Here is a 71,886-nt window from a genome sequence, read left to right as displayed (position 1 = left end):
GCGTTGGCCTCTTATTATTATCTACCGCCTCTGCGTAATTGTTTGCTTACGACATTTTAATCACAGGTAATCTTTCTTTTCTTTTCTAAATTTAATATTATTAAACGTATGGTTAATGTAAAATGATTAGATATCAATACTTATATATAATTATTAGTTTTAAATTTGTTTATAATCATTGCAGATTTTTGTTACGTTATAACAAGAAAAAAACGAATGACTTGTATTGATAATTTTTGGTCGTTTGACATATATCTTGTAATTCAATATATTTCTTACGATTATATGTCTGATATGTCTATGATACGTGATTGCTGCAACATAGAATGCTTTTACTACAGCTATAAAATGATTTGTGCTAACTAGACCTCTGAGATCATATTGAATCTAAATGTCGACAGTTATATTTATGAATTGAATGACTTGTACTGTTAATAAGATGGTCATATAGTAAGATTTCATAGTTATTAAAAAAACAATTATAGAAATGAATAACTTCTATTGCGTAGATTAATACTGAAGAGTCTGAATACAATAAGTGTGTTTATAAGTATAATATGGCATATTCAAATAAAAGTAATAAATTAAAATATAGTAAAAATTACATGCATAAAAGTATATCGCAAAAGAAAAAACAAATATTATTTTTAAGATTAAAAGAGAAATACAAAACATTTAATAAACAATGCGATTTTGAATCTGAAGACAATTTTGCAGATGAAGATAATAATTTTGTAAATGAAAATAATAATTTTGCAAATAAAGATAATAATTTTGCAAATAAAAACAATAATTTTGCAGATGAAGACAATAATTTTTATTGTATTAAAATAACACATCCAAATATAGAGGAAGAATCAAAATTGAATGTTGACTCACAATCAGATCTAGAATTAGCTGTCAACTGTAATGACAGTTCAATCACTAATCATCAACATTTATTTACTTCAGCTTTACGTAATGTTTTTCTCATACATAATATAAAACATGTGCAAGGTGATGCTATTTTACGTATTTTAAGATCACATCATTGCCCTGCTTAAAATAGTAGATAGAAGATGAATAAATCTTATTACTATAACATAGAATCTTTATGTTAATTTATAGTGATCTAGATTATAAAATGAAATAACTCATCCTGCATATATAAAGGTTTCGGTAAGACGGTTTTAAGCAATTGCTCGGTGCTGTTTCATTAAATTTTTTAAACAAAATGCCATTCTCTTTCTCTCGCTTTTTCGCAAAAAGAAGTTAAACATGTGACACTTTATATATACTACTGTTAATTATTGAATCTCGTAAGTGTTCGGCATTCGGCAAAAATATCCTTGTTCGACGTTTATATGTATAACTTTTTTCTTAATCTCTTGAAAAGTGAACAAATGTAAGGTATGAGATTTAGATATTATTTCCAAAATTGAATCTATTATCACGTTCTCGATACTTAGATACTTTACATTATATTTATATCCTAAAATATAAGGTCTAGTATTATAGGAAACAATTTTAAATATTTCAATTATGTCACCAAGAACATTTTCAAAAAATCTGTCATCGGTTTTTTTTTCTCGCTTATAACTAGTAGCAGTGTATAAGACATTCTTATAAATCGCTTTATTAAACGCTTTTACGTCCTCTAATCTAATATCACCAATAGCATTATTTAAAACTTTTATAATATTTTGATCTGTATTATTATCGTTCGCTAAAAGAGTCACACCTGAATTGGTTTCCAAACCAGTTCCTTCTAAGAAAGAATGATTACGCAAGATAGTTTTGCAAAAGCGTAAAGAATTATTGTCAGCCGTATTTAATAACTCGGTTTCTAACATCGTTTTTTGCACTAAACGTTTAGAAAGCTGTGTTAAAGCTCCTTTCGGACCTGTCAATTTCTGCTTTAATACAAAAATTCCATTTTCATAAGGGAAAGCTGAAGTCAATGGAAGTGGACCACTTTTATATACGTGATTAACAACATGAAGTAATGCATGAGTATTAAAATTCATACTACTTTTTCCATACAATTCTTCACATTGTGCAGTAAAATAAATTAAATCTACTTTACATTTTCTTGAATCTTCCATTGTTACAGTTTCAGATAAAAGTTTATGTGTACAACGAACTAAAAGTCCAAAAGAGCTTAAATAATTTGTGTTTAATATTCCCAAGAGACATGGAATACTCAGATATAATATCCAAGACCTCCATTCACTAGCTTTCCATTATCCACTATTAAAGGGTCTCGGTGATCTATGAATTTCACTTGGCATTTTAATATTTAACAATCGTTTTTCAATATTTTTTTTTCAGTTTTGGATAGATTATATCCCTCTGTACCGGTAGTTGCCCAAAATTTCGTCCACAAGTACAAACAACACCAAGCAAGAGACCATGCATGTAATCGTACGGAAATCCCCAAACACAATCAAAATTTTCTAAATTCGTAATTTCTGCAAAATTTTTAACACCTTTAGACGGTCTATTCATTTTTTCAGCGTATTTCATGTCTTTAATATATAATTCATGATCTCTTAAAGGCGGATCGTTATCCATAAAAGGATATCGCATGGCACCTTTAACATATTCCCCATAATGATAGCACCAACTACAGCCAAAATAACCGTTAAATTGGAAGCGATTCTGTATTATAGGTCGAGCAACAGAGTGTACTGATGAACAAAGTGGTTGCAATATAAAATTATATTTTTTGCCATTTTCTAGATTTATCACTATACCACTTTTCATCAAATCACGAATCTGCTCAATAAACTCATTCATATATAGATTCATAAATTGTGAGTTAGGTTCATTTTTTGTGATACATATTCCTGCGAGCAGTATATATCTAAAGCGTATTTTTCTCGGCAATTCATTAATTATTAATTGAATAGGCCACATTGAACTCTTACTACTCTTAGAAATAGGCGCACCATCTACATTAAAATTAAAAGTTAATAATTTTGTGTTTTCGTGTTTATTATTATAAAGTGTCTTGTATATTTCCCCGTCGTAAACGTCAACAATAGTATTCAAATTTTTGTTGCTTAGTCTGGTCTCAATATTTTTAATGTTTTGAAGCAATATTTTACACATATTTGAATTTTGTAAAAGAATCTGTAATTGAAACTTTATATTTGTACTTACAAAATAATTAGAAGAATTAGTACTTATTTTATACTTTTGCTGACATTTGTTACAATCGCGGTAACTAGTAAATAAATCTTTTTTATAAAATTTTCCTAATACATTATAACACTCGGTACAATAAAATACATATTGATTTAATTCTTCTGGAGGATCTAAACGCTTGCTTATCATATATTTGGAATTCATGAATGTTGAAAAATTTGGACCTGCCCAAGTAATTGCCATATTAAATAAAGCTAATCTTGCTTCATCAGAACAATTAAACCGAACACAATAAGTGTGTATCATTTGTACAACTTCATCAACTGTTGTTTTTGAGCTTTCAAACATTATAATATTACGTTTCATGTTCGCATCATTGGTAATCGTTACATCATCCGTATCAGATATTTCGCAAGTAGAATTATCAGTCTCGATTTCTTCGTTTTCGCTTTTGCTCTGATCGAAATCTTCTACAGAATCAATTTTGGCGTCTTCATTATGTTCATAACAATTCGATCTATCACCAGTTTCTTGAGATACAAGGATTTGTTCGCCTATTTCATGAGTAGTATATGAACTAGTTCTGTTTATATGAGATGTTTCTATATTTGTTTTAAAAGTTGAAAATGGGTATTTTAATATATTTTTACTTCGATCATCTGTAAAAAAATATTAATTATTTATTAAAAGAGTAAAAATTTAAATGTATATAAGAATATAAAAAAAACACTTTAAAAACTTTTATTATATAAATCCAATTGCAACGTTATTTTAAATTTAAGCAAGACTTAAATATGTGTCTATCTTTATCTTTTTTGTACATAATGTTGATGCAATCAGGCATAATAAGCATAAAAACTCGTAAACTTTAATTTTATAATAATAATTCAATTTTAGAATAATGATTATAATAATAATATAATAATATAATATTAAATTTCTGCACAAACACAGCAAGAACGTTGCAGCATGTCGCTATAAAAACGTAGTAACATCGTAGACGTATTTGACAAGTACATATGTATCAAAAAAATTACTTTCATTTATGAAAACTTTCCCAGATTACAAATTATTTTGTTATAACTGATTATTTACTATAATAATTATAAAATTGTTTATTTAAAGGAACTTTCTACTTTTTTGGTTGGAAAATTTTGTCAATTTTTAGGGATTCTTTTTTTTAATGAAAATATTAATTTGAAATTTTTTTATTATATTTTACAAACTTTAAATTATATATATTAAAAAAATATTTTATTTTTCTTTCAGTCTTTTTATAAGGATATTTGTAACTTGCGACGACACCTCCAAAAAAACTGACGAACACGATTGCAATCGATTGGATTATCTAAAACAAAAAACCAATTAAATTTTTATTTTTTTTTTAATTTCTCGTATAAACTTGGGAAAAAAGATATCGGATACAAATTCTTTAAATGATGGACTTTGAAAGTAGGATCCTGAAAATTGAATTTTCAAAATCCTACTTTTAAAGTCCACTATTTAAAGAACTTTTATCCGATATCTTTTTTAACTTTTTATACGAGAGATATCTATACATAAAAATTAAAAATTTATTTGGTTTTTTGTTTCAAATAATCTAATCAATCGCAATCGTGTTCGCCAATTTTTTTGGAAGCAAGCTACAAATATCCTTATAAAAAAAACTTGAAAAAAATTTTTTAAACAATTTTTATGTATAATTGAAAACTCGTAAAATATAATTTTAAAAGTTTCAAATTAATATATTTATTTTATTATAAAAAAAATTCCTGAAAATTGGCAAAATTTTTCAGTTGAGAAAGTAGAATGTTCCCTTAAAGACATTAAATATATTACATTTTTATTTATTATGAATTTTGTTTTTCAATCAATTTAAATGTATAACATGTAATATAAAATATAATTAAATTTTTTTTTAAATACAAAAAATTTAAACGCAAACATATTAATGTAACATTTAAATGTCATGTTTAATTCAATATTTTCCAATATAAATAAAATAGATCGAGACAAATTTGAACTATATTTTAAAACAATTATTATATGTAGTTATTAGTTTTTTATTTCAAACCGTAATTGTTTCAAAATTTATATTAACACGATTCATCTTGATATCTACAATAATCTTTGTAAGCAGAAATTATTTAATACATTACTTATGTATGTATGTATGTATGTATATAATAGATATCTCAGAGAGTTACATTTTTCTATATTTCTATAAATTTTGTATGTATATGTCCACAAAATTATGTACAATTTTAAATTACTCACTTTTATCTTTACTGTAATTCTGCCATCGTTTCCAAGTTTGATTAGTTACCAAAGGAATTCGATTGTTTTTATCCAAAAAAATTATATCTTTTCCTTTTTAAATATGAAATATTATTTTCATTTTTGTTTATTTTTGTACCAATTACCTATAAAAATTAAAAAGAGCCATTATTTATAAACATTATTCGATATTGTTTATAGAAAAAGATTATATTAAAAGATTATGTTTATATTTATTGTGAATAAGAAAAATAAAAATAAACAATGACATTAGAAAAGAATGATAACACACACACACACACACACACAGATTGAAAAGCAATATTAATTCACACTTTAAGACGTAATAATAATTGTTGCCTGAAACTTATTTTAAGTGAGACATTCAGATTTGATTTTAGATTTAGATGTGAGTTTTTCATAGTTAAATCGATCATGTGACATTATTTTGATACATGCGTGACATTACATTGATAATAATTGTTATTCAATTGCAAAAGTCACATCTAACTCTAAATAACTTAAATCTGAGTATCTCGCTTCCAATGAGTTTCAAGCAACAACTATTAAAACAGTTTAAAAAGTTAAAAGTTTTATGGTTACTAGTAAAAAAGACTTACATTTCCACGATCGAGGTCAGATTCAATATCAATTTCAGTTGCTAAAATACAGAGATTAAGGGTTGCAAACTCCACTCTTCTGGATTTAATTTTTTCATCTACTGCTTCTTTAGTTTCTTTTGTACAAAAACAAACATTATTATTACGACATAATTTTTTTGCTTTTTAGTAAGATATTAACCTACTTTTATGAAAAAACCCATACAACTTCTAAAGAATATATATATATACGAGATATATGTATATATAAACTAATATATATGTATATATAAATTAATTACACTATTTTTTATTATAATATATTACCTTCTAAAATTATTTTTTGTTGCATTTTTCCTAGTATGCCATAATAGAAGTGTCCGTCGTCCCACTTCACTTGATATTTTTTATCAAATTGTACGTTTTGAACGTCAAAATTCACTATATCGTCCGTGTTAATAATAGCTTTCACACCATCATCGAATTTAACATAGGTAAACATTTTTTCCACATGTGCACGTGCTGTCGCCGGCCGGTCACACTTCGCCATATTCAATATTTTTAACGGGCGCACGTTTCACTTTCACTTGCGTCGTCATACACTTTCGCCATATTACAATCTGTGCCGTAACTAGCCTGCAGTACGCCTGCGGTGTAAATTTATTTTATGCATCTTTTGCTAAATATTTATAATAAAAATTAAAACTTTAAAACCAAAAAGAAACGTTTATTGGTTACAAATAAATACATTTATTATTTATTTTTAGTTTTTTAATTAAAAAAATTGTTTTATTTTTTTATAAAATATATTTTATTTTATTTATTATTATTTATTATTATATTTATTATTATATTTATTATTATTATATTTTCTCATATATTTATAATTAAATTTAAAAAATAAAAAATAAAACTTTTTTATTTTTTAAAATTTATATATACTTAAAGTATTTAGTTAAATATTTTTTTTTCAAAAATTTTTTCGAATATTTAATTAAAAAATATTTTTTTATTTAATTATTTTGCGTGCGCCCACCTAAAGCTTGCGTCCAGTGCGAGGCGGGCACTGATAACACCACCCTAATTACGAAACTGATATATACCGCATATATACATATGTTATATGCTCCCGCGCAAAATGTGCATATATACTTATATCTCTCTATATATATAAGCAGAGAGAAACTGACGATCGCACCAACGCGACTGTCGATTCTCTTTATGTTCCACTTAACGCAACGCATCATCTGTTTTTATTTAATCTATGGGAAACAACAAGGATGAAATAATTTCGCGACCGTTGCAATCATTAGGTAGAACGTAGCCTAAAGGCTCATTCAGACAGGACGTGTCAAGCGTCAAGCAGCGAGCAGCAACCAATAAGCGAGGCAATATTTTTTACGCCATTGCTAATATTACCTCGCTTATTGGTTGTTGAATGGTTGCTGCTCGCTGCTTGACGCTTGACGCGTCCTGTCTGAATGAGCCTTTAATGTTCAGTAAAAAACAAAGAGAATATATGACGACACAACCGAAAGTGAAACCAAAGAGAAACTTGAGAGCGGCCACCGCGATTTAGCGGACGCGTGTACTGATGCGCCCCCTGACAAAGTGGACATGAACTACGTCGTAACGCTCAGTAAAAAATATAGAATATGGTTCGAATCCGTGATATGGTTCATATCCGAACTACTCGGATAAGAACCGAGTTGAGAACCCAACAAATGAGTCAGACAAGGACCAACAATCCATTGCTCTGGCTTTGTTTCACCAACGATGCGCGAATCTCGTGGACTCATGCGGCGGCAGGCACGAGGTTTCACCTTTCATGTGTAGCGTTTCCGTAATTCGGAAAACAGAATTTCATGACGTTAATAAATAAATTAATTAACCTGACCTAATATGTACATATTTATTGAATTTGTTTTTAATAAAATTTTTAATTATTATATTATGCAGTCCAATTTATTCTTTAAATATTTTAAGATTAGTAATTTAACTTACATATATGTATAAGAACTATTTTACATTTACAATAAACAGATTTGTTAATTTTTTAAATATATATATATATATATATATTAAATTTGTTTGAAGTACAAGGATTTAAAAAACTATAGATTTTAAAGCAACGTATTCAGTTTTTGATAAGCTATAGATATGAGCGTTGTATTTGTATGTAGGTGAAACAAAAGAAAAGCGCAACAGCGCTATACTTGGTAATCTTGATATCTCGACGATTCAGTCAGCGCGACGATCTGTACGAGTAACGTTCGGTTTTGCGAGATTTATATATTTTGTGATCTGTAAGATTTATATATTTTGCAACACGTATTGTGTTATCTGATACGATTAGTTCTAAATATCGCGTGTGTGTACGCGTGTATTTTTCTATTGTATCAATTTACTTCTCTTTTTCCTTTTACGTGTTGTTACGTGATTTCTTCTTTTATATATTTCTGATTTTTAAATTCTGTATTTTTTATTTCTTTTTGTAATTTCTTTTTACATCGCATAACGATATACAAATATGTCGAGTCAGTGTCCCGTGGCAGATTACAGTAGATGTATGTATAAAGACTGCAAGAATGGAAAATCGCATGGGAAACGGCTTTTTAGATTCCCAATGCAAAAAGACGTAAGATGTAATATATGGATACGCAATACAGGTAAGTGCAATAACTATACATAATGTTTTAATTATATTTCTTATTAATTATATGGCTCACACTATACGCTACGGAGCGAAGGATAGGACGTAGCAGGTCCAAAGAATTTAACAGGAATCGCGTTACGTAAAACAAGATTATATTTCACAATAAAAAACGTATTAATAATTAACAGAGAACTTTTACAATAGTTTGCAAGAAAACCGCGAGCGACGGTCAATCGTACGAACAAGCAATCCGTAACTTTCGATAAACGATCGATACTAATCTTTCTTCTCAACAGCAGAGAACTGATTGTGAGCCGGCGTCCGCGATTGCGGGAGAACTTTTATATCCTCGATTTTCGCAAACGTTCAGGGTATCGATTATGTAACTTTTCTTTAGAGTAAAAACGTGAAAAGTGAAAATTTATCAGTGATTTCGCCAATCACGCAGGCATATCCGAATCATATTTTCACGATTTGAGAAATCCAATTTATCATTTCTTTTTTTGCTCTGCTTTTTAATGCATTTTTTATTTAGCGATACAAGAATGCAAGTGTCATTCTATCTTAATTTTCCATTGGATATCAAACAAAGATAGAATATGATGTGTTAACGAAAGTCAACATATCTCATTCTATCTTTGTTTGATATCCAGTAGAAAATAAAGATAGAATGACGTTTGCGTTAATTTGTTGTGTTAAAATAAAATGTATGAGAAATTTTCATCGAAAGTTTTCATGCGCCTTATGTACCGTGTACGCGGATAAGTTTAACAAATAGTATGCGTGGTGCCGTGAAAAAGGTGGCGGGTTAGAATGCTGCATATTGCGCGTTCAAATCCTACTTTTTCCAATTTTTTTTTTTACATAAAATTTAACAAAATGTCTATTTCACATTAAATCAACGCATATGGAATAAAAAATTATTTTATTATTAAATTTACGCACGCATACTATTTGTCATATCCGCGTGCTTGGTACATAAGCCGCACGAAAACTTGATGAAAATTTCTCATACATTTAACTTTAACACAACAAATTTAGTTTAATATTTCTGTTACAGGAAATACTAATTTGCATAAACTGTCTGCCAACACTTTAAGAAAAATGGGCTTGTGTGAAGACCATTTCCCTGCCACGTCATTTACCAATGAGACAAAAACACGATTAATACGAGATACTGTATCAGTTGCATATAACAGCGCTGGCTCATCCGAAAACGAATACAGTATTGAAGTAGAAGGAATGCAAATCCAAATGCAATGTCCTAACGATGGAAACATAGTATTAGAAGAACGAATGCCTTTATATGAACAAAACATTGAAGTGGAAGAAATGCAAAGACGTTCTACAACAGTACCTAACAATGAAAATAACATATTAGAAGAGTGTACTCTAAGGACATACAGACCTGCAATTTTAAATTTTGAAATGTCTGCGGAAGAGGAAGACGTAATGGAATGGGTGCATTTGGAGCCTCCTAAACATCAAAACGTGAAATGCAATGATAATAGCACTCAAAAAAATAATCCAAAAACAAAAATCAAAGCATTGAGAATGGAGAATTTAAATTTACGTCTAAAAATAAGGCGCTTAAAATATCAGTTGCGATGTATGGCACAAACGTGTAAGTGTAAAGAATCAAACCAGAAAAAACAGAAGAAAGAAAAAGTAAAGAATTTAATAAATGAACAAAAAATACATCCGGTAGTAAAAACCATGATACATTTACAACTGCATACGCCACGTACGCGATACACTGAGGAAGAGAAAATGCTTTCCAAGCAATTATATTATTATTCAGCATCAGCATTTTGCCGTTTAAAGAAAGCAGGTTGCAATTTTCCTGGACAGAGAACAGTTAGAAGATGAGTAGAAGAATACAATATAAAACCAGGATTTTGTGATGTTATATTTAAAAAATTAAAAGAAAAAATTGCACAAATCCCTGAAGAAGAAAGAATATGTGCCTTGAAATGGGATGAGATGTCCATAAAAAGTTATGAAGAATATTCTTCGAAATTGGATGAGATAGAAGGTCTCGTTGATTTAGGACCTCTGGGCAGAAAAGCAGAAAGAACCAAGTGCGTCTTTGTCTTTTGCCTTGATAGTTTGAATGCTCGTCATCCATGACGACAACCATTAGCGTATTTTCTCCCAGGCAAATGTATGAAATCACATGAAATAATTCATTTAGTTGAGATGTGCCTAGATAAATTGAATGAAACGGGTGCTGATGTGAAACTCTTAACATGTGATCAAGGTACAAATAATCAAGCCACTTATAATCAACTAGGCGTAGATGAACAAAGACCGTATTTTATGTACAATAATAAAAAATATTATGCTTCATATGATTTTCCGCATTTGGTCAAAAGATTAGCGAGTTTCTTTAGAATGCATGACAAGTTATATTGTAAAGGAGAAATAATTGCATCATATTCTGATTTTGTAAAGAACTGGTGCATCGATAATGCGACAACAGGAGGCTCAAATTTGTTATCCCATATTACACAGGCACACATTCGTCCGAATTGTTTTGAAGCGATGAATGTAAAAAGAGCGTTTCAATTATTCAGCCATAGATTTGCAGCTGCAATAAAATTAGCTGGTGACGAAAAAGAATTAAATTCAAATACATGGAAAGCAACAGCTGATTTTGCAGAGTATATGAACAACGTAATTGATGCCTGCAATTCGTACAGTCTTAAGGTCATATTCGGTGGAAAACGGCCATTATCAAGAAAAAATCCTGATATTGAAAATCTATTATTAAACTTTGTGCAATGGTCTTCAGGATGGTCTAAGTTTCCGGACAAAATAAATAAAGTTCCTTGCTTTAAAGGTTTTGTCATTACAACACAAGCAATTCTTGAACTGTATAAGGAACTTGCAAATAAAAATGAAGAATTTGAACTTGCAACAGGCTTATGTAACCAAGATTCAGTAGAACATTTTTTTTCAAAAATTCGGCAACGCGGAGGATTTAATCCTAATCCAACAGCAAGAATGGTCCGACTGTCATTCAGACATATAACTTCAACAGGTTATATTCAAACAAGTGATAAAGGCAATGTGCAATGTCCTGAAAGTGAGGCTCTCATTAATAAACCAAATCAGCTGGTTAAAACGGTTGAAAATTGTATGAATAAAAATAATATTGCTATTATTGATGATGATAACGATGATGTTGATAATACCGTGGTAACAGAATTTTTTGAAAAACATGCAGACATTCTCGAAGAATGTGATGTAGACACGAATAATGTAAGTATGCTTAGTAATTATGACGAAAATGCGATAACATATTTTGCAGGATATGTGGCACGACGATGTTTCGAAAGGAATAATTGTCAAAACTGTCGTGCAACAATGTTGAAAACGCCAATGGAAGATGCGACGCCAAATGAAAAATACATCGAATATCGTGAATATCCCAATGAAGATGAGGATGCTCCGACAATTACGAAATTAGTTCGACCAACAAGCCTCTTTACAGATGTAATCAAAACACAATTGATGAGCTTTAATCAGACATGGCAACATAATTGGGCATCTACACAGGTCCTTGAGAAGATTGCAAATAAAGGTATATATGCAACGAATAAAACGCACCCTGGATGGTTTGATACGAATGATAAGTGTTACAATCATCACATACAAGCGTTAAAATTTTTATTAACTGTTAAAATATATTCGCGTACACGATATAATAATCGTGCTGCGAAGAAAATCAATGCATTTAATAGAAAAGTAAAAAACTTATCAAATAAATAAAGTTTTGTAATAGAATAAAGAGTAGCCAAAAAAATAACAAAACGTATAAACTTATATATTTTAACTTACACAAAAGTACGAAAGCCTTTCATTATTTTTATATTATTATCTAAAAATTGATCATTGTGCAAATAATTTTTGCAATTATTACTTCATATAGTAAGGAAAAAATATTTTACATTTACTCGCGGCATATAATGCGGAACGGAGTAAAACGATCGCGGCTCTTCGAGCGGTACGATCTGACTTATTTATTTACATTTATACTCGCGGCATTTAATGCGGAACGAGTAGAACGATCGCGGCTCTTCGAGCGATACGATCTGACTTATTTATTTACATTTATACTCGCGGCATTTAATGCGGAACGAGTAGAACGATCGCGGCTCTTCGAGCGGTACGATCTGACTTATTTTACATTTACTCGCGGCATTTAATGCGGAACGAGTAGAACGATCGCGGCTCTTCGAGCGGTACGATCTGACTTATTTTACATTTACTCGCGGCATTTAATGCGGAACGAGGAAAATGATCGCGGCTCTTCGAGCGGTACGATCTGACTTATTTTACATTTACTCGTGGCATTTAATGCGGAACGAGTAAAAAATATGTAAAAATTCGCGGCCTTAGGGCGGATCGAATAAAAAGGGAGACAGTTAACTCGGAATTTTTTAAAATTGAAACATAATTTTTTATTTTTTTTTATATATTAATTTTAGATGCAAGATATTTACATTTTTTATTAGCAAATATGTTTATATTTTAAACAATTCCGAGTTATGTGTCAGTTGGCCTCCACGTGGCGTCTCCTGGAAATGCTCTATATGAGTAGCTAACAATTGACACTTTAAGATTATTGTATGTGAGATGTGTATGTGTATGTAATATTATATATATATATAATATATACATTATTATATGTTCGTTATTTAATTTTATTATTTTATTACACTTTATATTATTATTTTATTTTGATATGTATTGTACAATGTTTTTACAAATATAAAAATGTGATTTTAGAAAGAAAGTAATTTCCCAGCAAATACCAAGTAACAGTTATATAATTGTTAAGGCCAATGTCCACGATGCTGGAAATCGATCCAAGTTCTCGGACCGAGAAGTTTGTAGCCAATAAAATAGCCGCTTTTCCGTAAAAGCTGCAAGTTAATTTGGCTACAAACTTCTCGGTCCGAGAACTCGGACCGATTTCTAGCATCGTGGACATTGGCTTTTACTTGGTGTTTGCTGGGTTGTTTTATGTATTTATATATATATAACAAATTGTTTAATTTAAAAAATCACATTTTTATATATTTGTCAAAATAACATTTTACAATACATATTTAAAATAAAATAATATAAAGTGCAATGAAATAATAAAATAATAAAATAAAATAACTAAAATAATCAGTCTTTTAAATATTATAATATTATAATATAAAATAAAATTAGACTTTTATTAAATTTTAATAAATTTATTCAATTTTAATGATACTTTTATAGTTACTTAATGGCATTATTATTTATATACTTTTATTATATTTTAATATATTATGTTATTTAAAAAAACTTTAAACTCAAACAAATTTTTTTAATTATGATTAGGATAAAATATTTTTTAAAAAATAATTAAAAATTATAATTAAAAATGATTGTTCCGCGGCCTCTTCCTCTTCCTACTCCTCCTCTTCTCATTCCTCTTCCTCCTCTTCTCATTCCTCTTCCTCCTCTGCTTCCCATTCCTCCTCTTTCTCTATTTCCTTTACGTGTTTGGTCTCGCGTCTCATTTCTACGCGCAGACCATTTATATCTATAAAACAGAGAGAAACATGTATTATAGCTTAATAAAGAGAAAGATATAGTTAATTTATATATTTATACACACACACACATATAAAATAACAAACACATTATCATATATTAATATTAAAATATATATGTACATTTTGTTACATCCGCGGTTTGACCCCGCGATATATATCGAAGCGTGCCGCGACTCGACACACACACTCGCGCCGGGAAATAATATATATAATTTAAATTATAATATATATGTATATATATAATTTGTATTGTTAATTAAAGTTTAATTTGAACTTTTTTCTTAATATATCTTATTATTTCCCGGCGCAAATGCCAGTCGCGGCGCGCTTCGATATATCGCGGGGTCAAACCGCGGATGTAACAATGTACATATATATTTTAATATTAATATATAATAATGTGTTTGTTATTTTACATGTGTGTGTGTGTGTGTGTTAAAATTATTGTAATTTAATATAATAGTTAACAATATAATAAATTAAACTAACAAAAAAGGCTCTGATACAAAACGCAAATTCAAGTATAGGAAAGGCAAATAAGAGCCAGGCGCAGAAATAAAACGCAAAGATTTTGTTAAATAAAAACAAAATTCTTTAATCTCTTATTGTTACAAATTCTGAACGTTTCGGTCCTTCTTTGGGATCATCTTCGGCAGATTACATTAAATCAATGACCGAAACGTTCAGAATTTGTAACAATAAGAGATTAAAGAATTTTGTTTTTATTTAACAAAATTTTTGCGTTTTATTTCTGCGCCTGGCTCTTATTTGCCTTTCCTATACTTGAATTTGCGTAATATAATAAAGTTTAATTTTTAAAAAACTCCAGTATATGTTTTTATACAAAGATTATAATTTTTGATATTTCTGTAAAAAGACACAATTTGTAAAGAACATGCATTATACAAATATTTATATATAATTATTATATACATATACAAGATATTTCAAAAGGAATAATCATCATACATAATTTTAAACAAAAAAGCTTATATAAACGTGTTTATATAAACTTTTTTGTTTAAAATAATATGTACAATCATGTTCTAGAATACTGATGACTGATGACCCATTCCTTTTGAAACACTTTGCATATATAATTATTATAACATCTATGATTAATTGCAATATTTTTCTAGTTATAAACGAGTTGTATATTTTATTTATTTATTAATAATTAGAGGGACTATATTGTATGTACGTAAATGTTGTGTTATTCTATTGATGAAATATATATACACGAAAAATCCGAAATTTTATAAACATATACCTCGCATCGTGTTCGGCGCGCCTTACGCCAGCCCGATGCTGCGTATGGGAACCATCTGATGATGTTTCGTGATGATGCTGCTGCTGTTGTTGTTGCTGCTGTTCATGTTGCACTTCATCAGCAATGGATCTAACAAAAAAAAAAAAAAAAATATATATATATATATAAATGTAATATGTATTTGTGTGTGTGTAACTTTAATATACAAATAATATTTTAAATATATATATATATATATATAGTTATACATATGTTATAGAACAATATATACCTTTCTTCATCATCTGCTTCGTCATCACCACTATAATCATTTAACAAATCTTCTAATTTTTTCTTTCTTTTTTTAATTTTTTCCTCTTTTTGTAATAATTCTTCTAATTTTCTCTTTGCCTCTATTTTGTTCTGTAATAGAAAAACCTATTACGTTTGTGCAAATATTTAATGTTTTATATGTATGTATATACATACATCCCAGCAAACACAATTAAAATAAAAGTAATATATTGTATAACATCAATACAATGTTCTACGTATAAGGCATGTTGCATTTGCACGTACATTACAATTAAATTGCCGATTAAGTATATAAAATATATTGATGTTATTCTTCTTAATTGTGTCTACTAGAATATATAATATATAATATACGGGTGTTTCACCAAAAGTGGCCACCCCCTTTTGTCTTTTAAACTAAAAGAGTTTTAGACCATAACAAATATACATTATAAAAAAATTATGCATACCTCTCCCCGTTCGTTAACACAGATAGTTTTTGTAAGCAACCATTATGCTCACAATAGAGTTCACTTTTGAACCATTTAATTTAATATATATTTGTTATGGTCTAATTCTTTTAATTTAAAAGATAAAAGGGGATGGCCACTTTTGATGGGACGCCCTGTATATAGAGATTCTTCACACATACGCACGCATGCCCGCGCGCGCGCGCGCGCGCGCGCACACACACACACACACACACACACACACACACACACACACACACACACACACACGCGCGCGCGCGCGCGCGCGCGCACGTAAATAGAAATATATAGTATTAATTATAATTACTATATACTTACTTAACTTATTCTAATCAATCTTGTGAATGCAAACTTCTGCCGGCTGCGAACTGTTTCACAGTCTCGAATAAACTGCCAAGCGGAGTACCAGATCATACTATACACTTTTATATGATATATATATTTTACAAGTTTTTTTTCTCTGATTTTTGAAGAGCAAGAACATACGAGCAACATGATCTATCATCAAAGAGTTCCGAAATTCTGTCGAAGATGATTCGTGAGCTTGCTTATCTTTCCGAATCGTTTGTGACTTGCCGCGAATATGAAAGGAAGATATCAAAGAATTCCGAAATTTCTTACACACAATGGGGATTTTTTCTCATCCATATAATAATTCGCAATTGAGTATATGTGTTAACATTTAATAAAATAAAAATTAAAATTAAAGAAAAAAATAATTTTTCAACACAAAAATATATTATTAATTTATTATAAAACATATACGCGTGGTAGTATTTCTCGTATAAAAATAACTATCGAACAAATTAAATTAAAATTATAAAAAAAATTAAAAATTAATTAAATGACTTAAAGGAGATGGCACGAACTGCGAAATGCCAAATGGAATGAGCCATAGTTCATTCGAAAGGGGAGGTTGAGTACATAAAAACTCTAAAGGGGTTTGAGTGAATGGGCCTTAGTTTCGGAGAAATTTGCAGGTAAATTTGGGCATGCGGCCCGCTGTACGTTAAGTACTGTACGTAGCGACGGATTTTTCGAAGTTCCATGGCAGCGGACACTAAGGCGCGCGTGTATACTTTTGCATTTGCGACCGATAGAGTTCGAGTCCCGGAGTGCCAACTTTTTTTTTTATAATACGGTATTTTACAATTTAATTTTTGTTATTCTTTATAAAAGAAATACAATATTAACAATCATGCAATATTTATTATATATATAATACACTAATCTTAAAATATTTAAGGAATGACTTGGACGGGAAAATATATAATAATACATTTTATTAGAAACAGACTCAATAAATTGTTAGATCAGGTTTATTTATTTATAACATCATGCAATTCTGTTCTTTCCGAATTACGCGAACGCTACGCGTAAAAGGCGAAACCTCGTGCCTGCCGCCGCACGAGTCCACGAGACGCTCATCGTTGGTGAGACAAAGCCAGAGCGATGGATTGTTGGTCCTTGTCTGACTCTGTTTGGTTCTCAACTTGGTTCTTATCTGAGTAGTTCGGATATGAACCATATCACGGATTCGAACCATATTCTATATTTTTTACCGAGCGTTACGACGTAGTTCATGTCCACTTTGTCAGGGGGCGCATCAGTACACGCGTCCGCTAAATCGCGGTGGCCGCTCTCAGGTTTCTCTCTGGTGAAACTGTGAAACGGGTCCCTAAAAGCTAAAAATATTGAATATGGCGAAGTGTGACCGGCCGGCGACAGCACGTGCACATGTGGAAAAAATGTTTACCTATGTTAAATTCGATGATGGTGTGAAAGCTATTATTAACACGGACGATATAGTGGATTTTGACGTTCAAAACGTACAATTTGATAAAAAATATCAAGTGAAGTGGGACGACGGACACTTCTATTATGGCATACTAGGAAAAATGCAACAAAAAATAATTTTTTAATTTATTTATGTTGCTATATACATGTACAGGGTGTCCGGTAATAGTCGCATCAACCGTCGTGTGCAGATTCCTGGGATCATTTGGAGACAATTTTTCCTCAGCGAAAATGTCGAGGGAGGTCATTATTTTTTGCATGTTTTCAATTTTTGCCATCATGTATCTTTGTAACTAAGCCTTAAATTAAAATTCTATTAAAGTAAACTCTACCTAAAATTAACTGAAGAATGTGAATTTATTATTATTTTATTTCCACAAGGCTTAGTTTGCGAAAAACCCTTTATTTTCAATCGCTTATAACTCGAAAATTATTGGTGTCTCGACATTTTTGCTGAGGAAAAATCGTCTCCAAATGATCCCAGGAATCTGCACACGACGGTTGATGCGACTATTACCGGACACCCTGTATATAGCAATATAAATAAATAATTAATAACACTGTTTTTTAGGTTAATATATATATATATATATATATATATATATGTATGTCAAGAAATGAAAGATTGGTAGTTGTCGGGACAATTTTTGGCGTGAATCGGCAGTTTCGAGGACTTTTGGTGTTTTTCAGGTCGGTCCTGAAAGCTGTATATGTTTATCGGCAGTTTTAAGGACTGTTCTGAAAACTACCAATCTTTCATTTCTTTATATAAAGTCCTTAAAAGTACCAATAAATACAAAATTTTTATACTAAATATATACAACTGTTATTATTTGCAAGGTAAGCTTTATATATCCTGTATATATTTATGAATAATTTAGTTACAATACTAACTACTTGGTAAACCTTATATAAAGTGAATATATAGTCTTTTAGTACATCAAATATGCTAAGTTTTTATAACTGCCGTTGGACATGTTTGCAAACATAAATAAATGATTAAGGGAAAATTACAATTTTAGTTTGTTTTTTCAAAAAAGAATAATTAAGAATATTTTAAAATAGGATCAATATTTAGACATTTTGATATTTCCTTGTTGAAAATTAAGTGACCTGTAAACTGCTATTTTACTGCTATATATAAACTTCTTATGAACTACTAAAATCTCATTAATCTGTCGATCTGGAAAAATTGTAAGTTGATTGGCTACCGCATTATTTTTGTCGTGTGGCAAGCGTTGTCGCGTCATGTGTGCAGAAGCTATCATATGAATAAAAACAGAAGTGAATTATTTTCTTGAAGTTTTGGTAACATGTGAGTCTTGAATTTATAGTTTTCAGGATTTATATATAAGATAAAATGGCAGTTTTCACATTTATATATAATAGTAAAATGGCAGTTTTCAGACCGTTGAATTTTCGTTAATAGAAAACCAAAATTAATGAGTCTTCTTAAATAATTACATTAATAGATATGTGCCCATCATAAAAAACAATGACTTTCGTAATTTTTTAAAATAAAATTTATTTCCTATGAATTCTTCATTCAGACCCGATTTCGTTCTGTAGATTGACAAAATCCGATGAACATTGTGGATTATGTTAATCCGATAGAGCGCCAAATACTGATAATAAAATATAAAGCTAAACGTGGCATGAACTTCATTAAGTATTGAAATTACGTCTAGAAAGCCGAAAGTATTAAAGTTCTTGCTCAAATGGCAGTTTTCAGATTTATATATAATAGTAAAATGGCAGTTTTCAGATTTATATATAAGATAAAATGGCAGTTTTCACATTTATATATAATAGTAAAATGGCAGTTTTCAGACCGTTGAATTTTCGTTAATAGAAGACCAAAATTAATGAGTCTTTTTAAAAAATTACATTAATAGATATGTGCCCATCATAAAAAACAATGACTTTCGTAATTTTTAAAAATAAAATTCATTTCCTATGAATTCTTCATTCAGACCCGATTTCGTTCTGTAGATTGACAAAATCCGATGAACATTGTGGATTATGTTAATTCGATAGTGCGCCAAATACTGATAATAAAATATAAAGCTAAACGTGTAGCATGAACTTCATTAAGTATTGAAATTACGTGTAGAAAGCTGAAAGTATTAAAGTTCTTGCTCAAATGGCAGTTTTCAGATTTATATATAATAGTAAAATGGCAGTTTTCAGATTTATATATAAGATAAAATGACAGTTTTCACATTTATATATAATAGTAAAATGGCAGTTTTCAGACCGTTGAATTTTCGTTAATAGAAGACCAAAATTAATGAGTCTTTTTAAATAATTACATTAATAGATATGTGCCCATCATAAAAAACAATGACTTTCGTAATTTTGTAAAATAAAATTCATTTCCTATGAATTCTTCATTCAGACCCGATTTCGTTCTGTAGATTGACAAAATCCGATGAACATTGTGGATTATGTTAATCCGATAGTGCGCCAAATACTGATAATAAAATATAAAGTTAAACGTGTAGCATGAACTTCATTAAGTATTGAAATTACGTCTAGAAAGCCGAAAGTATTAAAGTTCATGCTCAAATGGCAGTTTTCATATTTATATATAATAGTAAAATGGTAGTTTTCACATTTATATATAATAGTAAAATGGCAGTTTTCAGACCGTTGAATTTTCGTTAATAGAAGACCAAAATTATTGAATCTTTTTAAATAATTACATTAATAGATATTTGCCCATCATAAAAAACAATGACTTTCGTAATTTTGTAAAATAAAATTCATTTCCCATGAATTCTTCATTCAGACCCGATTTCATTCTGCAGATTGACAAAATCCGATGAGCACAGCTAACATTGTGGATTATGTTAATCCGATAGTGCGCCAAATACTGATAATAAAATATAAAGCTAAACGTGTAGCATGAACTTCATTAAGTATTGAAATTACGTCTAGAAAGCCGAAAGTATTAAAGTTCTTGCTCAAATGGCAGTTTTCAGATTTATATATAATAGTAAAATGGCAGTTTTCAGATTTATATATAAGATAAAATGGCAGTTTTCACATTTATATATAATAGTAAAATGGCAGTTTTCAGACCGTTGAATTTTCGTTAATAGAAGACCAAAATTAATGAGTCTTTTTAAATAATTACATTAATAGATATGTGCCCATCATAAAAAACAATGACTTTCGTAATTTTTAAAAATAAAATTCATTTCCTATGAATTCTTCATTCAGACCCGATTTCGTTCTGTAGATTGACAAAATCCGATGAACATTGTGGATTATGTTAATCCGATAGTGCGCCAAATACTGATAATAAAATATAAAGTTAAACGTGTAGCATGAACTTCATTAAGTATTGAAATTACGTCTAGAAAGCCGAAAGTATTAAAGTTCATGCTCAAATGGCAGTTTTCATATTTATATATAATAGTAAAATGGTAGTTTTCACATTTATATATAATAGTAAAATGGCGGTTTTCAGACCGTTGAATTTTCGTTAATAGAAGACCAAAATTATTGAATCTTTTTAAATAATTACATAAATAGATATTTGCCCATCATAAAAAACAATGACTTTCGTAATTTTGTAAAATAAAATTCATTTCCCATGAATTCTTCATTCAGACCCGATTTCGTTCTGCAGATTGACAAAATCCGATGAGCACAGCTAACATTGTGGATTATGTTAATCCGATAGTGCGCCAAATATTGATAATAAAATATAAAGCTAAACGTGTAGCATGAACTTCATTAAGTATTGAAATTACGTCTAGATAGCCGAAAGTATTAAAGTTCTTGCTCAAATGGCAGTTTTCAGATTTATATATAATAGTAAAATGGCAGTTTTCAGATTTATATATAATATAAGTAAAATGGCAGTTTCCAGATCTATATATTACTGCGAAATGGCAGTTTTCAGATAATTTAATTTTAATCTTCCTTGAACCATTTTTTGTTTTTTTAACAGTTTTTATAAGAATTTAATAGTTTTGTTTTCAATGTCATATTTAAAATTATGAGACCTGAAATCTGCTCTAACATATAATATAATTTTGAAGAAGTGATTGGTTTCAGAACCTGCATTTTTATTCAAAATTTTACCCTGCTTCTACTTAATACTGGATTTTAGTACTTTATTACACTTAGGATTAACATAATTTTTCATATAATATTAAAAAATTTTTGGTAAAATAAATTATTTTTGTTTTTTATTAAAAAAATGAATAGTCTGTAAACTGCCTTTTCTATAAAGAATAATTTGGTTAAAAGGTAGAATTGAGGACTTGCGAAAAAATTGTATATAATTTTGATAATTTTCTTTTTTACAACACAAAAATAATGAAAAACTACTAGTAAGTGTAAAATCTATAAAATACAAGCATTAAATAAAATGATATATGTCGCTTTAGTTAAATAAATAGTTGACCTGGTAAGTGCCAATCCGTATAAATTTTAAAATATTGCCAAAATTACTGCCTTTTTTTGACGAGAAAGTATTCCAGACAGAATTTACTACGCTATTATCCACAAATATCATGTTTTTAGAAAACGTCCTGAAAACTGCCTTTGGACGTACATATATATATATATATATATATATATATATATTAATATAATATTTGTAATGACTCTTTGAATGTTACGTTACCATTTTATTATTTTTTTCATAAGAATAACTATATTTTTTTCTTATTACGCTATCATCCTACTATTTCTTTCATAAAGATATAATTGTTGATATAAAATAAAAAAGTGAATAAAAACTAATAAATAATGTAAAGAGATTACTTATAAAGAATATGTATTTATATATATATATATATATATATATATATATATATTGATAGCTTATAGTACCCACATAGCACTGCTATGAGAATTATTGAGATATCAAAAATGTACATTTTTTTATATTTTCATTTTACATTATTTTTTATTATTAGCTTATATTTACCTCCTTGTTTTATATTAAATAAATTATATATTCATGAAAGAAACAAATATTAGTATGATAACGTAGCAAGAAAGTATTTATGAATATATATACACATATATATATATATATATATATATATATACATACATTCTTTAGTAAATTTATTATTATATATTCGTAAATACTTTCTTGCTATGTTATTATACGAATAGTTTTTTTCATAAATATATTATTATTAATATAAAACAAGGAGGTAAATATAAGCTAATAATAAAAAATAATGTAAAATGAAAATATAAAAAAATGTACATTTTTGATATCTCAATAATTCTCATAGCAGTGCTATGTGGGTACTATAAGCTATCAATATATATATATATATATAAATACATATTCTTTATAAGTAATCTCTTTATATCATTTATTAATTTTGATTCACTTTTTTATTTATTTCAACAATTATATCTTTATGAAAGGAATAGTAGGATGATAACGTAATAAGAAAAAAATTAAGTTATTCTTATGAAAAAAATAATAAAATGGTAGCGTAACACACAAAAGAATCATTACTAATATCATTGTATTAATATATACACTTGCTACCATCCTACTATTTCTTTTATAAGTACATAATTATTGATATAAAATAAGGAAGCGAATAAAAACTAATAATAATAAATAATGTAAAGATAATAATTATTCGCTCTTCCTTATTTTATATAATAATTATGTACTTATAAAAGAAATAGTAGGGTGGTAGCAAGTGTAGCAAGAAAGTAGTTATTATTATGAAAGAAATGGTTTAAAATGGTAACGTAACAAAAAAGTAGTTGCAAATATCAATATATAAATATGCATTCAAGAAAGAAATAGATAGATAAAAGGATCTACATTTTGCAATACATACTTACTAAATACATGTGATATGTAATAATACTACATATTATGTGATATATTATATTTTTTTCATAATAATATAATAATCTATTTTCTTCTTACGCAATCATTTTCTTGTTACGCAATCATCCTATTATTTCTCATAAGAATATAATTGTTAATCTTATGAAAAAATAATTGCGTAACATGAAAATAGATATTATATTATGAAAGTATATAATATATTATAAATATCAAAAGACACATACATGTTACGTGTGTACATATCAAGAGATGTGTACACTACATATAACCCCTCATGCTGTCATCAACATAACCCCTCACGCTGTCAATATCGTGGAGCGCTACTAACGCTCAATCTGTTGTAAAACGTGAGAGTTGGACATTACCAATACATGCAATCTATTGCATGTGTTGTGTACGTGTGATATACGTGTATGCATGTGTTGTATACGTGTGAATACGTGTAGCACGATACTACTATGTATGCGTGGTCGACGACGACGTTTCTTACAAGAAATTTTTCATATTTAGACTTTGCATTATCATATCTCTGATTACAAATCACGTAGAGCAGAAACAAAGACACTTTCATTATATAATTCGAACTCAATCTATCGATTGAGACTAGTATAAACTCGATTGCTTCAGCCGTTATTGAGGATTCCAAATTTATAATAGACTCAACTGTCCGATTCGCGTAAAGATACACGGTGCCTCGCTAAAGCGGGAGTCGGCTACGCCCTCAACTAGGCGCGAGACACTACCGTGTTTCTTGATAATATTATATAAAAGAATGTAAATGAATATAATACTATAATAAAATTTATTTTATTATTAAATCCAATTTTACTATAATACAATAAACTTATGCAATATATAAAACAAGTAATATTTTAATATTAATGAAATAATTCTTACTAAATTGTGTTATTCATCGTTTGTATTAACATAAAACAAATATTTCAAAAATTTGCTGGAACATAACATATTTTTATCTGACATAATGTAGGCATAATATATGCAGAACAATCCGCGAGATTTTTTGGGAGATAGAACCCCATTCTTGTGTTTCTTTTACCTTAAATTCACCAAGACAGTGTTTGTTGTTATCTAAATAAAATTATATATATGATCATCTAGATGAAATTTTGGCGTCATCTTATCTTCATATAGATAATAAAAATATGTATTGTATTATCTATATCTGCATCTAAGATGAAAAAAAGTGTTATCTTTACTAAATTATCTAAAATAATGTCAGATAATTTGGTTTCATAGCATATAAAAGTATTTAAGTAGTAGAACTTAAGCGATAAAAACTTATAAATAAAAGTATAAATATATTTTTATATCCCTTTTATAATTTACATTTTTTCTATAACTGTGTTTACATAAGCAGTCTTAAAAATAATATTATTTGGAAGTTATCTATAATAGATGAATCGCCATATAATTTTATTTTTTATCTAGACATGTTTAAAACAAAATCATCTTCAGGGTAGTTAAATTAATCGACCACACTAGCCAATGAATTTGTCTAAGTTATGACTTTATCGACCATATGGTTGTGGTCTTTATAAAGTATAACTTGAAATTATTAATTACAAATTTTTTCTTAAGTGAGAAAAATATTGGTCCGAAAGTCGCTGAATCGGGAATCGAACCCGAGTCTTTCGCTTTCCGAGCGACTGCTCTTACCTCTAAGCTATTCAGACCCTTCGAAACAATACTTCTCTCTTTTTGCTTTTATATAGTTATTTGTAAATAACGCCTTGTATATCCGCCGGCGTATACTAAACAGTTGGAAAATCATCTATACGGGTAGGCTCCATGATTAGGTCCAGGAGCAAATTTAAATATGTTTTTTATTTTTTATTCATAACATTCATTTAGTCATAACTTAGACAAATTCATTGGCTAGTGTGGTCGATTAATTTAACTACCCTGTTGATTAATTTACTAGACCAACTCACGTTGATCAACGGGTTGTATTGGATCACGCGATCGTGTATGATGAGACAGTACGCAGTGGTATTCATCGGCACATTCTCCTTACACTCGAATTCCAATCTCACATCCACGGTTGCGCTCTTGACCGATTCGTTTTGTCGAGAACAATCGATGATCACGAACGGAGTTCTACGTAATCACATTACGTAGAAACATTGAGACGGTGAGACTCGGCTCCAGATACTCGTATCCATAATAGTTCGTGCAGAAACGCGCATACGTATCGTACAGAATCGACCATCTGTTTTTATCGAAATCCAGATTCATATCGTCGTACGGATAACATTCCGAGTTCAGATAGAGTTTCACATTGGTCATCTTGCAATCGTCGAATCGACTTATATCCTCAGACATGATGTTTTTCCGACCTGTCTGCAGAGCGAAGATAACATATCGTGGCTTCTCCAGCTGAGTCGCTGTCTTAATGGCCCATGAATGCTTGGTTGTACGCTGCAATAGCGGATACTCATACAGATCCCACGAGCGAAAACCCATGCTGAGGTAATGTCCGCTTTCCAGAGCGCGCAGCATCGACAGCTTCTTAATCTCGTTCAACAACACATGTGGCATTCGCCATTGTATCTTGAATATGTTGATCACAGGCTCCAGCGTCGAATCTCCAACCAGACAATTGTTGTCGTTGCGCGATCGTATTAAGATTAACTCATGACGAGCGTTAATCACCACTCGTCTGTAATCCTCGCAAAATCCCAATAACATGTAGAGCGGTACGCAAAAATTGAAGTTTCCATTTGCAGTAGTCGGATCAGTCCAGCCGGCGTTTCTCATAATCACGCTTCTATCGGATGATATCGTTACATAGTTTTTGAGCAAACTTGTTATTCCCACGTTTCTGTTGCGATCAATCTCCACGCCATCGAGTTCGTATCGAATCTCATCGAACATGAATGCGACACAATTATTTCTCAGTATCACAGCAGATCCTTCGGCTGGTTTATTTATCTTTAGTTCTCCCTCGATGTATAGGAAACTTTCATACAGCAACGTATACAGATCCTGTTGTTGTATGGGTATTCTTATCTCATCACTGTGTCCGAATGTTGTGTTAGCGAACGGGTTGTACGTGTGAGTCTCGATCTTGACGATGCGATCGTCGAAGATTGGCTCGTCTCCAATGTTGAGGATGTCGGTCATTGTTCAAATGTTTCGCACCGCGAATCCCAAAGATTGTAAAAACGCAACGTTTGATGCGTTCAGTTTCTTTTTCTTAGTGCAACCGGATGATTGGATATTAGTGAATGTCAACGTTGTTGTTGTTGTTGTCGCTGACTCCGTAAAGATTGTGTTATCTCTCGTGTCTTTCAATCCGTTCAACACGAGCATCTCATACGCCACACACGTACGTTATCGCTGTCGTCGTCGTACGTGCAATCTAATGCTGATCTCTTCTCCTCGAAAATCGAGCAATCGTCTGTCCTGGTCGACAACGCGTAACGTTAAATCCGTAATGCTCCGCACGATGATCGGCAGGTAAATGATATGCGCCAGTGTTTCCGATATCTTATATCCTGGTGGTACCCTCGGTGAAAATTCATGTATCGTATGAACGAGTTTGCCGTTGCTGTACGCGCCCGCGGTCACATTACATTCTACGCGGATAATGTTCACGTTGATAATATTAATCGGCATGTCCGACTTGTACCATTTTCGCAGCTGTAGTATACGGTTCGAGAATCCTAGCAGCGATCCAATGTTGTTAGGCTTGCTAAAATTCATTCTGTAGGCGCATTTAATCTCGCTCCTCATCGTATTATAATTAGTGCGGAGCACTATCGGATATTCTCCAGCTTCAAAGTCACCGTCGTCATTCGTCCGAATATGCGTGGTGTCAGCGTGTTTTTTATCATCGTCACGAACAGCGTGTCGCGGACGTTTTCGTGAAATTGCATGTTTCAAAAACTCATGTATCGATTGCAGCTCGTGCGATACCTCGGGAATCGTAATTTCTGCGTCATCTTTGCCAAAGTAAAATTTATTATTCGAGGAATTCACGTTCGATATCGTATGATAAGTCTCAAAATCCGCTAGACCTAGCTCGTATTCATCGTCGCTCAAATCTACGGCGGGAAAGTAGTTTACCGCGAGAACACTACTCTTCCCGGTCAGTGTGAATGTCATAGACATGTTGACTAAACTGTTAAACGAATACTGAGTTAAATAGTGCAATGTCAGTCTTTAAATTCACGTGCATCGACCGCTCGGAGAAACTGTAAGCACAATTGTCCACAAATGCTTTGATTGTAAGTTTGAACAGGTGTGTATTGTCTTTGTCACATTTAAATATCGCACCAATTCATTCGGCGGTCGAAGGTTGCCGAAACTGTCAAAATATATAGCGCGATCCTACCTCTTTGCATACGCTACCCAAAGAGTACCCGATCCTTTAGCGTTATCTAAATTTACGATGCCGCTCTCGTTTCGATATATACCACCGATCGGTAATGAATCACGCATGAAAACACCTCTAAAATACGGAATGTGCATACGTTTTGCCAGTTGTAGCAATTGTATGTTGGTAGTAACGCCCTGTGGCATTTTTAGCGTCTCTTTGACGTTTTTTTTTCCTCTTTTTCTCGTTGAAACTCCTCGTCCGTGTTTGTATAGAGCGAGATACAATCCGTGACCTTCCATGGCGCGATTATGACGTAGCATCTCTTGCAACTGACGTTGTGCAGCTTTTCCGTCGTTCACCATCTTTGTTACACCAGCCGCTCCACCGACCAGAGATCCGAGCGCGCCCAACATTGGTAGAATCGGTAATACACCCCCACGTTTCGCTACCGGAAGTATTCGTTTCTTCGCCATCTTTTTCTTCGTCTTCGTCTTTGTCGTCTTCAGGCCCATACCGAACTTCGTCTTGGCTTTCATCGCTGCTTAGACAGCTGTCTCACCGAGAGTCGAATCTCTCGCAACGATGCGAGTTTGCGCTTCCTTAGCGAGTATCCTATCTGTGTCTCTCGATGAGATCGTTGCTTCGAGAGTACGCTATATCGTGTTCCCAGCACGCCGCGTCCAATGGGTTGATACCTCGATCGCCTCTGGCTAATCGCTTTTGTAGTCGCGTGCCCGGACCGCAAAACTGATAGCCGGGGATATAGAATTCGATCGGAAGTGCGTTTATCGCGAGATTTAATAGGCCTCTACCTATTTTCGTTGACATTCGCTGCAATCTTTTATTATCGGCGCTGGACCGTCAATGTGCGTTCGCTGCCACGGTCGATTGTAATGTTCGAAACAGCGGCGATAGGTTTGAACCTCCAAATCCGCCTTTATATGTTCCGGAAGCTTGTCCCACACGCAGTGGACGTAATTGCTGCACATTCGCAATAAAACTGTTTTCGACACAAATTGTAGCTGTTCAGCGCTCAAATTACAAATATCATAAGGACTTGATAGCAAGACAAACATTTTTTTGTTACTGAGCAATTCGCAGTTCGGCGCAGCTATAAATAGGCAGACGTTCGATCCAGTCAGGAGTGTGAACATGAATTTCGTGCGACAACCTTTCGCGATACGCGTGACGAATTACGACGCCAGATTACGATCGATGGGGGACGCGGAGATGCGTAGACACGGTACGATACTGCCGACTACTATACGCGCGATCGTTTGCGGCCCCTCGAATTGCGGTAAAACTAACGTGTCGATTAGTTTGATAGAAAGCCCGCACGGCGTCCGCTTTGAAAACGTGTACGTGTACTCAAAGTCGCTGCAACAGCCAAAATATCGGTATCTGGAGAATTTGTTGACGTCGATCGATGAAATCGGCTATTTTACATTCTCCAATAACAGTGACGTCATTCCACCGAGCGAAGCATGTCCAAACTCGATTTTCGTTTTCGATGACGTGGCGTGCGACAAACAAAATACGATAAGAGAGTACTTTTCAATGGGACGCCACTCGAACGTCGACTGCTTCTATCTCTGTCAGACATACGCAAGAATACCGAAACATCTTATACGCGACAACGCAAACCTGCTAATCTTGTTTAAACAGGAAGGTACCAACTTGAAACATGTGTACAACGATCACGTGAATACCGACATGTCATATGAGGATTTCAGTGAATTATGTCGTACTTGTTGGCAGCAAAAGTATGGATTTCTAGTGATAGATAAGGATAGCTCGCTTACGAACGGCCGATACAGAAACGGATTTAACGTGTTCGCGATACCGCAAAACAATTAGTCGTTGCCGATGTTCTGTTGAGAGAGGTGAAACACGAGCGTTCGACACTCTGTCAACATGGCTGAGAGCGATAATATTCGCGAGCGTGAAAAAATAGCGAAGGAGATTGCGAAAACGAGTGAATCAATCCGCAAGAAACATCGCGCTTTGAAGACCGGTAAGATCGATGACGATATCGCGGTCAAGACCAATTTTAGACCTATTATTGAGCCGCTACAAAAGATTGTCGACAACTCGATCGCGGTGAAAAACGAGCCGGAAAGTACCGCAAAGATTAAAATCTTACCCATCAAGCGGTACAAGGAGGAGGAGGAGGAGGAGGAAGAGGAGAAGGATGATGCGACACCGAAAAAGAGGAAACGGTCAAACCCGAATCGCTCATCGACACCGCGTACATCGGATGCTTTACTGGATGAACCGATGATAACCTCTACACCGTTCGCGACAACGAGAATCGTACAACCTATGATACCCGAATCACTCGCAAACGAAAATGTTTTCGAAACCTCGGGCAGCACGCTCGAAACATCGTTTGTTCGAAACACATTACAAACGCTGGAAGGTCAAGAAATATTGCGAAAGCACTTGGGACCGCTGGGACAAGTACATGAGCACTCTCCTCGGTGGCGACAAAGAAAGGAAAATCGATCACGTGTACGGTGTCTATTTCGACAAGAATGAAATGCGTCTCGGTAACAAACGATTCGACATTGATAAATATGACTCTATAATTATAGACAAAGTGAGGTACATTGGTACACCAGGATTATACGAGTTGATCTTCAAGAGAATTCCCGATGATGACATTTACACGGAAGATGATATGCATAAATACAAGAGCATATTATTGGCGACGAACGCGCATAAACGCAATTATGACACACAAGGCCAATTACGAAGCAACAGGGGATACAAGTACAAACATATAATCGCACCATTGATATCGATTGAAAAGAAAAAATCTGGAAAGGGAGTATTTATGCCTCACGCGATGGCGCTAACCGACAATAAGATCGATTACATACACTGGAATGACCCCAACGAGCTAGTGGATCGGGTACGATTGCTGGACGCTTCGCGCCGAGCTGGTCACAACGCTCACGACAATGAGATCCTGTCGATCATCGAGGAACTTCGCGAAGCAGGCATTATTATAAATTGAATGGTGTCTCGACAAATCTAATCAGTCGATCAGCGTCACTCGTATCGGGAAAAAAAATGCCTATCAACAAATTTGGATTATTCGAACCAAGAAATGATGCAACCGGCACAAGCGGTTCTTGGGATAGATTGGTGAAAAATTATGTGCACGAAAACACTCTGTGTCGCGTCGTTACGGACTATGACGCAAGGTCGCGGAAGATTCGTCGTGTAGCGCAAACTGAGGCTGACACCGATGCCGTCAACAAACTGTATGTGGAATCCTGCGTTAAAAGATTGATGAATCAACAGAAAGAATCAGATGAGAAGCTGACTTCGTTCGAGAAGGATGTGCGTGCAATACAGATTGTGATAAACGAACTTCAACGCGCGGCTAACGCTAACTCAGAAACGACTATCAACCTGAATGAGCAGCAGTGAACGGGTTAGGAGCGGCTATCGAACGGTTATCGAACATCTACGAAGGGTTATCGAACGGTTACGAACAATTATCGAACAGCTACGAAGGATTATCGAACTACTATCTAACTACAATGAGTGGTAGTGGTAGTGAACGGCCTAGCAACAGCGAACGAGGCTACCAACAACTCAAGCAGGGCTGCGAACGAGGCTATGAACAAGTCATTAACGGCTACATGCAAGGCTACAAACAACTCAAGCAGGGCTGCGAACGGGTCAGTAACGGCTGCGAACGGGTCAGGAAAGGCTACGAACAGGTTAGAAACGACTGTGAACAAGGCAGCGAACGAATCAATAACGATTTTCGAATGGGTCAAGAACGGAAGTAAACAACGCAAGAACGGCTCAAGAACGACTACGAACGGCTCAAGAACGATTCAAGAACGGCTCAAGAACGGTTCAAGAACGGCTGCGAACGGGTCAGGAACGGCTGCGAATGGCTCAGGAACGGCTACGAACGGCTCAGGAACGGCTACGAACGGGTCAGGAACAGCTCAAGAACGGCTATTGAAGAACGACAAATGAAAATGAATCATAAAACGAGCGATAAACGGCGATCGAGAAAAACCGACGAAGCGAAGAAACAACATAGTTTGGAGAAACGGCAGTTGGTGAACGAACTGCACGCGCCGGCAAGGAAAAATTTTCCCCGAAGACACGTCATAGTGCGGGGATACGATGACCTGTGGCAAGCTGACATCGTCGAGATGCGTCCGTACTCTCGTTTCAACAGAGGTTACCACTACATACTCACCGTCATCGATGTGTTGAGCAAGCATGCGTGGGCCATTCCACTCAAGAGTAAAGGTGGAAGCGAGACGGCTGACACTATCGCCGAGATAATTCGAGATAGCAAGAGATGCCCGAGAAACATGCAAACCGATATGGGGAAAGAATTTTAGAACGCCGACGTGCAACGGCTTATACGGAAACATAACATCAATCACTATTCTACATATTCGGTACTGAAGGCATCGGTCGTCGAGCGATTTAATCGCACGCTGAAGAACGACATGTGGAAGATGTTTACGCTGAACGGAACTTACAAGTGGATCGACGCGTTGTCGGAACTCGTATCGGATTACAACGCGCGCAAGCATCGAACGATCGGCATGCGACTCGTCGACGTCACCCCCGCGATCGCTGATAAACTTTTAAAAACGGTATATAGTAACATAAAGATTGCCGCTCCGGCGAAATTCAGAGTAGGTGACCCGGTACGCGTTAGCAAGTACAAGAAACTTTTTGAGAAGGATTACACACCAAATTGGACAACCGAAGTGTTTAAAATTGTTAAAGTGCAGCGTACTAATCCCGTAACCTATCTACTCGAGGACTATCGCGAAACATCTGTCGCTGGAGCGTTTTACGAGCACGAGTTGCATAGCGCGAATTATCCGGACGTATATCTCGTGGAGAAAGTACTGCGCAGGAGGGGTGACGAGGTTTACGTGAAATGGCTGGGATTTGACAATTCGCACAATTCTTGGATACATAAGGACAATGTGATTTAATTCATACAAACTGTTTATTAATTCCTCAATATTAAAAATATACAATGTGTACAACATATAAAAAATATATGAAATATATGAAGTATTTGAAATATAAAAATATATAAGATCTTTATTAATACATCCTTTCCGTTCCAATATATGAAATACATATACATATGTTACATAACATTATATCGCACATACATTATATTACATTATATTTTATAAGGGTATCTGATAATGTCCCCATGGTAATGTGTCGGTCGAATCAGGTATGATATACCGCTTATCGTCGTACGGACTTAGAGCAATTTTTGTCTCACGGATGGTATACACTTCATGCAATTTCGATCTAATACATGACTGCTGACGTGTCATTTCAATCTCGTCATTCAGGCACCGCGTATAATCGTCGAATGTTATACTACGCGCTACGACGTTACTTTTGACACCTTTGCTTTTTTAATGTCCTTTTTGCCGTCCACCCTCACCGCGTACATTTTTGCTCTAAGCCCGACGAATTCGGTCATTATCGCGTCATTATTTTCATCCTTCATTAGACCCGGTACTTTTTTATTCACAAGCGGTATACCGTACGCATTGTCCGCAGTGTAATCGCTCGTATCGAATCTAGCGATATCGCATTTCATATTTTCATACACGTCTTCACATTTAATATGATATATTAAACTATCTGTGTCGGTGTACATTACCCGGCATCTGTCACGATAGAACGGTGACATGTACTCGTGATGAAATTCATACAAACACGTTTTAGAGATGTCGAGTATGCACATGCCGACATAGATTGGTTTATAAAATTTTACCTCGAGTTTGCGTAATTCTACAGCAATTAAATTTTCCGAAAAGACGCTTCTACTATGAAAATTTGGTTTCGCTATCATTGCCTCTGCTCCGTATCGTCCATCCCAATGTGTGATGAGTTTTACATCGACACGATTACGCACATTTTCCATCGTTTTGCCAAATACCGCATTATTCATCAATTTATATAAATTTTTTTCAAAATTATTTTTTGCTTGAGTTCTAAATTGTGTGTTGAGTTCAATGTAACCGCGAAGCCATGTGGATTGAATGAATTGTAATACGCGATGTATTTTTGTAACTTGAAGGCCGTGATGCGTACATTGCTGCAGGTTACGGTAGTGTATCACGTAACGCTTTTTATCGTATAATGTCGCGAACAGCTTATCTTCCCGCTTGCCGGGCGGCTTGTCGCGTGTCGGGCAAAACGGTAGGTCAGTGTGCATGTCGTGAAGATGTTGCGGATATTCTAAATCTACTTCGAGGATATAGCCTATAGGTGAATCGAGCGTGATAGATGATATGTCAAAATTAGATATGTCGTCGACCCATCGAAAATAAGGCAACGGTTGACACATTGCCCATCCATACAAATTATTTACATCTAAATACATTAAAAATGATGATTCGACGGATGGTTTCGACGGATCATACGATTGCATGTACTTGTTATTAACATGGGCGTATCTATTGGAACATTGACTTAAACCACCGCGTATACCCCCGTTCGATAAACATGACCATGTCGATATCGGTAAGCAATTCGAATGTTATATTCGAATGTTATATGTGTGTTTTAACATGGCATCCCATGTATATCCGGGAAGAGTATAATAATACGCAGGGTCGAGTCCATAACTCGCGATGCAAGTGTTGCGAAAGTTTTCAAAAATATCTGCTAATAACATGACATCAATTTTTAAATATAGATCACTATATTCGCCTAGCGTTCGAAGGGAGAATCGGTTCCAGACGTTCTCGGCGTGCGCGTAATCGCTCTCGGATATTGTGCCACCGGTTAAAGAACTGTAAAATGATTCGCGCGGCGGTAAACATGTATCTTGCAACTTGTGAACACAGTCTATATATTCGTATGGAAAGACACCCTTTCGTGTTAATAGATTAAAATTTTCTGTCGGTAAATTTTTAAATTCAGAATGTAAAATTTTGAGTTTTTCTTTATTCAAAAACGATGCTAATTTATCAAGACTTGTTGCCAGAAATTTATATGAATCGATAAAACGTAATTTTATCCAAGCTTTCCAATCTTTGTCATCGTTGGTACTATTGACCGTTTTTGTAAATGAAATATATTTTTCTTTCGTTATCGGAAGTAATTCAATGCTCCCTTCGAACGCTGTAGCTATATCCTCGATAATGAAATGTGCGTCATAACCAGATAAATTGTGAAAAACTATTGGAATACAAAAAGATTCTTTATAATTTAGATTGCAATTTGAGTGCGCGGGACCTCTGTATCGTCCAGTCAGATGGCAATGATCGCGTACGCGTGTATCGTCTTGTACAAATGGTTTTTCACATATATGACAATACGTTGCGCTGTGAAATTTTTTCCACTCGTCCGATGTTAAATTTACCATGGGAACATTTGTCGTTAAAATAGTCTTTATACGTAACGCTAAATTTTTAAGTTCTTCGGCGAACCATGAAACGCAATCGACGCTACGGCGAGAATTATACGCGGATAACGAGTTGTCGTACGAACAATGTATATAATAAGCGATGCTGAATACCTTGTGATGTTGATAATTTGTCGCTTCTTCGGTCTTTGCCAAAACACATTCCAAGTCGGCGTACACTACAAACGGAAGCCGCTCCTTTCTGTTGTAGTTGTTGAAGCTGAGCCACTTATCCTTATCGCTTGGTAATCTGATGGCGCAGTCGTTCATCTCTCCGCAGTCTACCATGTGTGATTGCAACTTGTCCTCCGATCCGAAATAGTGTAAGCATCTATGAAAGAAAAAATTAAAATTTTATTTATGATTATTTTAATATATAATTTTATTGCAATAAATATACGTACCGATCGCAGATATATTTTTGACCATTGTGTTTGCTCAGTTGCGTGCTGACAAGCCGGGATAGATTTTTGATATACGTGAAATGCCCAACGTTGTCGTCCTCCTCCACATACAGCAAATTCACATGTTTTTCTCTTTTCCGATCGGCGAGTCGTATCGGAACAATTGATAGTTCCTTCTTCCTCTCGATGCAGTAGACGTTGATTGAGATATCGTTTATATGTTCAAACTTTTTTATTTGGTTCAGCGTCATCGGAAACTCAATGTTTTGTAAATTTAGCACTGTCGTATAGTGCGGATATGAAGATTCCCGTTCCATATGTCTTTCAGCGGGGTACAGAGCGGCCACCACTGACCACGCGAAACATGCATTGTCCGTTGATCGCACGTTCACCACCGCTCTCTTTGTCACAATTTCTCGCGGCAAGTTTAGATAACACCCTGCGCGCATTGAATTATACTTGTTTATATTTATAGTCAAGTTAATTATTTGTGACAACGCCCAACCACTATCGCGTTCTTGAAACTCTTCTAGCGATGCTAGCGTGGGCTCGATAACGCGGCGCTCGTACCACTCGTGTAAATCGGACGTGCGTTCATAGTTTTTTGTATTGACACTTTTGTTGGCGCGTTTATCACCGGGCACAAACTCGCCATTAAACACGGTGTTCACTTTTACATTAATGTGTTTTTGCATCACTTTCTGCACGTGTTCGATCACAATGTCTTTGGCATCTTCGAGAAATTGGCGAGGTTCGATGTAATTATTGTTTATTACCGCACCGGTTAAGATGCGGCTCTCGAACGCCGTATCAATCTCTCGCCAAACGAGTCTTTCTGCGTTATTGTCGCCACTGTATTCACCACCATTGGATACAAACTGTTTCTGCAATCGAATTTTTGCACCCTCGAGTCGCGCGATTCTAGCCACCAAAGATTGTCTATTTCCAATCGAGAGTCGCGGACGCTTGTTACGGCTGTTTTCTTCGAGCAATTTGATAAATTCCTCGCAGCGCAGCGCCCATGCAAAATATTCGCCCAAGGTGGTGACTTGGCGGGACCGCTCCAACAGGTCGCGTTCGTTCTGCTCGATGTTTTCCATTATTTCTTTTATTCACTATTATGCCACTGACACTTCTGACACAAGAAAGTAACCACTAAACTTTTTTCACTGCTGCATCTATACGCTTTCAAATCGTACTATGGTTTGACGCGCTCTCATCCTCCTTATATATTTCACCTAATTCTGTCTCCTTTTATAACATTTGGCGTATCTCAAAAGATAGTTTCCCGAGATATCGGTTTTATGGATAGAGGAGTAAGGACACAAGCTGCCGAACGTTGGCGCCGATACGTTGCATTCTTCCTTAAAAAATATTAAGAAAAATGTTTCGCTCTCGTTTTTATGGGAGATTTTCCGCGAGGGTACAAAGCTGCCGAACGTCAACGCTTTTGCACCTAATCACGTTTCAACATGTTCGTCGCAGCGTCAGCCCTAAAATCTTCATTTCTTTCCTAATGATAAAATGTCCATAAAATGAAAAACATAGTTTTATGGATTCTAGAACGCTCCGTTGACAAGTTCGAGCAGCCGGACATCGGCGCTTCCGTAATAAAATTATACTAACGTGAGTACAAAATTGTCGATCATCGGCGCTTGTTCTATACCTTTTTGGGAAAATGTCTAGGATCCCTCATAAAAAAAAAAAAGTGTAAAGATATCCATTTACAAATATTACACTCAAAAAACTCCCTCTCCTTTGTCGAAACATCCCCTCCACCCCGCGTGACGTCATACCCCTCGCCTCGGAGAACCCCCCCACCCCGCATGACGTCAGCCCCCGCGCCAAGAGATACCCCCGCGCCCCGCACCCCCCTCGGAGCCCTATGGGTTAGAACTCTCCTAGTATATCTACTGGCGCATAATCCTTTTTCCTTAAATCGTCTAAATCGACTCAGATATATGTTTTATATACATATATAATATACAAAAGACATATTATTTCTCTAACTCTAATGTAACAATATTATATGATAAATAATATAATAATAATTACATATAATACACAATATATATATGAAATATATGTGTGTGTGTGTGTGTATATATATGTATATATACATATATATACATACAATATATATATATATGTATATATTCGATGATTGCAAAAGTTCGTGCCCGATTTGCATAGATGGCGGTAATAACGCCATTTGGCATCAATAACGCAATTTGGCGGCAATATTACCGCCATCTATGCAAATCGGGCACGATTTGTGCGAAAAAGAAATTTTAAAAATGGAAAACGAAAAGTTACATTTGCGTCATGTTATGCTATACGAGTTTCGGAAAGGAATAAGTGTTGGAACCGCAACAAAAAACATTCGGGACGTTTATTTGAATCGTGCACCTGCTCTCCGAACACTAAAAAAATGGTTTAAGAGATTTCGAAATGGTGATTTTAATCTAAACGATCGACCCCGCTCTGGACAGCCTTCCGGCATTCATGACAACATTGTGCGTGCCTTAGTGAAAAATAATCCAAGGATTACGACTGAAGAAATTGCTGAGAGGCTGAATATTGACAATTCGTCTGCATTTCGCCATTTAAAGAAACTCGGATTCACTTCCAAACTCGATACATGGGTGCCGCATTCTTTGACGGAAAAAAATAAGCTGGATCGCGTCTCTGCGGCAATTTCTCTACTTCAATGCTATGAAAATGAGCCTTTTTTGGATCGAATTGTTACAGGAGATGAAAAATGGGTCCTGTACAATAACGTACAGCGAAAAAGGAGTTGGAAACAAGCAGGTTAAAGAGTAGAACCCGCGGCAAAAGCTGGCGTGCATCCAATGAAGATTTTACTGTCTGTTTGGTGGGATTGCAGGGGAATCATTTTCTTCGAGCTTCTTCCACAGGGCGAAACAATCACGGCGGTCAAGTATTGTGAGCAACTAGCCAAACTCAATGTCGAAGTCCAAAAAAAACGTCCAGTTTTGGCTAATCGAAAAGGCGTTATTTTCCATCAAGACAACGCCAGACCGCATATTGCACAACAGACGCTACGAAAACTGAAGGAGTTAAAATGGGAAATCCTCCAACACCCACCGTATTCTCCAGATCTTGCTGCTTCAGATTTTCATCTGTTCCGCTCTCTGCAGAATAGTTTAAATGGGAAGAATTTTGGTTCCGTAGGAGCTGTCAAAAACCACCTCACGACTTTTTTTGAAGGAAAACTACGTAATTTCTATGAAGAAGGAATCGGCAAGTTGGTAAAACGTTGGGAGACAATTGTAAAAAATAATGGTAACTACAAAGTTGATTAATAAAACTATTTTCATTAAAATGTAACTGCTTGTGTTTTATTTTCAAATCGGGCACGAACTTTTGCAATCATCCAATATATACAGGGTGGTTCACGTAACGGTCGCCACGATTTTTGAGACATTTCCGCCAGTTTAAAATAAAGTTTATACAGTGAAAATTAATCTGCTTTACGCAAGTTATAACATGCAATAAAAAATTAAAAAAAAATTTTTTTTTTATAAACAAATCAATGTCACCTTGAATTTTTTAAATGGAACCACTATATTTTTTTATATAAATCGATTCCTCACAATATTCTGCATAAAAAATTATAAGGATAGGATGGTCAAAAAGTGAATAGTTTACGAGATGTTTTATACTTCAATTTCACATAATCTTATTATAAGGATGGTTCTCGTAACGATCGCCACGATTTTTAGGGCACGCTCGCACGCACGCGTGCGCGCGCGCACATACACACACACATTAAATATACACAGGGTGTTAAAAAAGTGTCGCATATGCTCAGCGCTATTCGATAGAGAATAAAAATTTAAGAAAAAATGTCTAATACTATTTTTTGATGCGATAAATAGTTTCGCTGCAATTAATTATTGTAATCAGTCAATCAGCACGGAGCTACAAGAGAAAACAAACGATGGAGCGTGCGAAGTGGGAAAGAATTTTCCGAAAAAATTATTTAAAGGAAAGCAGCTTGCTCAAATGCGAATTTGGCCTCATAAAATTTAGTTTAGGTCTCATTTTTTAATTTTAGACAAGATGAAATTATTCATTGTATCGAAAAATAGTATTAGACATTTTTTCTTAGATTTTCATTCTCTATCAAATGGCGGTAAGCGTATGCGACACTTTTCTAACACCCAATATACATATACAGGGTGTCCGGTAATAGTCGCATCAACCGTCGTGTGCAGGTAGAGCTAGTTAAACCGAGTAGAAAAGTCCTCTACCATTTTGCGATATTCTCAATAATAAGAGAGAAATAAATTAAAGGAAATCAGCCAATTCGCGCGATGATAAGCGTGCGGCGAGAAGAGACAGCCCACTCGGGGGTCCAGAGTTAGCGCTACTCGTATGGAGTTACTGTCTTTTGTAAAGTGCTCCTCCCCGCTTCATCGCGCGCTTAGCAACCGTGTAACATTATACTGTTTCTTTTCGCCGCATGCTTGGTAACGACATAAAACTGGGCTGTCTCTTCTCGCCGTCGTCACGCGAATTGGCCGATCTTTATTAATTATTATCTCTCTTATTATTGAGAATATCGCAAAATGGTAGAGGACTTTTCTACTCGGTTTAACTAGCTCTACCTGCACATGGTTGATGCGACTATTACCGGACACCCTGTATATTGTATATACATAAAGTTATTGTAGAAAAAACGTTTGGAATTTCAAGAAAGATTTTTAACGTTTACGGTTTATCCGTGAGTATCACAGAGTTCCATTTTGCCCTCCAATAGGCTTTTGCGCGACACTATATTCAAGACGATATTCATGGTGGTCAGGAGTGAGCAGCAAACACGCCACAGGACACCTAGAGCGAAGGTCATTCTAAAGTAAAAAAAATTTAGAACGGATGATCTTTCTCTCCAGTGGACCGGAAGGGTCCAGACCTCGGTCATCTGATGCCTTCCCAGGACCATTGTTGCCAAAATTGGTACACGGAGACGTCGATTTATGGTTTCTCGATTTCTCGATTTCTACTCTTACTTCAATCTCACAATACAAAAATCCACCTTCTCGAAGATTTATTATGACAATGAGTTAACTGCTCAGATAGCCAAATCTGTCAAGAGCATGTATTAAAACTGTGTGCTATATATTTTTGCCAGCAAAAAAACTGCAGATTTTATACAAAACTTGTTATATCAGATAATGATAGCAGAACGTTGGCAGAAATGTTATAAAATCTGCTGACATAATTTGGCAGCAAGTCAGTAGCAGAAATCAAGCAGGATTTGTGCAACGCAGTTTGGTGTCAGATTGACGGCAGAAATCGAGCAAGATTTGCGCGCGCACAATCTGATGGCAAATTGACAACAGGATCTGCATTTTGCAGTTATTTAATAGTTCCTTCATCTACCGCTATGTGATGTATTTTCTCGCAATCAAATTTCTGTTAAAAATAGATATAAAGTCTGCAAGTCGTGGTTATTAATAAAAGATCAAAAGTATATTTTTCTATCAGTTTAATTTTTGATACCTGACAAGTCTAACATGAGAATATTAAACTTATTAGAATCAATAGGATATACATGAAAAATTATCCATTTACTTTCTATTTAAAGCATAAAGCAGAATTTAATTCTCATATAAATTATATCTTAAATTTTATAAATTATAAATTTAATTATTTTTACAATTTATTTTATTAATTTAATTAATAGATTAAATTGAACATTTAATTGCTATGTGAGATATAACTACATACAATATAATATGTTATACATTAAATATCATATTTATGAAAAAAAAAATTATAAGTAGCGGATAACACGTCTTATGCATCTGTTATATTCATCGAAAAATATTGAATTTTATTATACTTATATATTCAAATGGCAAGGAACTGTGCAGATCTTGCTCGATTTCTGCCGCCAATCTGCTATTAGATTGCGTTTGACAGATCTGTTCGGTTTCTGCCGCCAATCTGCCATCAAACTATATGTGCAGATCTGCTCGGTTTCTGCCGCCAATCTGCTGTCAGATTTTGCTTACTAACTATGCTAGCAGAATATCATCAATTGCGGACACAGTGGATAGGAATCTGCTGTAAAGTCATGATTAGATCTGCTGTCATACTGCCGACATGCTGCTAACATTTTGCTATCTGGGGAGATAGAATAAGGTATCATTTTTAAATTGTAATAGATAACATTTTATAACTCCTAGGTTTTAATGTAGGGATGCTAAGGATAAAATTTAGCCGTTAAACATGAAAAAAAGTCGCTTTTTTCGCAATAATAAAAGTGATCCACTTGACATGGAATGCTCCATATATATCATAGACCTTATAAGTATGGACTGGCAATACATAAAGCAGATCTTGTCCGGAGGGAGTTAGAGAGAGAAACATACTACTTCTCTTTTGAAACAATAGTATTTCCGGACACTCGTAGAGAGAGATAGTACTTTCTCTCTCTCCGAGTGTCCGGAAATACCATTGGTGCAAAAGAGAGAGTAGTATGTTTCTCTGTCTAACCTCCTCCGGACGCTGCTGCTAACAGAAACTATCGGCAATTGCCAATCCATATCTATAAGGTCAATGATATATAAATATTCCAGCAAACACATATTATAATAGTTATATAACATTGGAATCAAAAATCAAAATAACAGCGTTATATCTTTATAATATAATTGTTATATACCATCTGTTTATTGTTGCTATATAATATACTAGTAAACACATATTATAACAATTACAAAACATTGGAATAAAAAATTAAAATAACAGCTGTTATATATTTATTATATAAATTTATACACCATCTGTTTGCTGTTGGTATATCATATATTAGTAAATACGTATTATAACAGTCATATAACATTAGAGTAAAAAATTCAAATAACAACTGTTATATAATATTTATTATATAAATTTATATATCTGTTTACTATTGTTATATAATGTATGCATATGATGCATATAATGTATGTAAGAATAGTTATATAAATGTTTCTTAATTTGCGTGTTTTGTGCAATGCTGCGAAATTCCGCAACTTTTTGCATACGCACAGCTTTTTCCCGCGTTCTCCCAAACACATAATAGTTGCTTTCCTTTTACACTCAAGTGATACTGAGTCACTCAGTTATGTGAGTATTTTATACTCAGATATGACGTCATTGGTTCAGTGAGTAAAAGGAACGCGTAAGTGAGAAAATATTCTCAATAACCTTAAATTCATTTGTAAATTGTATCGTGAGCAATCGTGAGTTTTAGTTTTTAACTAAAGACGCTAAAAATATGACTTCTTTTACTGTTTTAAATATTATTATGAAGGTAAGTTGATATATGTATGCTAATTGTTTATCACTTATATAATTAAATATAATATAGCAAGTATTTTTGTATCGCCAGTGAAGAATAAAATTAGGAATAACTGTAGACGATCCAACTGGCTTAATTGATTTTTATTAATTCGATGTCATATAAAAGTACAGACTACGTTTCGACCTTTGGTTCAGGTCCTTATCAAGTCTAAAATTAAAAGATATAAAAAATAATAATACAAATATATCAAAAAGAAAATCATTTTATGGATGTATAGCGTAAACCAAGTGAAACTAACGATTGGTATAAAGTAAATCATTTAAACATACGTAACATTTAATAAAATTTCAACAAGTTAAATTTCTCTAAATACATATGATGTGTCAACTAACGTTTCGTAGAGATGGTAAAGAACGAACTAAGTTAAACATCCTTTATTATTCTATCATAAATAGGATTTAAATTCTCTGTGTCTTTATGTAGGTTAATCGTGTTGTTATACATTATTATTGAAATCATGGATTGATAACAAGAAGAAGATATTTACATCGAAACAACAACTAGTTTTCTTACTACGCTGCAGAAGATTTGATGTTCTTCCAACACACATCATGAAACTGAAAATGATCATCTTTTTTCACAGTAATAGCGTAAACCAAAAATTTGATTATTTTTCTAGACGTACTCGACTTAGATTGTTGAATTTAGAAATTAAAGATTTAAATTTTAACTTAAAGTACTTACATTCTAAACTACATATCATTGAAAAAAGAATGTTTGATTCTCTTCCACGGAATTTATTGGATAGATTTTTTGAATTTAATTACCATAAACTATTTACTTTTAATCAAACAAAATAGATTAACGCTATCAAAAAGTTCAACAATCTAATTCGAAAGAATAAAGTTTCACTTAACCCCTTTAGTAATATTGACAGATCGAAATGGATAGTAAATCTCAGTAATAAAATAATCCCTGAGAACACTTTAGATATTTTAAGCTTAGGAGAAAAATTCGGCATGCCCGTCTTACAGAATGATAAGAAAGACCGCATTAATACTGTTATCGAGGTTGCTAAGAACTTAGAAATTAATTGCTCTAAGATCCCCAAAGATCTTGTTGAATCGACAAGGAACGAAGTAACAAATGCGGTACATGGATATCTTAGTAAAAAGAAACACACTAGCTTCATAGATAGACATATTATCAATAGCTCTAAGCAATGTCATAAGTTCTTACGTGACAACGAGGACATTTTAGTTACTAATGCCGATAAGGGCCAAACTACAGTAATTTTAGACAAGAAAGATTATATTGATAAAATGAATGTGTCACTTAATGATCAATCTACTTATATTAAACTGAAAAAAGATCCTATTAGGAAACTATCCAGCAGAATTAATTCTTTAATTAAATCTTGGCGTGATAACAAATTGATTGATAATACAATATACAAACGTCTTAATACCACTAACGGAAATCTCCCACGATGTTATGGTTTACCGAAAATCCACAAAGTTAACGTCCCTTTACGTATAATTGTTTCGTCTCTTGGGAGTCCGGTTTACAATGTAGCGCGCTTTATTCATGATATATTGGAACAGTCAGTTACGAAACCTGTTTCCCATATTAAAGATGGTTGGACTTTCGCGAATAAAATTAAGAACGTTAATATTGACGATAGTGAAATGTTGATTTCACTTGATGTCACGTCTTTATTCACAAACATTCCTAAAGAATTAGTTTTAAAATCCATTGAAAAACGTTGGACGGACATTTCATGCGACACAACTTTTAGTTTAGCACAATTTTTATATGCAATCGAAGTCTTATTAGAATCAACAAGTTTTTGTTTCAATGATCAATTCTACGAACAGATACATGGTACTCCGATGGGATCCCCCCTCTCACCTATTTTAGCTGATTTGGTTATGGACGATCTTGAGACACATTGTTTAAGCTCCTTACAATTTGATATTTCAGTTTATTGCAGGTATGTTGATGATATTTTTGCGGTAGTACCGCGTACTGAAATTGACACTATTTTGACTACATTTAACAGTTATCATCACCGGCTGCAATTTACGCATGAAATTGAAACAAATAACAGGATTAACTTTTTAGACACAATGGTTATTAGAAACGATGGGAAACTTATGACGAATTGGTATCGGAAACCCACCTCTTCTGGTAGATATTTAAATTATTATTCCAATCATCCGTTTAAATACAAAGTGAACACCATCAATAACTTAGTTGATCGCGCTATTTTGTTATCTGATTATCGTTTCCATAATGGGAACTTACATATTGTTAAAAGAATCTTGTCTAATAACTGCTTTCCTATGACGATCATCGAGCGTTATATCTATAAAAGAACATGTTTTTTAAAAAACTCTCATAACGTTGCTGACAAAGAGAATGATTTTGATATTTCTTCTTGTATTTTAATGCCGTATATTAAAAACTTAAGTGATATTATTGCGAGATCTATTAAGAAAACAGGCTTAAATGTTATTTACACGATACCAAAAAAACTAGACAATGTAATTAAACGCGGAAAAGACAAATTGCCTAAAGCGGATATGACCGAGATTGTATATAAGATCGACTGCAATGACTGCGACGCTACATACATTGGACAAACTAAAAGACACCTAAATACTCGGATAAAAGAACATAGGAATAACATAAAATTGTATAGTAGTAACCAGAACGTTATAAGCAAACATAGAAATGAATATTTACATGACTTTAAATGGACAACCTTTAATATTTTACATCAGGAAACACATACTAGGAAAAGAGAGATAGCCGAAATGTTTTATATAAAAAAATATAACAACACGATTAATCTACATAAAGACGCAGAGAATTTAAATCCTATTTATGATAGAATAATAAAGGATGTTTAACTTAGTTCGTTCTTTACCATCTCTACGAAACGTTAGTTGACACATCATATGTATTTAGAGAAGTTTAACTTGTTGAAATTTTATTAAATGTTACGTAAGGTATGTTTAAATGATTTACTTTATACCAATCGTTAGTTTCACTTGGTTTACGCTATACATCCATAAAATGATTTTCTTTTTAATATATTTGTATTATTATTTTTTATATCTTTTAATTTTAGACTTGATAAGGACCTGAACCAAAGGTCGAAACGTAGTCTGTACTTTTATATGACATCGAATTAATAAAAATCAATTAAGCCAGTTGGGTCGTCTACAGTTATTCCTAATTAAATATACATTAAAATTATATATCATTAGATTTCAGAAGACGATTCGGAATCAGATTGGACTAGTTCAGATTCAAAAGAATCCAAAATTTTTTCCTCTTCTGAATCGTCATCCTCGGACTACTCCGACTTATCTAATCCTCCCAGAAGGAAGTTACACCGAATAACTACTTTTATGGACACTGTAAGAGATGAGCAAGAATTTAAAGAACATTTTCGATTAAATCGTTCAACTGTTGACCTAATAATAAGTATGATCATTCACTGATAAATAAACTGAACTACAATATGTTTAATTTGCATAAATTTCAGATAAGATTGAAATTGAACATGTTTTACCTCAACATAAATTTGGAAGGCGAAATATATGTGTACGAAAAGCAGTTTTAATGACTATATGGTATCTTAGTAATACAGAGACATTTCGACAATGCTCTGATAGGTTCAATGTTACCAAAAGCTCCTGTCATCGTATCATCACAAAAATAATAACATTTCTAGTAAGAAAGAGGAGTGGACAGTATATCGTATGGCCCACTGGTCAACAACTGCACAAAGTACAATCTGAATTTTTTAAATTGCGTGGGATTAATGGGGTAGTTGGAGCTATAGATGGGAGCCATGTAAAAATTAAAAGGCCAGCCTCGAAACACCATTATGTGTATTATAATATAATAGAAAAGGAGATTATAGTCTTCTCATACAAGGAGTTTGCGATTGTAACAAAAAATTTATTAGTTTTTTCTGTGGAGAACCAGGATCCATCCATGACAGTCGTCTTTTAAAAAAGTCGTCTCTGTACAGGAAAGGATGGATTCTTGGGTCAAAATTTCTTATTAGGAGACTCAGCATACCCCTGTTTGAATTGGCTGATCTGTCCATTTAAAGACAATGGCAGCTTAACTCTAAATAAAAAAATATTTAATTACCGCCATTCCGCAACTAGAATTGTAATTGAAAACGTTTTTGGACTTTTGAAAGGAAGATTTAGGAGACTAAAATATTTTGAAAATGATGATTTAAAGTTTATAGTAAAATGCATAGTAGCTGCTGCTGTGGTACATAATATTTGTTTGGATAATCAGGACGAATTAGATGTCGATGATAATAATGAGGGTAATGCGAATATGATAGATGCAACAGAAGTTAGTGGTATAAATGAAAACTATTCCAGAAGAGACGAAATTTTTGCGAAAATGTTTATTTAGATATGTATATTTACGAAAAATAGACAAATAAAAATTGTATTTTAACTTAACTTATTCAGTCTTTCTTATTTATTAATATAACAATTTTGTTAATAAGAAACAAACATAAATCTCCTTTAATCTTTCTTTTCAGAAAAATAACATTCTTGTCAAATTAATAGAAAATAAACATTTTAAATAAATTATAACAAAATTTCTTTAACTTCAGTATTTTGTTTATGTTAAGATAATTCTTTAAATAACATTCTTTTAAAAATAATAAACAAAAAATGAACATTCTAAGCTGCTTTCGAGACAGAATCCAAATGATCCGTGCGGTGTGATTGGTCAAATCTGAAATTTCATTATTGCAATTATAATAAAATTTCAGATTTGACCAATTACAGCACACGGATCATTTTAATCTAGATCATTTGTATTCTGTTGCGAAAGCAGCCTTAAATAAATTCGAACTTAAAATTTCTTTAATTTTACTATTTAAATGTTATTTAAATATCAAGTATAATAGTACTCTGCGTGTGCTATTACTGAAATAAAATAAAAAAAACTAAAAAAACTTGAAATAAACTGGACTGAGCATCAAACTTCGATTGAAGTTTTATAATACTAACAATTATAATTTTTTTCTTTTAAAATCTTCTGTAAGTCTTCTAATGCCTTTATTTTCTTCTTTTTCATTTCCAGTTTTTCTTTATATAGATCTAGCTTTTCCTTTTTGTATTTCAAGTTTTCTCCAACATAAAATTTTCTGCTGATTTCTTTTTCTTTAATTTTCTCCATTTTTTCTTCAAAAAATTTCTTTTTTACTTTTACTAGTTCCATTGATGGATTTTTTCTTTTTGCGTACAAGATGAATCACTGGAACAAGAAGGTCTTGCTGAGCTGGTGTCGGAATCAAAATCCAGTGTTGGTTCGACTTGAGTGTCTTGCGATTGCAATTCGTCAACATCTAACGAATGTGGGCTTGCATTCGATGGTGAATCACCCAATAATTCATCCAATCTATCATAAAAAGTGAATTTCACAGGACCTCTTCCCGTTCTAGATTTTACATCTTTAGTATTTTTATAGGTACGCACTAAATTTTGCCACTTTTTTTTGCATGCCAATTCGGAAACCTAAAAATTAAAGGAAATATTTTAGCCATTATAATCAATATGATATAAATATAATTCAGACATTCACAAAGCAATCGTTTGAAAGAGCAACAACAATAAAACAAAGTTTAATTACTTTTTATTATTAACATTAATTGTATAAGTAATTTCACTTACTTCAATATTTTGACTAGTAAGTTCTTCACTAATAATTGACCAAAACGTTTTTCTTTTATGTACGTGATGCATATCATCATAACGTGCTTCTACAGCTACTATTAAAGCACGAGTTTCATTTACAGACCAGGTATTTCTTTTTTCTTTTGTAGTGTCTTTCGTGGTGTCTAAATTTTCAATTTCGATCACACTACTTTCTTCACATTGAAATGATTTTTCAACATCGCTTACATATGCTTCTTCAAACTCATGGCTTATGTCAACAATTTTTATAGTTTTTTTAATGTTATCACTTCCTTGATTTTTAAAATATGGTTCATTATTTTTTTCATGAAATCCTATTAAATTATTTGGAACCCACATTCTGCATTTTTGCTCTAAAATACATTAACAGAATAAATATTAACAGAATATATTGTACACGGAATATTTATTCCTCAATACTTACCGGTGTCTTCCACATAAAAATCACCATCATCATTAGTAATCCATCCATTTGCTATTCGCAGTAAAAGATACGACATAACTAAAATTATTTACAAGATTATTTACTTATCACACAATAATTATTTATAACTTTAACAATTGCTTTCCATTTTCACTCAAGTAATACTGAATTATTCAGTTATGTATTTTATAGATTTTGTACTTACCTGCTTATTTTGATGACCAAGCACAACAATGTTGCTTTCCTTTTACATGAAAACTTTGGATGTCATAACTCTAATAATACAGGTTCATAACCTTACTTTTAATGTGAATTTATTAAACTCAATAAAGCACACGGTCTCGATCGTGTCCAAAAACTCAGTTGAATCTCACTTCTCCAGCATCAAAAGGAACGTGCATTCAACTGAGTTATGACGTCACAAGTGAGAATTATCTGAGTTTTCATGTAAAAGGAAAGCAACTAATGTCGCGACAACGAAAAACCAGTTAAAATAGCGCTAGCATCGCGGTAACGCGTGATTGCCTATCTAGTTAAGATGCGATTTAGGGTTGAATTATTATTGGCGGGAAAGCAGGCAAAAAGTAAGTACACGCACACGCATCACGCATTGTGCTCGTGCTGTCTTCGTGATCGGTTATTGTTTATTGTGTCGAGAATTATTTGGTGCTCAGGGTCTGTTAATCGTCGTTTAATTATAATGTGTTTAATTGTACAGACTGTTCAGTGCACTCTGTGAGAGCAAACAATTTTAATGCATACTGCAGAAATATACATTTATATATGTATATGTGCGTGCTGCATTCTTCCTCGGTCTGCGATCTTTATTTGTTCTCTTTGTCTCAATATCTCTTTGCGACAAATTATCTGAATAATTGTTGAACGCTTACACAAGCCAAAGACTGTAAGTATATATATTTAAAGTGTTTATCAAAAGACTGTTATATATATTGCTAATACGCTATTCCTAATACGCTGTTATTTTCTTACAAAAAGACACTATATAAACTCTCCATTAAAAGATTCCAGGAATAATAATAATTGATTGCCACATTGTCTCGAGTCTGAGCTACTGTCTCCATAGGTTTGTCGTAAGTATACATATAATTATTGTGGAGTGTGGCATGCTGCATGCATTTTTGCCTTTCATCGAATCACAACGTTGAAGAAGCCGGGAAGTATAAAATATTATTTATATTAGTTAAAAACAACACAATTGCAGAATTTTATAGATACGCAAGCTAATTTTTCGCAAATTTTTCTTTATATAAAATTAATATTTACATTGTCACTCATTTAATTTAATTAGCAAAAAGCTTTATACGTTTTTAGTTTTTAGTTTTAGTTTTTAATTTATTTTATTATTAACTAGTAAATATAGAGTTTTTATAGTAATATTAAAATAATATTAGATTTTGTGTGTGAATAGTTTTTATTTAACAATTTCTCAATTACTTAGTCGCACATTAGTTAGTCCATTTGCATTTTATTATATCATTAATTGATTATTATTTGTTGCATTTAATTGATATTTTCTGTACTACATTGTCAGTTTACTTGCTAAAAATAATTTGGCTTGCGTATATATTATATATACATATATTATTTGTTTTACATCATATAATTATCAATATTTGCATATGTTCTTTATTAACATTAGATTTAATCAGTAAATAATATTTTATTCATTGGACATTTATGAAGTTTCATCAAAGCATCAATATATAAACATATTTTTATTTGGTTTTCATATTTATCATATTACAGTAGGTCATTGTCAAGCGTACTAACTTTATAAAATTGCTCATTTTAAAATAGTTTGCATATGCATTTATATATCTCATTTCATAATTGCTAATATATACTTGTTAGTATATATTTATTTTGTTTCAAATTAATTGGATTATTTGTACGTAAAGTTACTTGTTTTATTTTATTATTGATTTTTGCATATGATTTTAGTTCTTATAATTAGTATTTAAAGTTGTATTTAATTTATCATTTTTTTTTAAACATTCCCCCATACTCGTTTTTTATATATTTGTCTATTTACATACATTTTTATATTAATTCTTTCTATCTAAACTTTTTACTTTTTTAATACTAATATTTGGGTTATTTTTTTTAATATTTTGTTATCTTGCTAATTACTAAAGCTAAATTTTTAACAATTTATTCTAATTTTAATAATCGATTAATTCACTATCAATCAACATGCCGAAAACACATCACCAGTTATCAAAAAGGCGTAAAAATCAATTGGTTTCATTTCATATTTCACAATTACATAAAATTACAACTACATCCAATGTTTCCAAAAAACCTTTTAAAATTAATTCTAATATAGAAATGATCTGTAACTCTAACTCAGAGAGTACGACATTTTCAAACGAAACTAATAATAATATCATTCTCAGAGATAACATTTTTGATTCATCCAATAACCCAAATCTATCAATTGATAATTATAGTTCTTCAACATCTAATAGTTTTGACATTTCTATTGCATCAGATCAAGATAATTCTTCATTATCTAATTTTTCTACCAAATCAATCAATTTTAATAATGAAATCTCGGTACAAGATGTACAAAATTTAAGTTTACAAGAAGATTTGCAACTCTTAGTTTCAGAGTGTTGTATTCCTCAAGGTGCTATAGATAAACTTCTTTTAATTCTGCGGAAACATGGTCATAATAATGATTTACCTGCAACGTGTAGAACTTTAATGAAAACACCACGTAATACTTTTCAAAATATATCTTCTGTTAGTGGTGGAAGATACATTCATTTTGGATTAGCTTCAGGAATAAAACGTTCTATATCAAAATATTGTAAAATCAAGCCTCGTGAAGTAAAAATAAATATTAATATCGATGGTTTACCTTTAAGTAAAAGCTCAGGTAACCAATTTCGGCCTATTCTTGCATCAATTGAAATTAACGATCTTTATACCGAGCCTTTTGCAGTTGGCGTATTTCACGGAATGTCAAAACCGAATAATGTAAATAATTTTCTTCGTCCTTTTGTTAATGAAGCACAAATTGTTCTTCGAGAAGGTGTATTATTGGATAATGCTTTCCATTGTAAAATTATATTAAATGCAATATTATGTGATGCTCCTGCAAAATCATTAATCACATGTACTAAAGGTCACACAGGTTATTTTTCATGTTCAAAATGTTCACAAGAAGGTGATTTTGTATATAATCGAGTTGTCTTTCCAGAAATTAATTGCACATTAAGAACAAACGAATCATTTCGTAGTCAAGATGAGCATCATATAGGTGATTCAATTCTAGAAAATATTCCTATAGATATGATTTCACAAATTCCTTTGGATTATATGCACCTTGTTTGTTTAGGATCGAGACGTTTATTACAATTTTATGTTAGGGGTAAGAAAGGTGTAAGATTATCTAAAGCTTCAATTGATTCCATTAATAAACACCTACTCGAGACAAGAAAATTTATAATTAAAAAATTTGCAAGAATGCCGAGAAGTTTATTATATATTGATAGTTGGAAAGCTACGGAAGTTCGCCTTTTTTTGCTTTATTTAGGTTTAGTTTTATTAAAGCCATTTTTGTTTAAAGACTATTATAATCATTTTTTATCACTAAGTATAGCTATTCATATATTCGCAGATCCAGAAAGATGTTTAGTTCTTAACGATTTTGCACATTCCTTCATAACCTGGTTTATTTCAAACTACGGAAATGCTTTCGGACTCGAGTATCTTTCACATAACGTTCATAATTTAGAACATCTTGCAAATGATGTTAAAACTTTTGGGTGTTTAGACACTTTCAGTTGTTTTAAATTTGAAAATCACATGCAAAAAATTAAAAGGCGAATAAAAAATTGTCGCAAACCATTAGAGGAATATTCTAATCGAATCTTTGAATTTAATCAACTTCCATCCGAAAAATATTATTTAAAGTCATATCCTATTGTTCATTTTAAAAAAACAATTCAAAACACTAATAATGATATATCTCATTTAGAATTCAATGGTTTCACTCTTTTTACAAAAGAAAATGAAAACTGTTGTTTGTTGAACGATAATTCTTTGGCATTTATTTTAGAAATAATTTTGGATAGTAATAATGTTCCACATATAAATGTAAAGCAAATTTTATTTACCGAGCCATTTTTTAGCACTCCATGTGATTCTAAGGAAATATTAGGTATACAAACTTTCACGGAAACAAGTCCTTTTAACATTGCAAAATTGCCGGCAACGAACATAAAAACAAAATGTTTAAAATTAAAGCATCTTGAGTTGCAAGATACATTTGTTATAATTCCACTTTTGCATGCATACACATAATTCTTATTTTGATTTTCGTTCTTATCTTGCAATAATTTAAGGTTTTGTGGTTTATAGTTTTATAGTTGTTTTTATGGTTTATGGTTTTATGGGTTTTTTTTAACGCTTTACTAAGAGCTTTACTAAGTTAAAGACAATACTTTAATGTATTTTTTTAAAGAATGCTCTGACAATACTGCAGGTTTTCACGGTAATTGATTTTCATATGTTGTTGTGTATATGACTGGTTTTAGCTTAAGTTATTTAAAATGTTGAATAAATGCTTTGTGTATTGTACTTATAACTGAGATTATTAATGGGATTATAACTTATTTTTGTTACTATTACTTATTTTTATTTCGAAAATAGGAAAACGGTAGATGACTTTTCTACTCGATTTAACCCGCTCTACTTGAACGTTATGGTGTGCGAATTATGAGACACCCTATATATATTTTTCTTTTTTTTCAGAGAAAATGTCCGAAAAAAAATTGTACGCAGTTGTAAAGTTTTCAGTTGATGAATCATTCTCAGAGATCCCAACAAATTGGATTCAACGAAATGATAAAAATGATGACTTCTTTTGTTGGTGGCCTAACACAAAAAATATCAGTTCGCTTATTGAAAATCGAGCTGAACCAGATATGAAGTTATGGTCATTTTTTGATATAACGGTGATAAAATATTGTTGTAAGTTATAGTTTTATAAATATTTTTTACATTTTAATTCCAATATTTTCATTATTTTGTTCAATCTTTTTTTTCTTTTAATTATGTGTAAATGTATATTATTTATATTAAATGTATATTATTTATACGTCCAATATTAACATTATTCTAATTACTATTGTTACGAATGTTATTATTATTATTATTATTATTATTATTATTATTGTTGTTGTTTTTGGGTAGCGTCACTTGCATCTGCGCGCAAATCAGCTGCAGACGCTCAGTATGCGACGACTGATGAAGAAAAATGTGGCCGAGGACAAAGAAAATCAAAGAAAAATGAATATTATTTTTCTGAGGAGCACGATGAAAATGATTATGCTGACGATTCGAATGATGAAGAAAAAATGTGTGTGATAAAGAAAATTATAACGAAAAAAACAATAAATCAATTAAACACTTGAAACAGAGTAAGTTTTGACATTTACTTATTTGATATTTATATAAATGCTGAATATATTTGAGATGCTGATTTATTTTTAGTTTATTCTTATTTGTCTTATTATTATTGTTATTTTTTTTTGTAGATATTAATCGACCTGTTTTTAATCCTATGCCTGAATACAATTCTGAGAAAATAAATAACTGCCAATCTGTCAATACTTCTGATAAAAGTACCAATAAAAATCTAAATTTTGTTGTTTCCAAAAATAATGATATTGAAATTTCATCATCGCACACAAGTAAGTTTATACCTTTTACCTTACAATTTCGATAATATAAATGTAAACATATTAAAATGAACGATTGTAATCTGTAGATATCAACAAATCCTACGAAGGAGCAATTAAAGAAACTCCATGTCCTGATAAGTCCTCATCACCGTCCGTTACAATGGATATTGAGAGTATCCCTATTTTAGAAGTTCCAGAAGTACAAGATGTTTACAATATTCTACAACGGATAGAAAGTAAGTTACGACAAATTATTATACCTATATTACATGTATATAGTTTTGAAAATAAAAAATAAAGTAAATATTAAATAATAATTAATATGGGAATTTATTAATAATTAATATGTTTATTTTTATATTAATTATAATATAAAAATATATGTATACATGCTATATATGTTTCTTTTTAATTGCAGCGGGTTTGGATCAAGAGACACGGTAGTGTCTCGCGCCTAGTTTGGGCGAAGCCGACCCTTCAGAAGCGAGGCACCGTGTATCTTTACGCGAATCGGACAGTTGAGATATTCATAGTTTCGGATATCAATATAAACGGCTGAAGCTATCGAGTTCTTACTACGCTTAATCGATAGATTGAGGTCGAATTATATTAGGAAAGTGTCTTTATTTTTGCTCTACGTTCATTATAAACGAAGATATCACGATGCAAAGTTTCAATATGAAAAATTTCTTGTAAGAAACGTCCACGTCGTCATCGTTCGCAAGTCCACAATGTGCGCATGCGTGATTCTTGTACAGTTCCAGCTTTTGATACAAGAGTGCGCTATAGTGGCGCTTCGTGATTATCATACAAACGATGTGTTTAATAATAATAGAGGTTAAGTGAACCAGTTGATGTGACCAAAAGTCGTACACGCGACAGGGTTACAGGTGATTGAAGAAGAAGAGATTAAGTGTGTTGTATTTAGTGAATATTTGCGCGAGACACTATCATGTCTCTTAATTAAAAATATTTACGAATCAGATAAGTATTTTATATTTTTTATTCAGTGAATCAAGTTATAATGTAATATAGTATTGCAAAATCAATCTTGCTATTTCTTTCATAAAGATATATTTATATAATGATATTTGAAACTACTTTTTTGTCATGCTACAAATCTATTTGTTTATAATAATAATATTCATAATAACATTCATAACTACTTTTTTCTTTACACAAATGTGATAGCTCGTAGTACTCATATCACTATTATAAATGCTATAATTAATTATTGTTAGCTTTTATTTGTTATTTAAAATCAATAATTATATACTTATAAAAGAAATAATAGGATGGTAGCGAGATGGAGTTGGAACTGCAAATCCATAAAAGAAGGTTGAAAATACGGGCCTAATCGTATTATTATTTTAGCCATCCATGGAAGCAATGTGGACAATAAAAGCTGGAACATGCGGAGGTTTATTTTAATGTAAGTATTACATATAAAAGCGTTCAAATAAATGAAAAATTAAAATGATAGAAATATTACTATTTTAATATTATTACTATTTTCAGATTTTGTGCTTAGTCGACCCAAATTTTTTAAAACTCACGCCTCATGATGAGGAAATTTATAAAGTATTCAGAAAATTTTCCCAATATGAAGATTAATAAGATAAATAAAGATGAGCTTAAGTCTACAGAAAAGGTAAAATGGAGACTCTGTTGCGATCAATTTAAGGATCTTGTGGAAGACTATAGTTAAAAGCTTTATGATTTCTCTCTTTACGTTGTTTATTATTAGCTTTCATTTATTTTATTTCTTTATTTTATATCAATTATATACTTATTAAAAAATAGTAAGATAGTAGTTAACAAAAAAGTGGTTGTAATGAAAGAAATATATATTATTTATGTGATATTGTTTTGCATATGACATATATGTAGTAAATATAATTGCAATATTATTTATTTTATTACATATACCATCCTACTATATTTCTTTCATAAGTATATAATTGTCGATAAGTTGATAGGATAGCGTAAGAAGAAAGTAATTATGATAAAAGAAATAGTAGGATGACAGCGTTAAAAGTTCTAAATATGAACATATATTTATGAAAGAGTTTTTTTACTATACTACAAAATAATAACTTTTTTGTTACTGAAATAATTTGTTACTGAATACAACGGTATATGCTATACATTATATTTCTTTCATTATAACAATCATTTTTCCTTCTTACGCTGTGCGAGATGTAGTGCGCGAGAGCGAGTTATGGAGCGAGCGCGAGTGCAAGAAGAAAAAAAAAGGGGATGAAGGCAATGGTTCAGTTCGGAAATCGTCTGTGTATTTCTACCGCTCTATTTACAAAAAATACAATGTTCTGCAAGTCGACGCGATCTGTCCGATTCGCGCACTTTTGGCAACGCACGCGACTAAGAATAATTAAGAAAAAACGCGATTAGGCAATCGGAGCGAATTTGGTCTCTTGTTCGAATGACTATCTCGACGCGAGTGAGTTGAAATTTCGGGCGAACGGCTTTTTCCTTTCGACCTTCTAGAAGGCTCCTGTATGTTATCTCGTCATTTTGATGACATAACAAAACGACGAGGGGCCTTCTGAGAGTCGGAGGACAAATCCGTTTATTCTCCCGTTTATTTTGCTCTCGCTGCGGGAGAGTTCGAATTTCTGCGTCGCTTCGCTCGAGCGGAACCGGACGCGACGCGTCGGCGCCTGCGCGCAGCGCTGCGAGTCGCGCGCATGCCTGGTAACGCGAATCGCTCTGCTGTCTCTCGATACGCGACCAGCAATTACGACAACTTTTAACTATGGTTGCATTCATACACGCATACATGATTTACACTCACACACACGCACACCTTTGAGGATTCACAACATACGCTATCATCTTGTTATAAGTATGTAATTGTTAATATAAAATAAAAAAGTACATAAAAGTTAATTATAAATAATTTGATAATTCATAGTACTGTTATTAATGCTTTCAGCTATCAAAAATGCATATTATTTCTCTCTTTACATTATTTATTAATTATATATTATTAGCTTTTATTCATTTCTTTATTCCATATTAACAATAACATATTAACAATACTTATGAAGAAGTAATAGGATTGTAGCGAAACAAGAAATGAAAATGATTATGAAAGAAAATCACATATATATATGGTATCGCATATCATATATATGTATAGTATTGCAAAATGTAGATTCTAAAGAAATAAGGGTTTTTTCTTTACATGCATTTGAAATAGAGGGAATGAGGATGACAAAGAGAGAAAAAGAATAAAGTTGAGAGAGAGAGAGAGAGAGAGAGAGAGAGAGAGAGAGAGAGAGAATCATATAATTTATAATTTTATACATTTATTTATTATATAATATATTATTATATATAAAATATATTATTTTATAGTATAATATGTAGTTTTAAAAAATGTTACATTTGAATGTATATCGTACTGCCTCGTCCGCGTCCGCGGCCACGTCCTCGACCTCGCCGACTTCCTGCCCGTGACCAACGGGCAGTTTTATATTTTACTGTAACAAAATTTATGTATAAATATATATACAATATATATATGTATTTTTTACATATTTTAAAATCAATTAATTTTTATACTTACATACAACATTTTCTTGTGGGAGGTTGGGGGGGTTGTCACCATTATTAGTGACTTTATCAGCCACCGCTGCAAGCTGTGGTGGCTGCGATGATTGAGCTGGTCGAAGAGAAGCAGGAGCTGCAGGAGCTGCAGGAGCTTGCCTGGCAGCAATTGCTTCGGCCAATTGCCGCTGCAGCTCCTGCAGTTCAATTCTTAACATTTGATTCTCTACATTTGCATTGTAGTCATCGTTTAAGTTGTCCTGCTAAAAAATAAAAGTAAAAATGAAATTAATAATTTCCTTCTATATATATATATATATATAAGGGTGCTTTCCAGCAACGACACAGTGCGACACAGAGTATCATTCTATCTTTGTTTTATTGTTGTTCACTGGTATTGAAAGAAGATAGAATGATACACTGTCGCACTGTGTCATTGCTGGAAAGCACCCTGTGTGTGTGTGTGTGTGTGTGTGTGTATGCATGTATGCATGTATGTACACACGATAACAGGAATGCTTTAACAAATTTATGCACACATCAGAGCATATAAAAAATGCAAATATATTTCGATATGTGCGTAAAATTGTGTTAAGCCATTCTTGTTGTCGTGTGAACATATAATAGACGTATTATAATTAATAAAATAAAAATCTACTTACTTCTTGAATCTTTGTGCTCTTTTCTTTATTACTCGGCGGCGACTTCTTTTCCTTTTCTTTACTCATTTTATTTCTTTGATCACTGAGTGTGCCTTTGTTAACGTGATATGCTGGCCCGCGTTGGACGAGACATGAGAGTATCGACACTGTTGCCAGTTTCGGAACATGCAACACGTCAAGTCTTAAGGCTTCTGCACATGGGACGCGGAAATGCTTACCGCGCGGCAAGAAGCGAAGCGGTAACCAATCAACGTATTGCTTGTTACCACGCGCAAGCGTTTCCGCGTCCCATGTGCAGAAGCCTTAAGACGACGTGTTGCATGTTTCGAAACTGGTAACATCATTTGGCAGCATGGGTGTTGCATAGGTGAAGCCCAGTGCTAATATAAGAAGAAGAAGAAGAAACTGGTAACAGTGAGCGTCGACTGTGATAATAATAGCGCGAAATAATATAACCAAGGTATATAGCTTACGTCGAAAGCTTTCCAAAACACTATAATAAAACATTTTTCTCAAGTTCTTTTCGAGTTATAAGACTTGAAGTTTACAGTTTTTTGACATAAAATGTAAAATATCTTAAAAAATATTTAGTTTTCGCTAATCTTACTTTTATAGTTTTATGCACAGAATAACGAGATCAATCAATTGGTGTCAAAAAACACATAATTGCTTTTAAGAAAAAATTATTTGTTTTTCTTACACTAATTGATTGATCTCATTATTCTATGCATAAAAGTATAAAAGTAAGATTATCGAAAATTGAATATTTTTTAAAGATATTTTACATTTTACGTCGAAAAATTGTAAATTTGAAGCCTTATAACACGAAAAGTACTTGAGAAAAATGTTTTATTATAGTGTTTTGGAAAGTCTTGAGTTATAAATACTCTATTATATATACATTTATTTACATTATATATATATACATTACATATATTTTAAATTATTGCCAAAATACAATTATTTTTTATTGTTACATCCTTATAAAAGAAATAGTAGAATGATAGTGTAGCAAGAAAATTATTATTATAAAAGAAATAGTAAAATGATGGCGTAACAAGAAAGTAGTTGTAATAGTAACTACTTCCTTATTACACTACCATTTTATTATTTCTTTTATAAATACATAATTGTTGGTATAAAATAAGGAAGTTAATAATTACGTTATTATTCTTAAAAATGTATATATATATATATATATATATATATATAAATGTTCTTGCAATTATTAATATTCTTAAAGCAAATTAATAATGTTATATATTTATTAAATTACTCAAATATTTACTTTTTTCAGCTACGATATATAGAAAGAGAAGAAAGAGAAGAAAACAAGAGAAGAAAACAACAGAGGAGAATAATAAACATATAATTGCTATATATTATTCAGATATATTAATCAGGTATGATTCTATTATACATTCTTAAAGTATCATATTTATGATTGGATTTAAGATTTGGTTTAACATAGTAGTATATACACATTTTAGCATTTATTTACATTATTATATATAGATACATTACATATATTTTAAATTATTGCCAAAATACATTTATTTTTTATTGTTACGTCCTTATAAAAGAAATAGTAGGATGGTAGTGTAGCAAGAAAATTATTATAAAAGAAATAGTAAAATGATAGCGTAACATGAAAGTAGTTGTAATAATAACTATAATACTTTCTTATTACGCTACCATTTTATTATTTCTTTTATAAATACATAATTGTTGGTATAAAATAAGGAAGTTAATAATTACGTTATTATTCTTAAAAAAAATATATATATATATTCTTGCAATTATTCATATTCTTAAACAAATTAATAATGTTATATTTGTTAAATTACTAAATATATTTACTTTTTTCAGCTACGATATATAGAAACAGTAGAAAAAGAGGAAGAGGATATAACAAGAGGAAAAACCAACAAAAGGAGAATTTAAAAAAACATATAATTGCTATATTATTCCGATATATTTATCAGGTATGATTCTGTTATTCATTCGCAAAGTATATCATATTTATGATTGGATTTAAGATTTGGTTTCAATATAGTTTTCTCAATATATATATATTGAAAAAACTAGTATATATATATATATATATATATATATATATGTATGTATTATTTATTTAAATACCTAATGATGTATTTGAATTTCTCTTATATTGAATATTTTAATTTATGAATATTTTATTATATTTAATGAATTTTCTGTGTCCATTATTTCATACACACGCAATATACATATATATATATATATATATATATATATTCATGTATTATTTATTTAAATATATAATGAGATATTTGAAAATTGTATACCACTACATAATAAACTGAATGATTCACGACTATTACATTTTGCAAGTACAATGCTTTTATATGTGTTAATGGAACCAAAACAGAAGTTTTATCTGAAATAATTTTCTGTTTATAATTTACTGTATAAAATATATTAAAATATCATTTGATTCTTTCAGATATGTAATTTAATATTATTTATTTATTGTGAGAGATATTTAGCGGCCTATTCTGTAACCTTTAAGGATGTTGTTATGTATCATTGCGCAGCAATTACATGATACAAAAAATCTGCGCAGTGATGCATAATAATATTGTTAAAAGTTTCAGAATATTGTTATAAATGTTTTTGTGACTTTCCTTGGCTACGTTAATTACGTCGAGTTAACTTTAACACTTTGGTTAAGGAAATAGCTTGAACTATTTGAATTATTATATAGCATTCAAAACGCTACGATGCGATATAAAAATCTTCTGGCTAGTCGCAATTCGAAATTTTATAAATTTCAGAGATTGAACGCCAGCAGTTCTGTTGAGAATTCTAATGGTCCCTCAAAAAGCAATTATTTCAAATTTTTGATGAGAAATTTATATTTATTGAATAATTAGTTGTTTAAAATTATGTAAATTGTAAAGCTCCACTCACTTTAAATAATGTTAATGTGAAACAAGAAGTTTTAATTTTCTGCGCAGACCAGGATCTCCAGGATTGACAATTTCAATAGCGGCTTTCTACGTGGATATACAGTATAACCAATTTTAATTTTCGTAAAGAGGCTGCTGTGCGCCTCTCAAAAGTGGCTGCTGTGCGCCGATACAAGGCTGCTGTGCGCCTTTCAAAAGCGGCTGTTGTGCGCCGATACAAGGCTGCTGTGCGCCTTTCAAAAGCGGCTGCTGTGCGCCGATACAAGGCTGTTGTGCGCCTCTCAAAAGCGGCTGCTGTGCGCCGATATAGAATATACTGTGTTTATATAAAAAAAAATTGTTATACGAAATATAAAAGTAAAACTAGTCTATATAAAGTAAAAAGTCTATGTAAAGCTATTGTTTATATAAAGCGTTTACCTTATATATATATATACATATAAAAAAATGTCTGTAAAGAGAAACAAACAAATAGTCCTAATGCCTAGAGAAAAAGACATAATTATGCGAGGCGAATGGTTAACCGACATACATATGGAACATTTTGACAATTTTTTAAAAAATTGTTCAGATTATAGACCTGTCGAAACGTGGCGATTACAACTTCCTGATACTATTCAGGCTATGTTAATTGATAAAAAACACATACAAATATTATATAGTTCGTCAGGTCCATCAGATGGACATTGAGTTTGTAGTTATTACGATACAAAAAAAATATTTATTTATGATGCATTAAATAATAAAAAATTGCATAGACAACATGAACAATTCTTGAAAAAATTATTTCCAACATGTAACTTTGAAAAAAAAATCTGTCATATTTCCTACTGTACAATACCAACCAAACGGTAGCGATTGCGGGGTTTTCGCAATAGCCTTTGCAATTTCATTGTTATTTAATATTAAACCCGAAAAAGTAAAATATGATCATAGTTTAATGCGTTTGCATTTAATTAAGATTTTTGAATCTAATGTTATTGAGCATTTTCCACAAGATCCACAATATATTCCTCAAAAGATGCTTCCATTAGCAGTAATAAAAGCAAGAGAGATTGAAGCAGACCGTATACGTACTATATGTCGATGTGAGACAGAACAACAAACTTTGAACCGTTTAGAAAAGCAACGTCATATTTACCAATCTAAAAAAGAATTAAATAATAATCAATTACAATTAACGGAAAATGCTTCAAAGGATTGCATGAAAACAAACAATGATATTTATAAAGAAACTAAGCAGCATGATTTAGAAAATCACTGCATAAATAAACGTGCACGCTATACAGAAAATTTAGATAATAATCAGACTAAAAAGCATGATATATATGAACAAGATTTAGAAAATAATTGCATTGAACAGCACGATCTATACATATAAACAGAGCTTAGAAGATAGATGCGCTAAACGACGCAATCGATATCGGCTAAACTTAGAAGAAAATTGCGCTAAACAGCGCGATCAATATAAACAAAATTTAGAATATAGACGTGGTAAAAAGCGTAATCGATATCAATGCGACTTAGAAAATGAGCGCGCTAAAAAGCGTAATCGTTATCAACGAAACTTAGAAGATGAACGCATTAAAGATCGATATCGATATGAACGAGATTTAGAAAATAAACGCGCACAAAGGCGTATGCGTTATTCGAAAAACTTTGAGCATGAACGAGATAGACAAAAAAGATTGGATCCTAATCGCAAATGGCTTTATAATAAGCGATATTATCAGACAAAAATACAAAATAAAATCAAGACAAAATCTACATTTGAAATAAAAACTTGCAATATTGTCAAAAAAATTACTAAAAAGTATGAACAATTCAGGTCCAAAAACACAATAAACTTTATAATTCTTCAGAAATATTTATAAAAAAAATTATTGAAAAAATCAATATTAAAGGTCATATTGATAAACGATTGAAAGCCGAATAAATTGTACGTTGGTGCATGTGTATTAGAAAAAATTATATTCGCAATATATACAAAATGTTAAGTTTGATTAAAAAGAAATCAAAAGTGTATTTGACTCTTGTCGCAGATTGTTCTACAATTGAAGACAAATTAACTGCGCTATGTGGCGAATCTAGACATACAGCCTCATCTGAAAATTATTTCATTGAATCTACATATCAATATGATGTAAATTCATTGGAACCTTTGGTAATGAATGTAGAAGGAAAAGTAGTAAACATATTACCATTAATAACAGAACGAGCTAAAAAATCTTGGTCGTGTAATACTTCAAACTGTAAAATTAACGATCCGCTTTTAATTGACCATTCTCAAAAATCTCTCAAGACCGTAAACACATGTACTTCAAAGAATGAACCAATTCTGATGTGTAATACTGCAAGCTGTAAAATTAACGATCTGCTTTTAATTGATCGTTATCAAAAGTTTCTCGAAACCGTAAATACATGTACTTTAAAAAATGTACCAAAACTGATGCAAAGTATTCATAAATGTACTATGAAAACTTCAAATGAGAAATTGGGTCGCAAATGAGAAATGCGTAGCTGCTATATTGATTTAACACTTTGCAAAGGAATGTTTCTTCCAGTTCAATTATTATCGCCTCATTTTCCAAAAGTAAGATATATGAAGCGTTTAATTTACCAACTTACAGCTTTTTATCGAAAGATGGAAAATCTAGATGATGCACTAAATTATGCTGATATGAACACTTTGAATGAAATTGTGACTACTGCACAGGAGAAAGTAGATATGTACAGACATCAACGGACTGATACAATTTTGAGTGATGATGATATTATTTTTAAATATCGTAAAGCATTTAAAGCGTTGACTAAATGCTCTATGGACACACCACGACATGTTTGCGTATCGTGCGAGAGATTTTGTTGTAAAAAAAATGTTTCTAAAGTCAATAGTTTTCAGACACTAATTTGGCGAGATTTGATGACGTATGTACAACAAAAAGTTGATGCGCAATACATATGTAATTATTGTGCAAGCAAATTTCGTAAAGGCTTAATGCCTGCATACTGTGTCTTAAATAATCTTTTTACAAATCAGATGCCTGAAGTAATATCATCTCTTAATACATTCGAAAAAATTCTTATACAGAGAGCTAAAGCGTTTCAAACTGTTCTCAAAATGGGAAGTATTATGAATAGAATGTTGCCTCAAAGACAAATGGTACCAAAAGTTAAAGGTAGAACATTTCATTTACCACTTCCGTTACAAGAGACATTGAATAAATTATGTTCTAATACTGATCCAATAAATATTAATCATGAATTATACATATTAGTTAGAGGTATCCCGACAAAATCAAAGATTATTTGGGAAGAGGTAGTTGATGTTAAAAAAGTATTTGATGCTTTAACGTGGTTAAAGCGTAACAATACTTTATACTCTCATATTATATTGCCAAATAATCATAATGATTTACGTTTACCAAAATTAAAAAATTCTGAATTCCAAATGGAAGAGACAGAAGATAATGCAGAAGTGGCTGATGATGAGACTAAATTATTAAATGATCCGATAGAAGAGATCAAAAATGATACAGAAGACCAACGGAAAGCAATGTTAACTCAAGTTACTAATGCTGAAGACGATGGCTATTACGAACAATATACTATCTATCCTTTATATGAAAAGAAAGCAAATAAAACTGCGACAGCCTTATATCAAATGTTAAAAATTCAGGACTTGCCTTTGAATAATCGTGAGCAACATTTAGATTTAATGTGTTTTCCAGATTTATATTCTTCTGGTATTAATGGACAACGTGAAATTTTGACGAGACAGGTTAAACTTCATGATCATGAATTTATTAAATGTCGTTTGACATCTAAACATCCACAGTATAGATTGAATCAACAATATTTATTTTATTTATTGAACGATGCAAATATGCGTCAATTAAATCGTGGAATTTTTCATAAAATGAATGTAACTAATCCGCGACTTCGTTATACAGCTGCAGAATACTTAGACGCAATGTCGAAAGAATTGTTGGAATCTAATTTGAGTACAATATTTGCCACACTTCGAAATACGGAGCAATATTGGCGTAGACCGAGAAGTGATTTAAATTGTATGACACAGCATTATGGACCTGCGACATGGTTTTTAACACTAAGTCCAAGTGAATGGTTATGGGAAGATTTAGGTGAATATATTCGTGAAGTAAATGGATGGCATGACGCTTCCTTTAGCGTTAGCGTACTCATTGCTAGAGATCCTGTATCAACATCCAGGTTTCTCGATAATAAGTTTCGGGCAATGCTTGACTTTATCAAGTCCAAAGATCATCCAATTGGAGAAGTAACGCACTATTTCTGGCGACGAGAATATCAAGGTAGAGGTATATAACATTTTCACTTATTAATTTGGATTAAAAATGCACCGATTTTCGGTGAATCTACTATGGAAGAAGTCTCCAAATTTATTTTACAACATATAAGCTGCAAAATGCCGGATAAAAATATTTCGCCATTATTATACAGTCGTGTTGATACGCATCAGCGACATATACATAATGATTATTGTCTTCGCTCTAAAAAAGTAGGACGTAAAGTTATTCGTCGATGTCGTTTTGGATTTCCTCGTCCCGTTACTGAAACTTTGAATATGAGAGATGTGGCAACTTCGATAGCCGGTAGAAAACAATTGAAACATAAAAGTAGACTTTATGATCTTCCTCGAATGGATAATGAAGTTAATATAAATGACTATAATCCTGTTCTTCTTACTGCATGGGAAGGTAATATGGATATACAATTTATTGGTGAAAAATCATCGCTGCTTACCTGGTATATTACTAAATATATGAATAAAGCGGGGAAAAGTGAATTGTCTGAGACTATTCTTGATAGTAAGGATAACAAAAACAAATCATTAGCGAGTCATCTTTGGAATATTGCTTTGCGATTTACGAATAATAGAGAATGTGGAGCTCTCGAAGCTGCTGATACATTGTTAGGTATTCCTTTGTATGGAACTGATTGAAATACAACCATCAGATGGTTAGATGTTAATCAAATACGATATAGAAAATTAAAAAGTCGCAGAGAAATTGAAGCTCTTAATGCTGAATCTACAAATATATTTTATCTATCTTTGATAGATGATCATTATCCACATAGACCAAACGAACTAGAAAATACGTCTCTTTATGAATTTGCACAGTGGTACGATATCTCGAAGATCAAACCGAAAAATAAGTATATTGAATATTATAAAATACGTAATGGTTGTTATCTTAAACGGCGACAGCGCGGATATCTTAATCATTATAGATATAATGTTAATACACAGCCGGAAAATTATTTCTTTGCGTTATTGCTTATGTTTAAACCATGGCGAAAATTAGAGGATCTTAAAAATGAATGCGATACTTATGCCGAATCGTTTCACAAAGTAAAACTGCATCTTGTAAAAGCATTGCAATATCATGAAAGATTAGAAGAATTGCAAAAAGCATTTGAAACTGCAAAACAGTTAGTTCAGCAATGTTTAGATGACGATTTACAAAAAGAGCAGTCTCAGGATGATCCTGAAAATGCGATAGGTATTCAAAATATAGAGGCTGGTGAAGCAATGCAAGATTTTAAAGATCTTGATGATAGAGCGATTCGAGAAATTAATGTATCTGAAATGATAGTAAAATTAAATACGGATCAAAAACGAGTATTTGATAAAGTTATCAATGTTAGAGTTATCAATGATAGAGTCCGATAAATCAATATTACGATTATATGTTAGCGGAGAAGGTGGTACTGGAAAAAGTTTCTTAATCAAGACTATTAAATGCTGGATAAAACAAAATCTCAACAAAGATACTGCTGTAGCAGCACCTACTGGTATAGCAGCATTTAATATAGATGGTTTGACAGTTCATAGATTGCTTCAATTACCCGTTGAACATGGTCAAACTCCTAAGTATAAACAATTATCTGATCATGTATTGAAAGTTTTACGAGCAGATCTTAAAGATGTTATTCTTTTTGTAATTGATGAAGTGTCAATGATATCTAGTTTGACTTTAATATATATACACCTTCGATTGTCTGAGATTTTTGACACTAGTGATTGCGATGATGGTTGGTTTGGTGGAAAGCATATTCTTTTATTCGGAGACTTGCTTCAATTACCTCCTGTACGCGAAGATTCTATCTTTATACATTTATCAGATAAAAAAATTGCTAAATGTCTTGGTTCTTTAAATGCTGTTAATTTATGGATTACATTATTTGAGTATGATGAATTGACAATCAATATGCGCCAGCAAGGAGATGATTCTTACCGTGAGTTATTGTCGCGAATTCGTATAGGTTTAGTGACAAAATCTGATTGTAAAATTCTAGAGAGTAGAAAAATATCTTTCAAAGCTGATTATTTCGAATCTAGATTAAATGAATTATGTGATTTTATTAACAGTTTACCATCGGACACTGTTTGTTTATTGCCAACTTGTAATATGTGTAATGTCCTTAATGATGCAATGTTAAGTCGCATTGTTTCCAAAGAAATATTATTAATTGCTCAAGATACGATTGAATGTATACCATATGTAAAAAAGAAAGTATTAAAAGTATTGTCAAATAACGATGATGATAATTCTCGAACAGCTGGGCCACAAAACAAATTACAATTAAAATTGGAGCAAAAGTTATGATTCGGCGTAACATCGATGCTAGTTTGGGTCTTGTAAACGGTACAATTGCTAAAGTAATTTCAATTGTACGAGAAACGTTTACTGACGACATAGAAAAGATTAAACTTCTTTTACCATCAGGTTTAGAATATGAAATTGAAAGAGTAAAGGTTAAATTTCAGGTATTGGATAGAGCGTATGTTATACGAAATGAATTTCCATTATCTTTAAGTTATGGCATCACTATTCATAAAAGCCAAGGATTAAGTTTACAAAGTGTTGTTACGGATATTGGCAATTCTGTATTTAGTTGTGGTCAAGTTTATGTTGCCTTGTCGCGAGTAACATCTCTAGAAGGATTGCATTTAATTAACTTTGATCCTTCAGCAGTAGTTGCTAACAATGAAGCTATTATTGAATATAATCGTTTAAAACGGATACACAATCCAAAAGCAGAAATGATTGCTGTGTCAAAAGAACGCTGTCATAAAGTGAAAGATGTTCGATGGGCGTTACCAAAAGTAGTTGCTTCTGTTCAAAAATCAAGTTCAGATAAAAAAATTCAAGATATTGCTTCAAATCGAAGAATTCAAAACACTGCTTGGGTTATACATGGTTTTCAGAATACAGACAAGATTTCATGTTATGCAAATACAGTATTGCAATGTTTATTACATTTAAATGTTATTAGGCAACAATTGATTAATTGCGACAAAACAGATGTTTTACGTATATTAATGCATCGATATGAAAATGGAATGCGTAATCTAAATACCTATGCAATACGGCAATGTTTAGGAGAATATTTTTCGAGCATCGTAAAACGAAATGCGTATGATTTTCTTACGGCACTTTGCGAAAAATATGATTACTTAAGAAATTTGATACAACATCAGGTAACTTCTACCAAGCGATGCAAAACATGTGGCAATACAAAAACTATTGTTGAAAATAATATTGCTATTTCAATTTCCCTTGATAATTTAAAGGAAAAAAGTTATAATCTTAATGATTTATTAAATGCTACATTTTCACATTGGTTTCACTTACACAACGAATCATGTGAATGTTGTACTGGAACTGATAAAATATTTAAAAATGAAGTAACATTAACAAGAGAAATAATTGTTATTCGTTTAATACAATTTTTATCACAAGATGGTAAATTAATAAAAGCAGAACACAAATTTAACTTATGTGCTGTTCCAACAACTAAAGTTTTAATAGCGGGACAATTGTACAAGACGATGAATGCTATTCTTTATGATGGTTCGTGCACCGATGAAGATCATTATATAAGCATATGTAGAGAAGGACTATCTAATATTTGGATCGAAATTGATGATGCGCAAGTTAAAAAGAGGCAGTGGCCTAGAGGTGCTAAAGATGTTTATATAATATTTTTACAAAAAATAGCAAATAAATAATATAAATTCGATATAAAATAAAGTAGTTGAAAAATTCTCACTAAATAGATTTTTATAATATAAAATTTATGATTAATATTTAATCATTTAATATTGCATTTCGATCAGTCCTATATAAAATAATGTATCGTAATGTATTAGCAATTTCATGACAACGCTTTTATTCTGCATTATTCGTAAAGTGCAAAAAAATATTTTTTACATGCATAAATTGTCAATAATTTGCTATTACTACTAAAAATGGAATAATATAACATACTTTTTGTTTTATTTATATATTTAATAATGAACTAGATAAGCAGCAACGATTAGTCATCAATGGACTTAGAGGTATAGATTGTGAATAATAAATATATTTTTAATGACATATTAATCTATAAAAATAATGATATGAAAAAGTTGCAACTGATAAATAAAAACCTATAAAAATATTTTAATTAAATATGGTTGTACAAAATAGTTGTTTTTATCTCTGGTAAGCAGAGGACCGTCGTATTTTGAAATATGACGGGGGTGGTGGCGGGTTTTTTGCTTATTTATTTAAAGATGTTTATCATACAAAAATGAATGATATCCCTATAAAAACCTACCTTTAAAAAAAGGTAAAAAAAGGCGCCTAGTATGGGCACGCCAGTAGTGAAAAATTACCCATTGCAAACCCATGTAGAATCGTATGAAAAATTACTCATTGCAAACTCATGTAGAATTGTACCATTGCAAACCCATGTAGAATCGTATGAAAAATTACTCATTGCAAACCCATGTAGAATCGTATGAAAAATTATCCATTGCAAACCCATGTAGAATCGTACTACAAAAGTAATGATATCAAAAAAATTGTGCGCCAAGTGAAAGTAGAAACTTGTACCAGTGGAAAATTTAAATTGCAAACCCATGTAGAATAGTACCTATGTAGAATAGTATAATTATAGAGACCTCTCTTCACGCTGGAAGTTGCAAACCCATGTAGAATCGTATAATTATAGACCTCTCTTCACGCTGAAAATTGCAAATCCATGTAGAATCGTATAATTATAGACCTCTCTTCACGCTGAAAGTTGCAAACACATATAGAATCGTAATAAGAAAAAAATAAGACAAAACACAAAAAAACAGAATTAAAAATTAATACAAGCATTAAAAATTAAAAATTTATCCAAAAATTATATAAATTAATACAAATTAAAAAAAAATAAAAAATTTAATTTAAAAAACTAGGCACTACTAAATTAAACAATATGCTAAAGTTAATTTTGAAATTTAGCAGTGCCTAGTTTTTTAAATTAAATTTTTTATTTTTTTTTATTT

The 71,886-nt window shown here is 32.0% G+C and overlaps 4 protein-coding genes and 2 pseudogenes across 4 annotated transcripts; 3 read left to right on the top strand and 3 right to left on the bottom strand.

Annotated features, from left to right (window-relative positions):
• Positions 1-1,286: 1,286 nt before the first annotated feature.
• LOC145947215 (uncharacterized) lies at positions 1,287-6,507 on the bottom strand (annotated as a pseudogene).
• Positions 6,508-11,667: 5,160 nt separating this feature from the next.
• Positions 11,668-12,435, top strand: LOC145947204 (uncharacterized). The gene has a single exon (XM_083057006.1). It carries the CDS (start codon positions 11,668-11,670, stop codon positions 12,433-12,435), a length of 768 nt encoding a protein of 255 aa, XP_082913132.1.
• Positions 12,436-17,619: 5,184 nt separating this feature from the next.
• LOC145947210 (uncharacterized) lies at positions 17,620-36,573 on the bottom strand. Its single transcript, XM_083057009.1, has 3 exons — positions 36,125-36,573; positions 35,835-36,051; positions 17,620-17,796 (listed from the first exon to the last, which is right to left on the bottom strand). The coding sequence occupies exons 1-3, from the start codon at positions 36,571-36,573 to the stop codon at positions 17,620-17,622; spliced, it is 843 nt and encodes a 280-aa protein (XP_082913135.1).
• A 1,744-nt stretch (positions 36,574-38,317) lies between these two features.
• LOC145947209 (histone-lysine N-methyltransferase SETMAR-like) lies at positions 38,318-45,639 on the top strand. Its single transcript, XM_083057008.1, has 5 exons — positions 38,318-38,323; positions 38,617-38,894; positions 39,012-39,396; positions 44,480-44,734; positions 45,586-45,639. The coding sequence occupies exons 1-5, from the start codon at positions 38,318-38,320 to the stop codon at positions 45,637-45,639; spliced, it is 978 nt and encodes a 325-aa protein (XP_082913134.1).
• A 2,995-nt stretch (positions 45,640-48,634) lies between these two features.
• On the bottom strand, positions 48,635-49,931 carry LOC145947214 (uncharacterized). The gene is made up of 4 exons (XM_083057014.1): positions 49,825-49,931; positions 49,620-49,697; positions 49,172-49,548; positions 48,635-49,015 (listed from the first exon to the last, which is right to left on the bottom strand). Exons 2-4 carry the CDS (start codon positions 49,693-49,695, stop codon positions 48,710-48,712), a joined length of 759 nt encoding a protein of 252 aa, XP_082913140.1. The 5' UTR covers positions 49,696-49,697; positions 49,825-49,931; the 3' UTR covers positions 48,635-48,709.
• Positions 49,932-65,340: 15,409 nt separating this feature from the next.
• LOC145947208 (uncharacterized) lies at positions 65,341-70,578 on the top strand (annotated as a pseudogene).
• Positions 70,579-71,886: the final 1,308 nt, after the last annotated feature.

This window comes from Prenolepis imparis, unplaced genomic scaffold, assembly GCF_030444845.1.
Source record: "Prenolepis imparis isolate NDT839.2.m4 unplaced genomic scaffold, iyPreImpa1.0 SCAF_53, whole genome shotgun sequence".
Lineage (NCBI taxonomy): Eukaryota > Metazoa > Arthropoda > Insecta > Hymenoptera > Formicidae > Prenolepis > Prenolepis imparis.
The sequence above is the reverse complement of the archived record's forward strand: the minus strand, read 5'-3'. Positions and strand labels throughout refer to the sequence as shown.

What these genes read in the sequence shown, in the direction of transcription:
- LOC145947204 (XM_083057006.1), top strand. Translation starts at nt 11,668, where the DNA reads ATGGTCCGACTGTCATTCAGACATATAACTTCAACAGGTTATATTCAA.
- LOC145947210 (XM_083057009.1), bottom strand. Translation starts at nt 36,573, where the DNA reads ATGCGCGCAGGGTGTTATCTAAACTTGCCGCGAGAAATTGTGACAAAG. An exon ending in CAAAAATATATCTGCGATCG is followed by an intron (nt 36,052 to 36,124) that starts GTACGTATATTT and finishes TTTCTTTCATAG; the next exon opens with ATGCTTACACTATTTCGGAT. An exon ending in CAAATTATCAACATCACAAG is followed by an intron (nt 17,797 to 35,834) that starts GTATTCAGCATC and finishes CGAACTACTCAG; the next exon opens with ATAAGAACCAAGTTGAGAAC.
- LOC145947209 (XM_083057008.1), top strand. An exon ending in GGAGATGAAAAATGGGTCCT is followed by an intron (nt 38,895 to 39,011) that starts GTACAATAACGT and finishes GTGGGATTGCAG; the next exon opens with GGGAATCATTTTCTTCGAGC. An exon ending in AAGAAGGAATCGGCAAGTTG is followed by an intron (nt 39,397 to 44,479) that starts GTAAAACGTTGG and finishes CCCGTCTTACAG; the next exon opens with AATGATAAGAAAGACCGCAT.
- LOC145947214 (XM_083057014.1), bottom strand. Translation starts at nt 49,695, where the DNA reads ATGTCGTATCTTTTACTGCGAATAGCAAATGGATGGATTACTAATGAT. An exon ending in TTTTTATGTGGAAGACACCG is followed by an intron (nt 49,549 to 49,619) that starts GTAAGTATTGAG and finishes AATGTATTTTAG; the next exon opens with AGCAAAAATGCAGAATGTGG. An exon ending in TTACTAGTCAAAATATTGAA is followed by an intron (nt 49,016 to 49,171) that starts GTAAGTGAAATT and finishes TTTAATTTTTAG; the next exon opens with GTTTCCGAATTGGCATGCAA.